Source organism: Phoenix dactylifera, unplaced genomic scaffold, assembly GCF_009389715.1.
Source record: "Phoenix dactylifera cultivar Barhee BC4 unplaced genomic scaffold, palm_55x_up_171113_PBpolish2nd_filt_p 000781F, whole genome shotgun sequence".
NCBI lineage: Eukaryota > Viridiplantae > Streptophyta > Magnoliopsida > Arecales > Arecaceae > Phoenix > Phoenix dactylifera.
This window is the reverse complement of record NW_024068151.1, coordinates 145636-217502: the sequence shown is the minus strand read 5'-3', so window position 1 is coordinate 217502 and position 71867 is coordinate 145636. Positions and strand designations below refer to the sequence as shown.

At 39.9% G+C, this 71867-nt stretch overlaps 4 protein-coding genes across 5 annotated transcripts in view; all 4 read left to right on the top strand.

Moving 5' to 3' along the window:
* Nucleotides 1-13494, top strand: part of LOC103696977 (protein MLN51 homolog) — a 15868-nt gene extending 2374 nt beyond the window's left edge. Inside the window, exons 2-12 of one of the 2 annotated variants that reach the window (XM_008778721.4) lie at nucleotides 758-860; nucleotides 988-1202; nucleotides 1296-2155; nucleotides 2450-2564; nucleotides 3286-3408; nucleotides 6228-6280; nucleotides 6412-6457; nucleotides 6613-6683; nucleotides 6775-6853; nucleotides 13054-13136; nucleotides 13223-13494. In XM_008778721.4, the coding sequence (XP_008776943.2) occupies nucleotides 758-860; nucleotides 988-1202; nucleotides 1296-2155; nucleotides 2450-2564; nucleotides 3286-3408; nucleotides 6228-6280; nucleotides 6412-6457; nucleotides 6613-6640 (1543 nt within the window). In that variant the 3' untranslated portion in view covers nucleotides 6641-6683; nucleotides 6775-6853; nucleotides 13054-13136; nucleotides 13223-13494. Of the gene's footprint in view, nucleotides 1-757; nucleotides 861-987; nucleotides 1203-1295; nucleotides 2156-2449; nucleotides 2565-3285; nucleotides 3409-6227; nucleotides 6281-6411; nucleotides 6458-6609; nucleotides 6684-6774; nucleotides 6854-13053; nucleotides 13137-13222 lie in introns of both variants that reach the window. The other variant, XM_039120341.1, reaches the window with a different exon arrangement.
* Nucleotides 13495-24573: 11079 nt separating this feature from the next.
* Nucleotides 24574-27024, top strand: LOC103696976 (protein SODIUM POTASSIUM ROOT DEFECTIVE 2-like). The gene is made up of 3 exons (XM_008778720.3): nucleotides 24574-25009; nucleotides 25191-25266; nucleotides 26608-27024. The coding sequence occupies exons 1-3, from the start codon at nucleotides 24806-24808 to the stop codon at nucleotides 26790-26792; spliced, it is 465 nt and encodes a 154-aa protein (XP_008776942.1). The 5' UTR covers nucleotides 24574-24805; the 3' UTR covers nucleotides 26793-27024.
* A 3091-nt stretch (nucleotides 27025-30115) lies between these two features.
* Nucleotides 30116-42696, top strand: LOC103696975. The gene is made up of 2 exons (XM_008778719.4): nucleotides 30116-30651; nucleotides 42456-42696. Exon 1 carries the CDS (start codon nucleotides 30156-30158, stop codon nucleotides 30648-30650), a length of 495 nt encoding a protein of 164 aa, XP_008776941.3. The 5' UTR covers nucleotides 30116-30155; the 3' UTR covers nucleotide 30651; nucleotides 42456-42696.
* Nucleotides 42697-44209: 1513 nt separating this feature from the next.
* On the top strand, nucleotides 44210-54302 carry LOC103696974 (fe-S cluster assembly factor HCF101, chloroplastic). Its single transcript, XM_008778718.4, has 15 exons — nucleotides 44210-44374; nucleotides 44456-44587; nucleotides 45685-45827; nucleotides 45926-45976; nucleotides 47226-47381; nucleotides 48182-48325; nucleotides 48407-48549; nucleotides 49464-49533; nucleotides 49673-49768; nucleotides 50144-50233; nucleotides 50321-50374; nucleotides 51098-51221; nucleotides 51907-52031; nucleotides 52725-52847; nucleotides 53962-54302. The coding sequence occupies exons 1-15, from the start codon at nucleotides 44311-44313 to the stop codon at nucleotides 54043-54045; spliced, it is 1599 nt and encodes a 532-aa protein (XP_008776940.1). The 5' UTR covers nucleotides 44210-44310; the 3' UTR covers nucleotides 54046-54302.
* The last annotated feature ends 17565 nt before the right edge of the window (nucleotides 54303-71867 follow it).

Sequence of the window (71867 nt, the reverse complement as noted above, 5' to 3'; positions counted from 1 at the left end):
GGGTCATTACCAATGGTCAAAACCCTAGTTGGCTATTTGGGGACCAAACAGGGCCTGAGTTACGGGTGTGTCATGTGTATTGTCTTGAACCAGTTGCAGTGTGTTGCTGGTCGGTCGCTGCAATATTTGTAGTGCAGTTTTTGCGCTAGTTCTGGCTTTATTGGTAGGGTTATTTTGTAACAGCATGTAGCTTTATTGACATTCTGCTGGTCAGGTTGTTTGTTTGTGGTGGTTTAAGTAGCATTGGCTGCTTGTTTTGCGGTGGTCGTACTTGTTCAAGTTCTTCTGTTTTCTTAGATTACAAAATAATGGCTTTTTTAAGTTCTGGTAATGAAACTGACTCTGTCTGCATAGCTCTTCATATGATAGCTCTTTTTGCAATTCTGTTTTCCTACCCCCACCATGTGTGTTATCTATATAACTCAGTCAAGTTGCAGTCTTTCTCGTAGTATAAAGGATGACCATCTTATAGGTTTGTTTCAATTTTTTTTTCCTTGCTTGCTACATGAGATCAGCAACTTATTCTCATAGAAGGTTGAAAATGATATAGTTAGTTTTACTGTGACAGTTTGAACTTTGATGCATATTGCCTTGATATGTAATAGAGAATGATTATTAGTCGCTGCATTTGCTGTTTTTTTTATTGATTTCTTTTTCTATCTTAAATAAGGAACATTTTTTGCCTCGTGTTTTGATGTAATGTAAAAAATATTGAATTCCTCTAATGGTCTGTTTTTCCTTTGATCATTACATCCAGGCGTATGTTTGGTGGGCGGAAATTGTGGGACCCTAAAGATGATCATGCCTGGGTGCATGACAGGTTTGAAGAGATGAATTTGAAAGATACACATTATGATGAGGTGATATCTTGTTTTTGAGTGCGTTCTCATTTTATCATTTCCTTCATGTGTTCAACTTCAGTTGTAACATATTGTCCTGAAATCACATGCAATTTTCTAAGAGGTGCGTACTCTATTTGTATTCCAGGAGAGGAGAAGATCCAAAGGTCGATTTAGAGGCCGTGGCGGCGGCAAAAGCCGGGGTAGCGATCGTGGTTATGCTAGGGGTAGCAGATCTCGTGCTTACTATGATGATGGTGGCAACCAAAGCCGTGCTCCAAAGTCTGTGAGAGGGAGAGGGCCAAGGCGCTATGAACCTATCCCCAAAAGCAACAGTGGGCCTCCTGCAACTCAAAACAAGCAGTAAGTATCGAATCCTTTCCCCTTTATTCTGCAACAAATGTAATTTCCCCTTTTCTGGGATTTGCTTATTGTGATATTCACGTGCATTTTCAGATCTGTCAAACCTCAAGAACCAACACCAAATGTTAATGCAGGGAGATCCCCATTTCAAACTTCAAGTGTGCAACCAGAACAAGTAGTTTCTAGGAAGCAAGTTTTTGCTTCTAGTTTAAGTTCTGCTTCTCCTCCATTTTACCCTTCTGGGTCATCCAATCAAGAAGTCTCCATGATTCAGAAAGGCAATGCACAAACTGGAAGTGCCAATAAGACACTGTCATCTTCGACGCCGATGGAGGATAATTTTCCACCTTCACAATCTGGATCGTTGTTGAGAGGAAAAATGGTTGTTGATTCGGTTGCTCATGATAGGTTATATGTTGATGATTCTCTCCGACAAGTTGCTGGAAAAACCATGGCTATTTCTCCATTGCAGTCATCTGGATTTTCCTTATCATCGACCACTTCTGGTCAATCTTCTAATTCCAGAGTTCAGGGGAGGGGTTTAAGCATTAGTGGACTGCCAAATAGTCAATCCACTGTGTCACATAATCAAGCTGCAAGAATTCCTGCTCAAACCCAGCCCCCAATAGCTCAACAGAGACCAGCTCAAACTCCAAATCAACCTGCATTACGAATTTCCACTCAGCAGTTGGGTCAGCGGCCTGGCGGTGGAAATCAAGTTTCATCTCCACCTCAACCTCAATCGGCAAATTCATCTGAGATTGGAGAGACTGATTCACCTCCAGGCTCAAGTAAATCCAAGACAGCATTGGTTGGAAAGGGGAAAACTAGTATTCAAGGAGCTGGAAGGGGCGCTTTTCTCTACAGTGGAGCTCAAGTTATTGGAGCAACTGGGGCTATGGGCCTTGCCCATGGTGACCAGAGCTTTCCTGGTACTCCAGCACTGTTGCCAGGTGTGTTCAATTTCGTTTTCTTCATTTTGATTTGCATGAGGAATTTTCTACCGCATTAGATAATAATATTAGCCTTGAGGCTGCACAAGAAGCATTGTGGAGATCTTTCCGCTACTAATTTTTTACCCCATCATGTAGCATTGACTGTAAATTGGTTGTGCCCTGCTTATTTTATTTTAAATATGGTGTGCTGCATTCATAAAATTTTTTCCTAGAATATCAGCAAGAAGAAAATTTTTTTCTTAATTTTTGTAGCATTCATTATGCCTTTTCCCCCCTTTTTCTTGTACACAGTTATGCAGTTTGGGGGTCAACATCCTGGTGGTCTTGGGGTTCCTACTGTTGGTATGGCTCTGCCAGGATACGTGGCTCAACCACAGCTTGGTTTTGGGAATTCTGAAATGACTTGGTAAAGTAAATATGCACATTGCTTATCATGTTCAATTAGGCTGAATAATTGGTCATTTGCTTTTACCAAACCTGGAATTGATGTAGGTACCTTATATGACATGTTTGGATGTTTTTTTAAAATAATTTTTTTACATTTTAATTGTATTTTCCTGAAAAGCCATTCTAGATTTAGAAGTAGATGTTGATTAGTTATGGTGTTGAATTTGTCCCCAAACAGCTGTAACCTTATTCCCTTTGCTGCTGTGAAACAGGGACATCATGAAGCTCATCATTCCCTTCTTTTTATCACATTTGTCTGCCAATTCTGATCCGACTTTGTTTTATATGCTGGTGGTATACTGCAGAATGCTTTTTTGACTTGATCAATTTGCATGTTTGCGATCATCTTTTCGAATGAATTTTTTTATAAAGTGTTTCAACTTCAATTATCTCATCTATGTATCAGAAATAGATACATAGATTAATGGTAACTTGCTTATGTATCAAATGTCTAGATTGGGTCGGGTAGGTTGGTGATGTATGTTTTTTTGGTATTTCAGTCAATTAGTTTCATACTTACATGTGATTGGCGTATATGTTTCTTCCAAGAACTAACTTGATAAAAGATCTATCTTGGAAAAAAACATGCTACAAACTTGCTTTGAGATATAAGCTAATTCTTCACATTTTTCATTAATTAATTGTCAACTGATTTTTTTTCTTTCTAATTTGAATATCAGGGTGCCGGTATTAGCTGGTGCTGCCGGGGCTTTGGGGGCATCATATTGCTCACCCTATATAGCACTTGATGGTAGTTATTATGCCCGTCCTTCAGGACAGATGTCTTCATCAGTTGCTTCCAGGTAAGTTTTATTATCATTTTTCAGTCTCTACAGGAATATCCTTTCCACTTTTCATGTCTACTTGTAGTTTTTTCAGTTACTTTCAGCTACCTTTTGTTTTGTTCTCTGTTTCGGACTTCATATGTTGTTTAAATTTATATATGTTGCTACCTGTACATGCAAGTAGATGAAACCTAGATTTGCATTCTAAGGAACTTCGATCTGGGCAGTAATATGATCAACTGTGTCCAGGATTACTTGGTGATTCAAGTGCCGAACAGGAGAGGCACTTCTTCTCTAGAATATTTTAGGTAATTGTGGCCTTCTTCTGTAGAATATTTTAAGTAATTGTGGCCTAAGGTGTCTGATTATATGGATCTAAACTTGAAAGCCTGAGACCTTTGTTTTGCCAGTCAGAGTTTATAAGTAAAGAATATAATGCAATAGAAGGAGGCTATAATTTTAGTACAGAAATTATTGAGACTGTTATAAGTTTCCAGTAAGATCAATGAAGAATCCATAGGGTAACCTAGTAAAAACTAGAGCTAATCAAGCACCAGGCTGGGTCGGACTCTACAGTAGAAGTTAGGCCCGATGCTTATGCGTAGGCCTGGTCTGGCTTGAACATCGGGCTTATATTTTTGCCTAATGCCTAGCCCATTCTTGAAGAGCCAATCCAAACCTGTCCACGAGGCCTGATTTCTCTTTCCCCCCACTATTATAGGCTAAACTATACATTTTAGCTAAACAATATAATTTAATTCTCTCAACCTTTGGCAATATAGCAATAATCAATACCTTTAAGGCTTAAATGTACTGATTATTAGTTAATATAGTTAACATTACATATATATATATATATGTATGTATGTATATAGTGTTAATTTTATATATATATATATATATATATATATAAAATCTTAAGCTGGCTTAAGCTGGGCTGTTTTTTGATTTTTCCATGTCCGGCCCGATTTGTAAATTGGGCCTTCTTTTTTGTCCAGGCCCCTCCAACAAGCCTATTTTTAGTGTCCAGGCCTGCTAAATTTTGGGCTGGGCGGGCCATCTGGCCTCTGATCAACTCTGATAAAAACTAGACAAGAGGAAGAAAAAATTTCTTTTCTTTAATAGTTATTTATTTATTTTTACCTTGGATTGAAGGAAAAAAAGTTGGGGGGGGGGGAGGTTACAGGTTTCCATTACTTAAGGGTTACACTTCCGGGAACATCATTTGTCACTCAGTGGATGCACCATTTCAGACATCGCTCATGCTCATTTTTTTGTCAAAGATTATCCCTCATCCACATTGAAACTGCACCATCCATGCAGGGAGATCTAACCAGGTCTATGTAACTTGTGCCTGACCAGCAGAGTGGCTCTTGGCCCATGAGAATGCCTATTTTTCCAGTGAACTCAATGTGCAGATACTGACGTCAGGGGAGACCTAAGAATTAACCAGCCCCATGAGGTGGGCTCAACAAACCATGTAAATGGTCTACTGCTGACTAAAGTAATTTAACTATAGCTCTTTTAGCTTTGTCCTGCAGTACAGTTAAGAGCATTTAGCTACATTCTGGAGGAATTTGTCAATCTACCCTGAAGCTACATGGGAAAGAATAGATAGTTTTTCTTTCCTTCTTTTTGGGTTTGCCCCCCGTAAAATGCCTCTGCGTACTAATGAGATTGCAGAGGTTGGGCCATGGCGAAACTTGGGTGTCATGGGTTCGAAACATGGAATCAGTCTTCCACACGTGGGGATAAGGCTGCGTAAATCTATCTCTCCCCAGACCCACAGTGGCTGGAGCGCGTGCTGGAAGGCCCCTTATTTTTAATAATAACGAGATTGCAATGAGTTTACATCAAACACATTCCAATTTCTATTTCCTAATTTATTCCAAAATAGTAACTTAAATTAATTACTGAGAACTTTCTTTGATGCCTTTCTGTTAATAAGAATGAATAAACAAAGGTGCTGGTCACTTATGCTTGGGCTTCTGCTAGAAGAAACACATTTTAATACTTTTTATATTACAGGGATTCTCTGCCTTTAGTGCTAGGCAATCTTGGTTTGTAATTAGTTTTAAACATACAGTTTTTTTCTTTAATTTAACATTATCAAGTAGTGATTGTCCTGACTTACAATGTAAGCTAATGTACATAATGGCTATGGTATCAGAAGAAAATAAGCCAGGCCTTAAGATGCAATAATTGTGTGGATCTTAATCTTTCTCCTTGAGTTAAATTTGGCACACTTTCGTATGTCATTGATGTTCTTAAACTCACATCTGACAACTAACTCTTGTTTTCTGATAATATTATGACTTATATCTGACTTTTTGCTTGACAATGACTTCACATTCAGATAGTTGCATGTTATTTTGTCTTATTTTGCTTCTTTTCTCTTTTGGCCAATAAGTTGTACATGTAGTTTATATCCCTCTCTTTTATATATGCATATACACACACACACACAATAAAAAAGGGATAATTATTACGACATGATTGCCAGTTTATGGTAGTAGAGTGAATTGCTTCTTGTTCTGTTTTCTTCTTGGGTAGAGGAATTACTTCTTTGTTATGCTTGGATATTCTAAGGTTTATTATACGGTATAGGAGCGCATGAGTTGAAAATTTCATGTAATCTGACCTCATAGAGCATTACTTATGGTGATCAAAGCTTGATTCCAGTGTGATATTTTAATTCCTGTATTGATGTGTAGTTGTGTAGCACCCCCCCCCCCCCCCCCCCCCCCCCCACTTTGCAAAAAAAAAGAGAGTTATATTACAGTGTTTTCTTAAGCTTTGTATAAAATCCTGAATGCCACTGATTTCCTATGCTGCAGGGAAACTAGTACAGCTAAACCTGCTAATTCCTGGAAACCTCCAGAGAGACCTGGTAGAGTACTAATACATGCCTTCTTTTGTTGCACTTGTAAAATGACCGGTCACCAAAATCTATTTTCACCAAAAAATTTTCTAATCCTTTTATTATAGTAAGTTTCTTGAGTTCACTCACCTATTTTGCAGAGATAGTGAATGACGAATTTGGGCAACGCCAGAACAAGCCTCGTAGGTATGTTAAATCATGTCTGATCTCAATCTGAGTACTTTCTGAATTTGTGAAATAGTCACAAATTCTCCCAATAGCTTTGCTATTGCTTTCTGAATGTGTTAAAAATTATATATATAATATTTTATTTATTTAGTTTTGTATTTATGTTTTAGCAGATATTCAGAGATGAACTTTGGCCAGTGAAATACATACTTAAGATTGAGTGTGTTTGAATAAGCAGCTTAAGGTCAGGAACCTAGATATCTTTCCCTGCAAGATGTTTTTTTTTAATCCACCTTTTGTTGTTTTCTCAGTTCTGTTTGTGTTCATTCCTGCAGACCCGTTTCCTAGCCCTCTGTGATCTTCAGCTTCTTATCTGGAGCACGTTGGGTTGCCTGGTGTCCCTTGAAATGCTAGGTTTGTGTTCTTTTTGGCATTTGTCTATCATAATAATATAAATTCAAGCTCTGATATTCATTATTGGAAATCGGAAAAGGAAAAAAAGGTATTTTGATGCACTAATGATACAAATGGCACCATTTTATATCTTGTCAGTCTGATCATTATTTAATTTATTTCCGCATAATATACTATAGAGCTGTTAACTAATGGTTTTAGATCTGTTCTAGCATGGCATTTTTTTGACTAATTCCTTATTTTAGTTCCTCTTTATTGATTGATGACCATGGAAGAAGAATCATGTATCTAGATTTTTGTATTGTTTTCTTCTTTGTAATCTTTTACTGTGTACATTTTAGTTGAAATTTTTATACGAGAATCAATACTGTAATAATACTCTCAAAAAGTGTTAATGCTTTTATTATGAATTTTAATATATCTTGTATAGCATTTGTGAGTGTAATGCTGATGACTATGTATATAGGCCTTATGCTAATCTTGCACGATCCTAGGGTACATTGGTTCTTTAAATTATATTCTGTCCATATTAGACACATGGGACACAGGTACTTGTTTGATACAATTCTTGTTAGACATTTGTTTCCCAGTGTCCTATTTTCTAATTTTAAAAAAAAGGGCTCTGGAAACTTCTTGATGAGTATTTTATTTATATATTTTAAATGATGGAACTGTCGACCAATCTTAAAGTAATGGTGCACATGGGTTGCGGTAGGGGGCAACTTGAAACTAAGCTGAACCTGATTGGTTCTCGACATTTGGAACTGTAACCAAACTGTCTAAAATTGGAACTGAAATGAAGCAATCCATTCAAGACCAGGTCGGTTCAGGTTGGTTCTCAGGTTATTAAAAATTACATAATTTTTTCAGCAGCAATAATTTGTTCATTTTATTCTATTGAAGCCCATTAATTGCAAGCAGCAAACCACACAAGCCAACTAATATTCTATCGAACAGCATCTTTTTGAGCAAAATCTATTCGACAACATCAAACAATAAGAGAACACACAAAAAATATGAATACAATAAGAGAACACAAAAAAATGAACTGTAAATTTTAGATATGTTATAACAACGAGAAAACTGAATGGGTTATTAAACAAATGAAAACTTAAAACATTAACCTGTGACTGAAAATTGTGCAGTGGTATATATTTTTATGTTATAATTTTTATATAATACTTAATAGATCAGTCTGGTTCAGGTTAGATTTGGTTACTTAACCCGCTTGACCTTGAGCCAAACCAATGCAATTGGGCTTCAAAAACCAGAGCAGGAACCAACTGATCCATGTTAAAACCTGGGCCAAACCGACCAAATGAGGTTGTTTTGGTTCAGATCTCAAGTTGATCTGAAACCATGTATGTCGTTATTTTAGAACTTATGATGTTGATGTTATCATATAATGTATGGACCATGATCTATGTCTGAGTGATGATTAAATGATTTGGTCGTGGATGTTGATGTTGTTTTATGGAGTTTTACTATATTAATGTGATAACACATTATTGTTATTTAGCCTTTCCACAAGCGGGGGTAAGTGGGAGAAATTGGAAGCATTAGGAAATACTCGTGCTTGTTCATCAGCAGCCGTTGGTGACTATTGCCATCTTGTGGCTGGTATCTGCCACATGCCATTGATAGGGAAAGGATGGGGTTTAAGGTTTCACATGATGAGGAGGGGAGATAAAATGTAAGCATTCTGCACTCTGCCTATTTACACGAGTCCGGACCTGCATATGAAACTCAGACTGTTTAAGTCTTGACCTCATCTGGCTTCCAAGGCATATCCGCTGCACTTATGCAGCCCATATGCAGCTAGAGACCATGCATGGCCTGTGTGGTGCAGTCCAGGGTTCTTCTCGTATATGAGGCCTCATAATCTTAGAACATTGAGAGTCTGGTAAATTTTTTTTATAAGGATGCTCGTCCCTTAGCAATATCTATTGAAAGCCAAAAGTGTGGTGGAAGTCTCGTATACTTGACTAGTGAAGTGAATCAACTCTTCTATCTAGAAACTACATCGAGCTTCTTATATGTGTGCAAGTATAACCCAAAATTTACATGCAATACAACATCTGCATTATAGTGACAATCTCGTCTTTCCAGTATCAATTGGACTCTTTTCGTATGTTCTGAAAAAAGTTTTTAGTTATGTTTGTTTAAGTTTCAACATGTCCGCCTGTAACACTAGGTATCTACTCCTCTCGTGAGGAGATGGTATCTGCTCTCAGGTCAGAAATTTTAACTGGGCAGTCAAATTGAAGATCCACACCAATGAGATCTATATCATTAGAAATGTCTATAGTCAAAAAATAACGTGTTTTTGATGGTCTTTAATCTATACATCAAATGGGTTCCAAAATGTATGGTTAAAGTGATATGCCTATGTTTTGATATGGTCTAAGCATTAAAATCTATTGATTTTTAATCCATACATATTTTAACATGTGTATATCATGGTCAAATAAGGTGGATTTTCAATTTGAACGCTTTATTATGTATTTTAGCAAACTAGCACAATGAAAACCGTCATTTTTTATATCTTCTTGATGCATAGGTTAAAGATCCCCAAAAATATGATTTTTGGCTGTTAGATTTTTTTTTTTATAGACAAAAGGGGAGGGGGGAGGAAGGGACAAGCCCACCCCCGCGTTGCAGCCTCCACTGGGCCCCCACCCCGCCAGGAGAATGTTCGATGTAGGCAGAAATGACTGTGTGTTGGGCACCCCGGCCGGTTTTACTCATACCTTCCTGACCCGTGGGTCCGGCTCGTTACCCCTTCGGGCTTCGGCACGGTTACCCCTGGTGTCACACCCTTGAAAAGGTCGGAATGGAGTAACCAAATTTTTCCTTGAGTTCTCCCTCTTTTCGGTGTGCGGCACTAGTGTGGAGTTGGCTACCCACCACTAGTCAGCCTCTTGCATGCGCCAAGGCCGGATCAAGCCCCGCATGCGTCTTGGCTCGGCTGAAACCCTTGCCAAGACCCTATCCTACCAAGCACACACATAGGCACAAGTCTTTAGGGGAAAGAAGGCTTGTATTGCTCATACCAACACAAATCCCTCCTCACAAGCCGAGGAGATAGCCACCACATTGGCCCCTCTAAAAACCCCCAGCCAACCTTGGCCCCCAACCCCAAATAGAACCCTCACAAAACTCCATTTGGTGGACGCATGTACAAGGATAGCTCACCTCTTTCGAACTCCCCTTCAGCCCACACTTAGGCCTAGGCTTTCCTCTCGAAGCCTCCAAGGAACCCCAAAGTGGTCGGCCAAGGAACCCTCCCTTGGCTCACAAGTCTTCCGCAAGGAAGCCTTCTCTTTGGCTTCTGCCAAGCGTGCCTTGGCCAAGCTCCTCTTGGCCAAGGGCCTAGTGGCCCGGCACTCCTTTGGCGACCCTCAAAACAGCCCCAAAAGCAGCCCGTCCAAGCCTCCAAGCTCTTTCTCCAAGTCCAAGTCCTTCTCAAATGCAGCCGCCCAAGGCCTTTTATAGTGCCCTTGGAGATGGCATTTCCCTAGTCGGTTGCAACCACCCCTTAGCACCACAATCCGTGTGGCCTTCCTCGCCTCCCATTGGCCAACAAGACCTTCACCCGGATTTGTGCTTCCTTGGCGGTTGAGGAATGTGCTTCCTCTTGCCCAGCTGCCCAGCAGCCTGCCCAGCCACCGCCCAATGCACAGCAGCCTGCCAAGTGTCCATGGACAGCCCATGTGACTGCCCGCTTGCAGCTTGCTGAGGGAACAGCCCATGTGCGGCTGTCTGCCCAGCCGCCCAGGGCCGCCCGGCGCCCTGGTCCACCCGCGCGCGCGCCCGGCACGCGCGCCCAGGCCCGGCCGCGCGCGCGCCTGCGTGCGGCCAGCGCCCTGCGCCTGACTGGGCGGGCGCGCACCTGCGCCCGCAGCCTCTTGCGCGCGCGCGCCTGCCTGCGCGCAGCAGTGGCCCGCCCGGCCATTGCTCTGGCCTTGTCGCTCGGCCGCGTGCGCACCTGCGCGCGGCCTTGCTGGACTTGGGCGCGCCCCGCGCGCCCTTCGCGCTGCTGCCACTCGGCCGCGCGCGCACTTGTGCGCGGCCCTGCTGGTTCGCCGTCTCTGCGCGTGCACACCCCGCGCGCACGCAGGTCAGGGTCTGGCCTCGGCCACGCGCCCTTTGCGCGGCCCTTGCGTCCGTCCTGCCGTGCGCCCTGCGCACTGTCCTGGCGCAAGGCCCGGCCCTAGGCTTACCTGGCCGCGCGCGCACCTGCGCGCGCCCAGCGCGCGCCAGTGCCGCTCTGCCGTGCGCACGCCCGCGCACGGTCCGCCGGCTGTGTGCGCGCGCCGCGCGCGCACTTCTCTGCTCGGCCTGGCCGCGCGCACACCTGCGCTCGGCCCGCTCACGGCCAAGTCTGGGCACGCGTCTACTGCACATGCCGTCCCGAGGCCTGGTGCGTGCGCCTCCTTCGCACGCCGCAGCGTCCGCCCTTCCGTGCCCCGCGCACGGCCTGCAGGTGGGCCGACGCCTACGCGCTCCGCGCGCTCTCTTGGCCTCCATGCTTGGCCCATCCACGCGCGCCTTTGCGCATGGGCCAGCGTCCGTGCACGACTCCGCTGCGTGCGCCCCTGTGCACAGGCTGGATCCGGCCTGTCTCCGCTGCACAGGGCCACTGCCGATTGCGCTGCAACCTGCGCACTGTGCAGTGCGCACAAGGCCTGGCCACGGCTAAGTGCCCGGCACGCCTCCTGCGCGCCCGTGGCCATCATGCGTGCGTACACCCGTGCACGCCCCGGCGCCTGGCCCGGCTGTGCTCCTTCGCACAGCCCGTGCACAGGCCAGCGCCGGCCTTTGGCCACTCGCGTGTGCTCCGCGACACACTTCCTCGCTCTGCCCGGCCGTGCGCCCAGTGCCACAGCCTGCGCATGGCAGAGCCCGCGCACGCCCCGCGCGCGCCATAGCCAGGGGTGTGACACCTGGTGTGAGTACGTCGCACCTGGCACCATCGAGGCTACCAGCGGATCAATAAGCCTTTCCAGACCCCGTGTCCGAGCAGGGAGCATCCAGTTTCCACAATTTAATCGACGGCCGTGCGTTTCGAACTCGGAACCACTTGGTTGGAAATAAGGCCCGGTTCCACTGAGCTATCACCTCAGTGGCTCTGTTAGATATTTTCAGTGGTATAAATCGTGATCAATAGTGTGAATTTTAGATTTGGATGCCCAATTATTAGATTTTGGACCTGAGAGATGTAGATATCATTTATCTTGAGAGGATATATGTATAGTTATGTATATAATTGCGCTTGTTTCTGCCTGATGGAGGCCCAGGCTCTTAACTTATGACATGGTGGTGCTGTTTGCTGCTTATCTTTTTGCATCTTTTGTGGAGTAATATTCTCGACAATTGGTTATGTTTCCAAGTAACTCAGTTACTGTCAGGCACTTTTATGGGGCTAATTATTATTTATGTAACTGTTTATTAGTGCTTGATGAGAGGTAAAAAGGGTCAGTTGTTTGATTTGGTTGTGATAATCTATCAAAATTGGTGCTATTGAGGAATTGTCAATATCTTAATACTCCAGTGAAAGCTCACTCAATTTGTGGAGGCAAATTTCATAACATAATCATCTAGGAAACCAAAGATTAATCTAGAAGGAGATATAATAACCCTTGCTTGCTCTGATACATTATCTGAGGTGGCTGAAGTTTTAGCTTAATTCAATTGAGCATGCCATGATTTTGACTCATCTTTTGCTAGGTATTAGCAAGTTCTGTTTTGGTGAATTAGAGTACAACTTATTTAGGGATATGATGAAACTCTTTGATCCTCAGATCCGATGTTTGTATACTGTATTGATTCATGTTTGATAATTTGCACACCAATACCAGCAGCATTCCCGGTTGACACTTGGTTCTTGATGAAGCGGGTTTGCCTTTGTTATGATAATTGAATTGATTGTATGGAAGAACCTGCTTATAGTGATGGTCCCTGGTGTCAAAACGAGGCAACTTTGGTAGAGTCTTGTCCCTTCAGGATTGCTGCATTTGGATTTACAAACCTGCACTTGTCTTTATAAGATTTTAAACCCTCTGTATTATTAGCTTCCACGAAATTCCTCTGTTTCAACTTTTGTGTTTCCTGGCACCATCATAGATTTACAAATACATTATCATAGAGGTGTGGCTATGTTGAGTGCTTACTGTGCATTACGTTGTTGGCTTCTGCAGCTATGTAACGCCTGTTCTTGCTGTAATCGTGCGAGAAGACCATTATGCAGCAGGGCGGGTGGCATTCTCTTGTTTGAACTGTGGTAAGATATTTGGGAATTATACTGTTTGTGATAGCTTAACATATATTGCTGAACTGCCATTGACTGTTCGAGTTATGAATTTGCAGGTATTGTTTAGTTGTTGATAGAAGCTTGTGAGAATGGTGGCAAGCTTCTGTTAGGAGTGAAGTGTTGAGAAATAAATTGCAGTGGTGGTTAGTTTTACTTTCATTTCTAGTTTGTCTTGCTGTGGAGTCTTGTTGGGTAGAATTGCTCGTCCTATGAGCTAATGCACCTTGTTAATCTGCTGTATACCTTTTTTCAAGTTAATATGACTGGTGTTTATGTTATATAGTGCTCTATCTGAATTCTCCTAATTAGTTGCTGGAGGCCAGCTTGAGAGATTGTCTCTGGGAATTATCATTTTCTGATGTTTGTTGCTATATCCATCTTGCCAGCTTGACGGGTCGGATGAGTGAGTTGCCGCACTAAATATAGGGCAAATTGTACTGACAAACTTTCAATTTGGAGACACCTCTTCATCTTTAAAATTTTTCAAACTAACCCTTTTAAGTTTTCAAATCTTCTGAAAGTAGCCCTTCCATTCATCTCCGTTAATATCTCAGTTGATAGAGTAGTGGCACGTGATCATCCTATAATAGCATTAGGCGATTGTAGAAAAAAATACTCTTGATATATATTAAATAGGGGAATATTTCAAAGGTTTTTTTTTTTTTGCAATAGATTTCAAAGTATTCTTTATATGGGGTTTGTAATTAAAGTCATCTATCACACACATCTCAAAGCACTCTAAAGTTTTCTGCACAAATTTTAAAGAGCTCTCGGTATATAATCCATGGAAAAAGGATCATCTATTGTATGGATCTCAAAGCACTCCGAACTTTATTCATTTACATGTATCTCAAAGCATTCTTAGTATATGGTCATAGTGAAAGATTATAATTATGTGGATCATAAGTCACTCTGAACCAGATCTTAAAACACCCTTAGTATGTGGTCTATTGCTAAGAATCACTCGCCATGTAGATCTCAAAGCACTTCGAACCTTTTTATTCATATGTTAACATAGATCTTAAAGCATCCTTAATATGTGGTTTATAGTTATGGATCATTCATTGCATAGATCTCCAAGCACTTAAATTTTAGTTATCTATTTGTATAGATTTCAAAGCATCCTTAGTATATGGTCTATAATTAAGAATCATCCACAGCGCAGATCTTAAAGCACTTCAAGCACCATTCATCAACTTGCAAGATCTTAAAGGACGACCACTTACTGCACAGGTCTCAAAGCATTCCAAACTCTCTCGTTCATCTGTCTACATAGATCTCAGTGCACTTAGTATATGACACATAGATAAGGATCACCCAATATGCGGATCTCAAAATACTTCGAACCCCTTCATTCATCTACCTACATGGATCTCAAAGCATCCTTAGTATACGACCCATAATTAAGGATCACCCACTATACAAATTCTAAAGTGTTCCAAATTTTCTTCATTTATCGTAAATTTTAAAGCATCCTTAATATATGGCCCATAGCTGAGGATCCCCCACCTGCGAATCACAAAGCACTCCAAACCTTTTCATTCATCCGCCTACATAGATCTCAAAGCACCCTTACCATATGACCATATTTAAGGACCCATTGCACAGTTCTTAAAGCACTATGAACTTTATTCATCATAGATTTCAAAGCATTTTTACCGTATGACCCATAGTTAAGGATCACCATTTTGCACAGATCTCAAAGTACTAGAATTTCATTCATCTGCTTGCACAGTCTCAAAGCATACTTAGTATATAGCCCACAGTGAAGTACCTTTTTTTTAAAAAAAGGCTAATACCCGAAAGTGGTGGGCCAGAGAGCGGTAGAGAGAGAGAGAGAGAGAGAGAGAGAGAGAGAGAGAGCGGGTGCGCCAAAGTTCGCGCTACCTAGGGGGTCTCTAGGGAATTCTGTCGAACAGGTGTGGGGGAGTGGCTCACGGCCAACCTTGGGGGTGGCTCGGCAATGCCGGCTCCGGAGAAGGCCGAGGGACCTAGAGTCTCTGCTCTTGGGGGTGGTGCGAAGGGTAGCACATGGGCAGAGGTGGCGAAGGGTGAGCCGAGGAGGCAAACATGGACGTGTCATCGGACTTCCCTGTTGGAGCTGGAGATGTTGCAGAGGAAGTTCACTGAGGTGGTGGTTGTTCCCGAGGAGGAACTGGAGGGGAACCGGGCGGAGTGGCGGAGCACAACGGTACTAGTGCGAAGCTTGGAAAGAAGTGTCCCGGCGGATTGGGTAGCGAGGGAGATCAAGCGGGTGGGGCGTCTGGGCTATGAGGTGGAGTGTATTATGCTTATGGACGGATTCATTGCCGTCCGTTTTGCAAATGAAGGGGATCGGGAGGCCGCGATGGCGAATGGCCTGTGGATGGTTGCCGGACAGCTTCTTGCTATGGATCGGTGGCACCCTAACTTCATTCCTGGGGAGGAGGGTGTAGGAAGGGTGGTAGTATGGCTTCGCTTGCCGCGGCTGCCATTGGACTACTGGAAGAAGCCCACTATCCTTCGAATAGCATCTAGTGTCGGGATCCCGCTGGCTTTGGATGGAGTCACAGAGCAGGGGCGGCGGTACGGCTTTGCCAGAGTTAAGATCGAACTGAACTGTTCCGTCCCACTCAAGCCGGGCACTCTGGTGAGGGGATGTTCGGAGGGGGCAGGGGAGCTCTTCTGGCAGAGCTTCATTTACGAAAATCTGCCGGCACCCTGTTCTCGGTGTGGTCGGATCGAGCATGCAGCTGTGGAGTGTCTCTACCACTCGACGGCCCGTGGGGCGGCGGAGCTGGGGGAGGTCCAGGGGAAAGGTAAGGAAGTGGAAGGGACGGACTTCCCGAAGAGCTCGAACCAGGTGAATAGGGAAGGTGATATCCCGGAGGAAATGCCGGCGTTTGGACCGTGGATGGTCACAAGTAACTCTCGATATCCATGGGCAGCTACGAAGCAGGCTCGGGGAAAGGAGAAAAGTGAGTCCGGGGCAAGGTTGAACTCGATGCCGACTTCTCCTCGCTCCGGCAAGAAACCTTCCGAACACAGAACGGAAGATGAAGCTTATCTGATCGACGCCGAGGGGTGGCAAAAGCCTACCAAGCTCGCCCGACGGAGGACACCGGAGAAGGATGTCTCGGCATCCGGTGTGGGTGTGAGCAAGGCCGGACCGAGTAAACTCTCCCAGGGAGCGGAAGCGGGGGTTGAGTCAGGCCAAGAGCTAGGTTCGGACCGGGACGATGCTGATCCGATTTGGGCTGCAATCGAGGAAGGGGGCGAACCTGGCAGTGGACGTGATCGGGGTGGGGTCAGACCTGAACCCAAGGTATGTCTCAGTGGGTTAGGTGTGAGCCCTAGGAAGCGAAGCAGGAGCCCTTGTAGACCCAAGGGCTCGACCGCGATGCGCCATCTCTCTCCTGTGGGGGGGGGGTTTGCTCCAACCGGAAAGGGTCGGCTGGGGGATCACCGGAGGAGTAGGAGTTCCCCTCCACCCCACTCGGCAGCTTGTAATCGCCCCCCCCCCCCGGGCGGTGCGGGGGAGTCCAAGTGTGCTGGTGGCCTCTTCCGGTGTGGGGATGCGGTACCCGTGGGGAAGCAGATGGACAGATCCCTGTCCGCGGCGGCTAACCTCTCCGGCTTGGGGGAGACGTCGACGGCCAAATTGACCGGCAAGGTGGGGCCAAAGGAAGGGCCCGCTGGGGAGGTGACGGTCGATGGTTCCGGGGCTAGCAGAGTGGGGGATGATCCTCGAGGCTGCCCCAAGGCTCAAGCAGTGTTGCTACCGTGCCATATGGCACGTTTGAACAGTGAAGGGGAGAGATCAGAGGAGCATGCTAGGTGTGCTGAGGGGGCTTGGGGCTTCAGTTTGGAGGCTGACAGTGGGCAGAGGGGGGCTGTGGTAGGGGGTTCAAATGACCATGTGAAGTCCTCTTGCTTTAGCCATGTGGTACAGCCTGAATGTGGAGATGATCATCATCTGGTTTTGAGCCAACTGAAGGCAGTAGCGAAGAGGGTGTTACTAGGAGACTTGGCTAGTGGCGGGAGTACGGATGAGGCGGTGTTTCATGATTGGAACCCTGGGGTAGTGGGTTGTGATACTCCCATGAGTGATCAATGAAAGTTCTCCTATGGAATTGCCGTGGTGCGGGGAAGCCTTCCTTTGCCCCGGCTTTTCGCAGGATTGTGCAGCAGCATAGTCCAGACATCTGTGTGCTATTTGAGATCCGCTTGTCCGGGAGGAGCCTACAGAAGGCTAGAAGAGCGATTCCCAGATCGTGGGGATTCTACGCAGTGGAGTCTCATGGGCTGTCGGGTGGCATTATTGTCACTTGGAAGCAGGGATCTTTCAGATTGGACATCTTTCATGTTTGTGACCAAGAGGTGATCATGGTGATCTCGAAGGGTACTAGTGCCCCTTGGGTCCTTGCAGCGGTGTATGCTAGCACTGATTTCAGGGAGAGACGGAGGCTTTGGGAGGAAGCATCGTAGTTGATTTGTCAGGGTTATCCTTTGATGATGGCTGGTGACTTCAATTGTATGGTTGATCCTCAGGAGAAGATGAGGGGCAAGCCTTTCTCTTATGAGAGGAAGGTGAAGGAGTTTCATGATTTCTTGACTGCTAATGAACTGATAGATCTGGGATTTGCGGGCCCGAGATTTACATGGTGCAACAATCAGCAGGGTGGTGCTAGAGTTTGGGAGAGACTGGATAGAGCCTGTGCGACAGCTGGGTAGGTCCAGAGGTTTTTGGATCACCGAGTGAGGCATTTACCCAGGATTGCGTCCGATCATTGCCCTTTATTGGTGTGTACAGATGCATACACCCCAGTGCATCCCCCCTTCAGATTCGAGAAGCTGTGGCTTTGCTATCCGCAATCATGGGAGGTGGTGAGGGAGGCATGGAGCATCCCAGTTAGGGGTGATCCCATGTATCGGGTTTCCTGCAGACTGGAGTTGGCGAGGAGGCGACTGAGGAGGTGGAACCGGGAGGAAGTGGGGAATATTTTTAGTAGGATTGAGGAGTCAGAGGTGACCATTGCTAGATTACAGGCTCAGGAGGTTCGAGGAGGGGGGCTTCTGGATGAGGAGGTAGGGGAGCTCAAATCTTTATTGGCTCTGCATGATGCCCTTCTCAGACAGCAGGAGATATTCTGGAGACAGAAGGCGAGGGTATAGTGGATCATGGAGGGGGATAGAAATACCAGATTTTTCCACCAGGCGACAGTGATTAGAAGGCATCAGAATCGGATTAGAGCTATCAGAGGTGAGGATGGGCAGCAGTCGGAGGATCCGGATATGATCCAGAGGATTTTGGTGAGTTTCTTTAGGGCCAGGTGGATAGAGCAGTCGGCAGGTGCGAGTCTAGCAGATATTCCGCTGCCAGTGGACGGGGTTACAGAGGAGGAGACTTCAGTTCTGATTAGGCCGATTTCGGAGAGGGAGATCAGGGAGGCGGTGTGGTCCCTCGGGGGGGGGGGGCAAGGCCCCGGGGTCGGATGGATTTCCACCGGTGTTCTTTCAAAGATATTGGATGATAGTTGGACGTGACGTGACGGAGGCCATACAGCAGTTTTTCAGCTCGGCTGTGATGGCGGTTGAGTGGCAGCAGACGTTCATCACCTTGTTACCAAAGCGGCTAGATGCTTCGGAGCCGAGTCATTTTCGTCCGATTAGCCTTTGTACGACTCTGTACAAAGTCACGACGAAGATTCTTGCTGTCAGGTTGAGGGGTGTTCTTCCTAGGCTCATCAGCCCAGAGCAAGGGGCTTTCTTGGAGGGGCGGAGTATATCTGACAATGTACTCATTGCCCAGGAGTTTATGTTTGACCTTGGAAGGGCGCCGATGAGGAGAAGCTTGATGGGGATCAAGCTTGACATGGAGAGGGCCTATGACAGGATGAGGTGGGACTTTGTGCAGCAGTCTTTGCGGGAATATGGGTTTCATGAGATATGGATCAGGTGGGTCATGGGCTGCATTAGTGCTTCTTCTTTTGCTATTCTGGTGAACGGTACGCCGTCCCGCTTTTTTGAGTCATCTGGTGGGTTGCGCCAGGGATGCCCACTTTCCCCACTGCTGTTCATTATATGTGCGGATGCGCTGTCTAGATCTCTTCGGCAGGCGGTGGTGGCCAGTCAGGAGTTGGAGGTTTACAGACCGGTGGTGGGGGCCCCTGCGATCTCTCACCTGCTCTTCACTGATGATTGCTTGCTTTTAGCCAAGTCGTCTAGGCAGGAGGCCCGGATGATAAGTCAGGTCCTTCGGGATTATTGTGTTGTGTCGGGTCAGCGGGTCAACTTGTCCAAATCGTCTGTTATGTTTAGCCCGAAGACTAGAGTGGCGGTGAAGCACTCCATATTGGAGATACTGGGGGTGGGTGAGCAGGCGGGTACGATGACATACTTGGGGATCCCACTCTGCGGTCGACGGTTGAGGACTTGGGACTGCACCTCTCTTGAGCTTAGCATCAGACGCAGGTTAGAGGGGTGACAGATACACTCACTCTTCATGATGGGTAGGATTACCTTGGTTCGCTCAGTTCTTACATTAGTCCCCATCTAATTTCTGTCCCATGCCGTGATCCCGGTGTCAGTTCTGAGATCCCTTGAGCAACTTTTCAGGGAGTTTATCTGGGGGAGGAGCAGTGGTAGAGGTGGTATCCATTTGCTGACGTGGGAGGTTGTGTGCCAGCCGATCAGCGTAGGTGGTCTGGGGGTGCAGTCTTTGGTGGCGAGGCGGGAGGCACTAGCGGCGAGGCATGTTGCTAGATTTGTGTTGGAGCCCGAGAGTATGTGGTCCTTTTTGATGAGGGCCAAGTATGGAGGGTTGGGACTTGGGGTGCGAGCTGGGCGTCATCATTCCCCAGTCTTGAGGGAGGTGTGTGTTAGGGCTATGGTGGTGCTCCCGAAGATCAGATGGGCCATTGGGGACGGTCGCTCTATTGATGTGATGGAAGACAGCTGGGTGACCGAGTGGCCGATCTGTCGCTTGCTGACCTTGGTGGACTCGGCGAGATTATCAGGGCGCAGGGTCAGCGATCTACTGGACTCTGAGAGGGGCTGCTGGAGGGTGGGGTTGATTCGGGAGGCATTTGGGGAGCAGTTGGCGGAGTTGGTCTTGTCTTTGCCAGTCCCCAGGGGGGTCTGACAGATTAGTGTGGAGGGCGACGGGACAGTCACGAGTGAGGGTCAGAGATCTTCACGCCCTGTTCAGTAGGGAGCCAGGCCGACAGATTGCGGGTGGTTGGATATGGAGGCTTCGGATTCATCCCTGAGTGGCACTTTCCATCTGGAAGGTGGCTTGGGGATGCCTTCCGACCAGGAGTTTATTAGTCCGGCGCGGTATGCGGGTCCCTCAGTACTGTGAGGCATGTGGTGATACTGAGGAGACCATCGAACATGTCCTTCTGCAGTGCCCCAGGGCCTATGAGATATGGCGAAGGTCACCAGCCCCACTACCAGACTCGGTGGGCTCGGCACAGGACCTGGTGCAGCTATTGAGAGATTCCATGAGGAGTCCTAGATCTGTTGAGGATGGGATCCTTAGGGCGTACCTGTCCTACCATATATGGCTGGACAGGAATGCTGGTATTTTTGAGGGGAGGCGGTCGCCTCCGTGGATGGTGGTAGACAAAGCGGCGCGTCACGCGAGGGAGGTTATTGCGATTTCCGTTGTAATTTCCTCTGGGATAGCCAGAGACACCTGGAGTACTCACGCTATTTCAGCGCCCCGTTTTGCCCTTGTTTCTTGGGTACCCCCACCCCTTGGCTATCTCAAAGTAAATTTCGAGGCAGCAAGTCAGCGGATCGCGTGACTGGAGGGATTAGTTTTGTGATCAAAGACCACTATGGTAGGATGCTTGCTGAAGGTGGGCGCCGGACACCTGGGCTCACTATTGTTGGGGCAGAGCTGCGAGCTGTCTGGGAGGGGTTATCCTATGCCAGGCAGATGCTTGGTGTGGAGCGGGTGCATCTTGTGGGGGACTCAGCGGTGGTGATCGACTGGATCCAGGAGGTGGACAGGTATGGTGATGGTCACCCCCTTATCCGGGAGACATGCAGAATGGCTCAGTCGATGGGCGGCTTTCAGGCTGTTCATGTGTTTAGGGAGGCGAACAGGGCTGCAGACTGGGTCGCCTTCTATGTCGCTCGGCACTCCGGGGATTTTTTGTGGACGTTCGGATCAGATGTTTCTTCTCCTTTGTTGTCTTTACTTTCACGTGATTTAGATGGTTGTACTCAGGTTAGACTTATATGAATGAGTAACCATTTTTGCTAAAAAAAAAAAAAAAAGGATCGCCCTTTGCACATGTCACAAAATGCTCTGAACTCTATGCATCCGCACAATCAAAGGACATTCATAGATGTCTAAAGAGGGTGAGGGTATTTTGATCATTTGAAATGGCAAGCTAATGGTGTTTTCTGGATGGGGGCTGGATGATCACCCTGGAAGGATTTGGAGACTTAAAGGATTGGTTTGGAATTTTTTAACGCTAAGGCAGTGAAGGAACGTTACTATAATTTTTTCTTAAATAAACTACCGTGCTCTCGCGTCCAGTGTTTACCCGACAAGTCATGGGGCCTTGCGTGGACCCCGCTCCCTCATAATCCGGCCCAGCTTTTTAAGGAGCAAAAACTGGACTCCTTCTGGAATTGCGGCTGTTTAGAATGATATCACTATATTGCGAGATACATTATTTTGATACCAAGCTGTATACCATGCTCCTATTTCAGCACCTTGTCTGTTGCATTGCCGCTATTATCGGTCACTGCTTCCCAACAATTTGAAGGTGAATATATATGCACTTGCATGGGTGTTTGGATCAGAATGTAGCTTCGAAAAGTATTGAGTCATGGCTAGTTGATTACATAATTTGCTAAACTAGAAATAGGATGTAATTTGATATGTAGTGGTATGCAAAAGGGTAGAGCATAATATGAAAAACGAGAGTGTAGATTAGAAGTTTGATGAAACCGTTTCTTCAATTAAATTATGTGAGAAAAGGAAATTCCACGATCCGACGACTCAGTAGCAGTGTGGAATTGAGTTTCTCGTCCGGTGGATATGATCTATAGTTAGGGGGCAATTCGCCTCATTGATTCCTTCTACAAGCCTGAAATCGGCGACTCCTTTCTATTTGCCCACCCATTTTTTCATCCGACTCTAGCTAAAAATTTGTGCTATTTATATTATTTATCTATCTTGATAACTCAAACATAAATTATAGTATAAAATTCATAGTCAACAAGAAAAATATATTATTTTATATTTATATATTTACACATTCAGCCAATTCTCAGTGGATCTGTTAAGCCTAAGCATGGAATTACCACCGAACAAGTGGAGCAGTGAACAGGGTACGAAGTTTGAATGTCTCATTTGGAGGTTAATGGTATGGGAACAAAATTGGTAGTGTTCTTGGAAACTTTGCAACGAGATCAAAACATGACTAGGCCCAACCCAGATTCAAGTAAAACCTTAACCTCATGAATTGAATTAGGTGTGAGATTTGCGCCACATCCAACCTATATATGGATCTAACTCGCAATTTTGACCCACATTTAGCTCAGACTGAAAAAGCTAAAGGCCAGGCAAACCAATTCAGGTTGAATTTGAGGGCCGCCCTTGATTGAGGTGTCATGGTGCAACCTAAAGCACCACCTCATATGATGTCTGGACCTGCTTCCTTATATAAGAAATAAAAAGATGGAATCAGAGTAGGATGGAGCACACGCTAACATCCGGCTATGACAAACATCAAAATACTTATTTCTGCCTTGACTAATGTCTCTCGCCTTCTTGTTTCCTCTTTCTTGGCTTAGCTCTAAAGAGTTTCATTAGATGATCTCATGAATACATATGATGGTGAAAAAATGGCATTCTATGATCGATTTCAGCTCGCTTAGCTTGGAGTTTGGATTAATTAGTATGCCCATAGCGGATTTTTCAGCTGATCCAGTGGAGCGACAACCTTGCAAGCATGCATATATGGGCCAAAAAGGCGAACTTTTTAGTCAGACCAAGTCTTGAGCTGATCCAACCGCGATGCAACATGTACGAATCTACATGTATGGAGCTCTTTTTTTTTTTTTTTTTCATCTATCTTCGTGCATTTTGCTTCGCAGTTGGGTTGATCCACTAGCTGAGCGGCGGACCTAGTCCGGCCAATAATTTCTTGGCAAAAAGGCCCCAGTGCTCCATCTCTTCTCTTTTTATTACCAAGCGAGGTGCGTGTGACTCACACCGTCACACGCGAATAACATGACCTCCGCAAGAACCTTCATCCCATGAGAGCGTGAGAAAGGAGGGCCCATGAACTTGCAGAGAGAAGATAAAGGAAATGCTCTTGCCTTACACTCTTCAAATAAATAAATAAATAAATATTTGAATTTGTTAGTTAATCAAAGGATGAAGCTGTATGTACCGCCCACAGTGCTCAAAAGTGCCTCTTGTCACGTTTTCCTCGAATGGTCTGCTTCCTTTTTCCACAGGAATCCTCCACCCACCAGCTCCCTTGGTGGTCTTCCTTGAGTTGAAGGTTGCCAACCTCAGAGAGAGAAGATGCCTTGATGTTCAGAACTATTCAACTACTTTAATGTTCAGGAGGTGCCGGACTATGTTAGACCCAAACGTATCATGCCTAAGAAGTAAATTGGCACCATTATCCAAAATTTCAAGTGAGAGAATTGCAAGTTTAGCATCTATCCAAGATTAATCTTAAATATGGAGCCATGAAGATGACCATATATATATATATATATATATATATATATATATATATATATATATATATATATATATGTACCCATTCTTATGTATGCATACCTGCAGATCTTGTTCACTGTCAACATATCTGCCATATTTGCATACGTATTAAGACTAAATTTATCGGCGTTTTTCTCTGTCATTTGTGTAATGGTTGGCAGGCCAATTCATACTTAACTATAGTTCTCTTCATTGCAATTGTATGCGACACATAATTGGGTGCTTCTATGGCAATAATTCAAGCCTTTAAGGGTCCTACTAGATGACGTCCAGAAGAACTTAATTGGCGCATGCATTACGTAACATTAATATTGTATGATACCACCAACTTTATCATAAGAATTCTTACCAAACTCACCTGTAAATATTTTCCTTCCACTCTTTGGCTAACCATTCACATGCTCTCAAGCTATAGATTCCCACATTAATCCGTGAAATAGCTTGTTTATTCTTCAGTGGAGAGATTTAATTGCCCCACCCCCGAATAATAAATATCTTGATTATTTGACTCTTGTTTCTTCTTGAGCACCTAGTCGCTTGGGCGTTGCACCCGCCTGTCTGCCGGCAACCAGAATTTGACGCTGACATCCTTTTGCTGGAAGTTGCCATGCATTTATTACTTGGAGGATGGTCAGATGAAGAAAACCAGTCACAAGTGAGGTTTACTGGTTGGACCACTTTGATATTGTTTTCTTTTGGAGAATTTAACTATGAGATGGGACCATGTATGTGTGTGTGTCTTCTCACTTAACTTGCTCAGTCATGTAAGTTTGGTCTTTCGTGGGGTTCCTAGGAATTAGCCCTTCCGAAAGGTGTTCTACCCAGAGGAATACAGGGAGGTTCTTGTGTCAGGGTATTGGGTTCTTTCGAGCTTTGCAGTGTGGTAGTTCTGAGTCTAATGGGGAGGCTAGGCTTTCACAGGTTTTTGGATTTTTTCTCTCTTTCAAACTATCCAAATTCTTGTCTTTGCATGAATCCCATGGAAGAAGAAGAAGACAATCTTGAGAGAAAAGCTCTGATGAAAAGTCATGTAGAACAGATGCTAAAGCTTGGAGAGACTGTTGATGGAAGCAAGACACTGGCTTTTCATCTCGAGCCTAAGGCAATCTTTGTTCTTTATTATGTTTAGATTTACATTAGTTTCAGTATTCATACTACTTCCTTCTTAAAATCTTCTCCTAGCAGAAGATATTTCAGAGTAGAAGAAGCAAGCTTACTATTATTATTATTTTTCTTCTACCTTTTCGTCACTCACTGTAATCCCATGCTTTTCATTTATGCAGACTGTAGTTTTAAGAGTGTCAATGCATTGCTACGGCTGTGCAAGAAAAGTGGAGAAACACATCTCAAAGATGGAAGGTATGAGCAAGATTTTTCTGCTTCTTTCCTTTTATTTTTCCTGTGAAAGGAGTGGAATCTCACATCTATTATAATAATCTACAATCTCTAAGCATAAAGCATATGAGTGATATAAAACTCAAACATATAGGACTACTGTTTCATCTACAGACCTACTAATTAACAGGAAGGTTATGCTATCATGAACAATTATATATAGAGAGAGGGGAAAGATGAAATTTGAAGTAAATATGGGAAGATCAGCACGCATTGTATAGTACTGTTTGGTTTTCATATTTATCACTTCAAAATGTTAGATAAGTTTGTGAAATCAGGGTTTCTTAGAAGTCTCTCCATTCTTTCATCATATCTGCTGGCATTTAAATGAATCAAAGTCCTGAGGAACAGATGGAAAGGGTCAAGGAGTAATGTCGGATTGTATCGAATTTCTTACTTCTTGAGAACATCCTTTATAAGGTTTTAAGAATTATTTGCTGTACAATTTATTGTGAACAAAAAATTACTTGCATTAGTGAAATGAATTTATTATCTTTGAGTACATGTAGTTCTGAAGCTAATTCAATTACCACATATAGGATGTGTGATATAGAAAATTACTGAACAGGGAGCATGTGAAACATACAGGACTCTCATGAACTTGTCCCTTCAGATTTAACAATTAAATTTCTCATATAAATGTCAAGTGGCACCTACATTGCGTGCTAAGATTTAGATTTTCTTCCAATTGATGATTTCAGAGTGATGTAGTAAAAATAATTGGGAATGCGAATATCTTCTCTAACATACCTGTTTCTCAATTCAGTCTTATATTTTTTAAGATTATTTTTTCCTCTTTTACATGCAAGATCTGCAGCTTCCTACAAGCTTAGAAGTCCTTTTTGAATCTAAAAAACCCAAGAATATGATAGATTAAAATGCTTGCACTTTCTTTTTCTTTTTTGTTTGAAATAATTATCCCTTCGATCCAATTCCATTTTCAGCTCCTACATTGAAAATTCTTATGAGGGTCTTAATAATGTATTTCATGATTTCATCAATGGCAAGGGCTCTATTGCCTTAAAGTACATAGCATCACATGGAGTCATTGGAATAAGGGGATAATTCAAGGAAGCTAGAGAGAAATCAATCCCATTGGGAAGGTAGATGACTCCTTGAAGTCTCAAGTAGCATGAACTTGTGGACTTCTAGCGAGCAACTCCTTAAGAACAACTTCTTAAATTTTATCAAGAACTTAAAAGAAGGCAATGAGAGATCCATGCGTGTGACCATCAGAAGTAGTGGAAAACTAAATTATTATATCCCTCGCTCTCTCATTAACTCTCTTTTTTTTTCTCACTATAGGAGTGACCTCCTTTGAAGTAGACTTGGAGAGCAAAAAGGTGGTTGTGATGGGGGACATCACTCCTTTTGAGGTCTTGGAGAGTGTCTCCAAGGTCAAGTTCGCAGAGCTATGGGTGGCCCGTGAGTCATCAAAAAGTGCATCGTTTGATGAAGGCACCAACACACAGTCTTCAAGCTCTCACTGAATCGATCAACTACTTCTGTGGATGTTATAAATTCTATGCAAATAGGCAGAGCCACCTCTCTAGAACATTGCACCTGATCGTTGCCTCACCTATCTTGTCCTGCGTTTGTTGATGAAGTTAGATTTTTCACATATTTCCCCTCCATATTTTATTTGGGGACATGGAAAAATATATATTGCTACTATAGGATTACAAGCAGAGAACAATTGTTTGGCATCCTCTAAGCTAGGAATATCGTCTGATGTGTTGCTTTATAGGAGCTTATACCGCCATTGCGAGGCATCTCCGTCAATTTTTTGATCTAATCTGGCTCTAGCATAGAGAAATTATATCCTACACGTCGTGCGCTACATGGCTGTGCATACTGCCAATCACAACTGCTTGAGTGCTCGTTTCAGTGCACCGCTATAGAAATAAACAGATGTGATTGGCGGCGTGCATGACCAACACGGTGCATGCCGTGTAGGGTATAATTTCTCCTTTTAACATGCGACCTCAACCCCGTCGAAGTTTTCGCATTAAGGCGGCCGAGCCAAAAAGCAATGGTTTTCACATCAAGTATAATGATAGAAGTCTCACAGCTGAGTATAATGATAAAAAGCAATTTCACAGCTGAGTAACTATCCTATTGTTCCATTTTGAGCTAAAAACCATGGCACTCTCAGATTGAAGAACGTCAGGAAGAGGAAGTACATCGGAGAAAATATTACTGAGACGGGCTTTTTATGTCACTTTAATCAAAAAGAAATCATGTATCATGCATAGGCCTGGGCCTGGTTCGTTCATATTGGGCTTGGGCTTTGTTGGGAGAAACAGTAACATGAACAAAACTTGTAGGGATAATCTTATTCTTCTACCGAGCCTAATGACATGAAAGTAATTTTAATGGATAGCGTTTTTCCTTTCGAAGTGGATGCTAATGAATGCTCACAATGGTTTTAATTTCCTTGCTTGCAGTAGGACAGCACACACCATAGTATAACATTATTTCATGGTGGGCTATGGTTCATATTTATAAAAAGGACTCCCTTTTTGATTAATTGCAATGAAGGTAGTGTAAACACCGTGTAAGTGTGGATTTCCATGAGATTTCCCGCATTAAAGGATTTCATGTCCAGCCTGATCTCTAAAAGGAACATAATTTCCGACATTAAAGAATGGAAAGCCTAGATCAACCCATATCCTATGTATGGATTCCGGTTGTATCTTTCGCGAGAAAGAATGATTAATCTTCTTTCATGATGTCAATCGTTAGATCATTCTTCGTACAGATCTCAAAACACTCTAAACTTTCTCCTTCATCTACCTGCATAGATCTTGTAGTAGTTATTATTTGATCTGACAGTGCACATATGAAAAAATAGATTGACCGTTTTTTGCACGAAAGGTACAACCTGAACCCCCTATGGATCTAGCAAAATTATCCAAGTAGACCTTAAAGAACGTATACAAACCTAGCATTCGCTGCATACATATAAAAAAAGGAGGCAAAAAAAAAAAAAAAAGCCTTTTAAGCACTATAACCCAAGCATTGGAATTAACAAATTGTCGATATTAAGAAGCATGCCCCCACATGAGTCATGCATGATGATGGTTGACTGGTAGTTGCAGTTCACATACATGTTAGTTTGAAAGATATTTAATTTGAAAGATATTTAAACAACATGTTATACAGATCAAAATATAAATATAAATATGAAATATTTTATGAACTAATATATAAAAATGCACAAAAGAAAATAAATTTTAGCTGCGGTGGTGCTGCTAAGAAAGGCTGCAAATCTGGTCTTTTATAATATTATTAGAAATATTTGGTGTTTATCGGTGTCCAATTTCTAATTTTGCCTTTCACCCCCCACCCAACCCCCCTCCCCCCAAAAAAAATCGAGGTCAAAAGAACCTCGCGAATTCGATCTGTATAAAGCTTTAAAAGGTGGCTAGCGCGTGACACCTGTTCATTTAATGATACCACGTGTTAAACTATTTGTAGCTCGTACACAAGATGTATCCTTAAAAGAACCCGGAAACTTGGACCTTGTATTGAGTGAGTAAGCATCTATCGATTCTTTGCACTTGCGACGGGGTGGCAGCTCCTCTGTGACATGGGTGGAGAGCTGGGGGCTCTTTTTGGTGTAATACATAAATATATTTATAGAAAATTAACGTCGATATCTGTACTCTCTTTATACTAAATACTCCGAAATTAGACATTTTGGCATCTAACCCCCCATCAAACCTTGTTATTAGAGAGACATACTTCTTTTGTGGTATTCTTGGCTTCTTGCATAGTATTATGTCACTACTAAGATTTCTAAATACAAAGATTGTAGCCCATCTTAATGAGTGACCATTCTAACCTACAGTGAGATGAATCAATATCTTGACCAATATATATGTAAATGTAGAAAATTTTGAAAACATCTCACATTTTATACAATTCAAGATATTCATATCTTGATCAATATAATAAATTTAAGATTAAATATTTTTATATTTTATTATTTATATTTCTATAAAATATATTTAAAATATTAAATGATTGAAAAGAATTTGATCGATATATTAATATAATCTCAATGAATATAGTAGGATCATGTCAATTAGTAGTTTAAAATATAATAGTCTATATCAATTGAAATAATAAAAATGTAAGCCCTAGATATCATGTGGGGGCACTCGATGTCAATATTAGTCAATTTCTATTGAGATGGAGATGTTTACCATAGCCAATTACTTAAAACAATTTATCATTATTAATATAAAATTAGTTATTATGCTCTCAACCATTTTAAAAATGTCTTGTTAGGATAAGTTGTCGCTTAGTATGGGAATCGAAAGCTAATTCAAATAATTTTGGAATTAAAAAGAAAAAAATAAGAGTAGAGTAATTATTTAAAAAGTTAAAATGATTACATGCATTTATTAATGATTAATAATATCGCAATAGAGATTTCTTTCTTTCTTTGAAAAATGCATGATCAAAAGGCTCGGAAGAGTTTAAGAAAATTTATGTGTTGATGCCTGGAGCAATCGTATTCTCTAGCTTGTTTCTTTATTTTTTGAACTATATATTAGCCCAAAGATATAATTTTTCTTTTGTTATTGATTAACGATGGACAAAGGTACAACCAAGTATTAAAAAAAAAAAAAAAAAAAAGGCAATGAAAGGTTTACTTTTATTTTAACCTTTAACGTGGGTTTATATGCAAAATCTTCAAATTCCAAAATAAGGGTATTGTGTTAGAGAAAAGGGCGTGTGTATATCAATCCACACATTCCTCCGGTAACTAACGGCTTTTCCGTATGTTATGATATAATATAATGGAAGAAATTGGTCAGGGATCCTTCGTTCCCTCACGGAAGATGGCCGCCAGATCCCTTCTCTTCCTCCTCTCCCTCCTCTTCTTCTCTCTCCCACATCCCTCCCGTTCCCTAAACCCTAACCCTAACCCTAACCTTAAGCTTAACCCTAATCCTAGCTCCGCCTATGACGAGCTCAAGAGCAGCGGCTTCCCCGTCGGGCTCCTCCCCACCAACGTCTGTGGCTACTCCCTCAACCGCACCTCTGGCATCTTCGCCGTCGATCTCGACGACCACTGCCGTATCACGCTTCCCCCGGACAACTACCTCGCTGCCTACTCTTCCAGGATCACTGGCAAGCTCAACAACCGCCGGATCTCCGAGGTCAACGGGATCCGGGTCCGAGCCTTCTTTCGGTGGTGGTCCATCACCGGCATCCGGTCCTCCGGCGACGATCTCGTGTTCGAGGTCGGCGTCACCTCCGCCAAGTATCCTTCCCGGAATTTTGGCGAGAGCCCCGACTGCGAGGGCCGGAGTCCAAGAAAGGCGTCATCTTGAGGTAGGTTAGATACCCTTTGTTAGGATTTTGATAATGTCATATTTTGCGTCTTGTTCTTTCACTGTTTTGTTTTGTTTTTTTTTTCCTGTTGTTTAATTTGGGAAAAGGCTTGCATTTCTTGAGCCTTTGGTTGCGATTAGATGACTCTAATCTGAAAGCTAGGATTTTCTTGTCTCGTGGATCTCTAACTTTAATTATTTGGTCATCGTTTTGGTGTTCAACTAGATTGTTTCATCCAAGTTCTTGGGTGGAAGGTACTTTTGATTTGAAATATTTATTCTCAAAAACTGCCATGGTTGTGACGAGCTAAGACGAATTTGAGTTTATTTTTATTATAACCGAGTAGTCTTTTTAATGATTGCTTCCCATGGTTGTAACGAATTATGAAGAATTTGAGTTTAGTTAGATTATGGAATGCATTGAATTAATCTTAAAAGCTGCCAATGAAAATCTGATCATGCTACAAGCAAGTTTTTACAAGCTTACAGTTAATCAGACAAGAATTTGAATGTTCCAGCAGATATGGAAAATGTTTTCCATATTTTAGGTGTTTATTATGAAACTAAAAAAAAGAAGAAAGAGTTTAGTTTAAGTTTGTTCTTGATTTTTACCCGATCCTTTTTAAGATAATGCAGACTAAATTCTATAGTTTCTCTCCTTTTCTTTTCTTTAGTTCTGCCTATATCCTCTTTTAGATAATACTTGACCAAAATTTCTATATTTTCTACTCCTGCTTATCTGTTACTTAAACATTTTATAGAGGGTTTACTTAAAACTTTGTTTGTTCCATCATTTTTTCTTCTTCTTCATCATTGAAGGAACTAGCTCTGGTTTAATTGAGGGTACTGTAATTGTGTAAGTGACTTTTCCTCATTTAGGTTTCTGCAGAAAACCAGGTGTCATGATGGAGGCTTGAATAACCTGTATAATTAATCACTGGTGCACTCATTTTTTAAAGCAAACTTAATAATTAAGGTATATTGGGCTGACAAAAGAAGTTGATTGCAGCACTAGCATTCTGGAAATAAATGGCCTTCATAATCTTCATTGACATCCTCAAAATCAATGCCCAAATAACCACTGCAAATGATTTTGATGGGTTAACCATACATACATCTTAGGAATGCTTCTGTGAAATGACCTTTTCCTATGAAACAACTATTTCATAAAATGACAAAAGAGAAGAAGACAAAAGGCTTCCAACACATGAACAGAAAGTGATAAATAAAAAGAGAATGAACAGAACAACCCTTGTCCATGACTTATAAACAGGGCTCTAATGTGCCTTTCTAATTTTTGTACTGTAGTTTATGAAAGTCTCTACATATATCGACTATTGATAGTTTCAGTTCTCTCCATCAGCTCTAGTTATCATAGCAAAATTTGAGCAGTAATAGAATGAGAATACAAAAAGGACATGCTTCTGCTATGATTTTTTCTGAGTAAAGGTGGATGAATTCAGTCAAGTTGGGTCAGGTTACGCAAGTAATCCACTTTTAAGCATTTTGTACTGAGCCATTAAATTCATTCACATAATTGCATACCCCTGCTTCCTTCAGCAAACACTATAAATCAAAACCTGAAAACCAGAACTTGCTTTCTTTAGGCCCATGCCTAAAGCTCTTTAGTATTGCAATTTTACCTTCTCTATCCAACAAACCTTCCTTTTTTTCCCTTCCAAACTCAAACATTGTCTCCAAACCAGTCTACTCTTAGATTTTAGTTTTCTTGGATCCCAAAGGGCAGACCCAGATGCATAGATAAGCTGGACTTTGCATCCCAAGGTTTTTGCTGATTCAGGAATAGTGACGCTCTGTACCTTCACCGAAGTGGGAGCTTTAACAACTAGAAATTTTTCTGCATCATATTATGCAGCTGAGTGGTGTGAGGAGTTACTCTAAAGTGTCTTTATTATAGATTCTTCACGGTTCATACTACGAATAAAAGAGCAATTGTCGAATAATGTACAAGAAACCTTCTCGATTCATCTTAATTTGAAATCAAGCCATCAGGTAAGCATCACAAACCCTTTTTGGATGACTCAAGTGAAGGGTTTTAGTATGTTATAATGCGCAGCGGAAGTTAGGAATTTTAAAAATTTCTTGATAAAGTTCCTTAACATAAAACCCTTATAAGCCAAGATCACCTTAATGGAAGCAATCAAATAATATAATATAAATGCAGAAATAGAAGAATACCTCTAACGCTAATCCAATATGCAGAATTTCCACTAGGTACCCAAGTGTTCACCCTCCAACGTTGATCCACACGAAAACTTGATTTAAGTCTTAAGCTCCAAAGACTTTGATCCTTAATGCAGAATTCTTAAAGAACTCTAATGGCTTGCTTTCCTTTCTTTCTATTTTTCTTTAACCTTCTAAAATCACTTCTAATCCTTTTGTCCTAAAGAAGACCACCTTGTCTTGGCTTAGGACACACTAGAAGCAATGCTAGAAAGAAAGAAACTAATGTAAGAAAGAAAGAAGAGAGGAGTGGGGTGGAGTTGGAATGATGAAACCCATGGAGTGCTAGCCTATTTATAATAGGTGTAGGGATGCATCTCCAAGGGATGCATCCCATCCACACATCCTTTCATAAAAGGACATCATCTAAGGGCCATATCAAATAAGAGGAGGTGCAGATCAAGTGAAGAGGTGTATCAAATGATATGTCCTTTCATGTGGTGCCATATTTTGACCAAGTCAACATCACATGCTAATCACATGTCCATCATGCCTCACCTCTTGATCTTTCATGATGATGATCCAAGGGCTCCAATGCAAGGCGCCATTTACTTGACCCATTATGTCTTCATCCAATGGTGGGATTAAGATCCAATGGTCAATTATGATAGCCATCCTCTAACCCAATCCAATTGGGTTAAACCAACTCTCCATTATGTCTTCATCCAACGGTAGATCAAGATCTAACGGTCTAGATTGAATGATTTATTAAATCTAATCCAATTAGACTCAAACCAAGCCAATTAGGTGCCAACTCTTGGCTAACCCATATTAGAAGATGATCTAATCAAATTAGATCAATTAAGAATCAGATTCGAATCCAATTCGAATCAAGAGCTAAGGGTTTGCAACACCTGCTAGGATGTCTATCTTGCAAACATGATCTAATCCAATTAGACCCTTAATAAGTTTTCTTATGTGTGACCCATTGGGTTCCATACTTAGCCAGCAATAGGTGTGAGTGCAAGTTGACCCAACTTGATTAGAACTCTTCTAATCGATTTAAGTCCAAACTGCGCGAACCCAAACTTAACAATTAGAATCCTTTTTAATTGGTGATCGAATTAAACTCTTTAATTCGATCAAACCTATAAGACAAGATTGACGTCTAGCAACGTGTCATGTCTACCCGGAAAATATGGAATTTGGTGGAAATACCAAAAATACCCTTCAGTGGCAAGTTACCATGCAATTCAATCCTTTAATCAAACTGCATCCCAAATATGTATATGAGTATGAATATATGTCAAACTCAATTTCATATTCATATTTTTCTCAATCTTTTAATGATAATTCAAATAATGAAACATTAGAAACTCTTTCTAATTTTCATTCTGCTTTGATCAAAGGCTTCCTGAATTATCATATGATTAGAATAAATAGGATGCTATCTTCTCTTACTAGAAGTGATTAATTCCTTGTTGACCTACTCATAATCTTCGTACACAATTCACCATATCCAGAAGACCTCGTACATAACTTATTGTCATGAATGAGTGTAAACCAAAATATGGGTTCATGTGCACAAGATACCATGGTGATCTCAGGTCATAGGATCAGTTGCACAACTCCCACTAAGAGAATCATCTTTTGACATGTAAGTAAGACTTCATAAGATTTCTCTTTGTAGGTCAATTCAGTGAACTCATTCCTCTAATGAGCACCCACATCTTTATATTAGTGTCTCCACACAAATGATTGTGAGATCAATCATCCTCTGCATCGAGCATACATAAGACATGCCAGTCTTTCCGGTAATCATTGATCCCCGACTCAATGTACCAATGACTGGGAATATTTAAGATTAGGATTTTAGGATTTTAAGTCTCACTAGTATGATCTCATCATAGTCTTAAAACCATTGCCCTAATCTAAGGAGTTTATCATAAATATAATCAACAGCATATGATAAAACATAACGCCTTTATTCATATTTAAATGTCATGTACATGATTTGGACAAATCAAAAGAAAAAACCTTTCGCAATACATATTGCGATTGGCTTGTAGGGCATCTACTCTTTCAATCTCCCACTTGCACTAAAGCCAATCGCTCTTATATTTTATCCCCATACAATCGAGGTGGCGATCGAACTGCTGTTGTGGTAGAGCTTTAGTGAACGGGTCTGCTAAGTTGTTCTTTGTGTCTACTCGTTCAATGACTATGTCTTGTCTCTCGACGATCTCTCGAACGAGGTGGAAGCGTCTTAGAATGTGCTTGGATTTGTGATGAGATCTTGGTTCCTTTGCTTGAGCAACAGCTCCAGTGTTGTCACAATAAACTGAAACTGGTCCAGCAATCTCAGGAACTACTCCCAACTCAGCGATGAACTTCTTCATCCAGACAGCTTCCTTAGCGGCTTCACTTACAGCGATGTATTCTGCCTCAGTAGTTGAGTCAGCTACAGTTTACTGCTTGGAACTCTTCCAGCTCACTGCACCACCATTTAGGGTAAAGACATATCCTGAAGTGGACTTGCTATCATCTGGATCTGATTGAAAACTAGAATCATAAAATCCTACTAGTTTCAACTCAGATCCTCCATAAACTAGAAAAATATCTTTAGTCCTTCTTAAGTACTTAAGAATATTTTTCACAGCTATCCAATGATTTTCTCCTGGATCAGCCTGGAATCTGCTTGTTATGCCTAAGGCATAAGCAACATCAGGCCTAGTACATAGCATAGCATACATAATTGATCCTACTGCCGAAGCATAGGGAATAGAATTCATTCTATTCCTCTCTTCAGATGTCTTAGGAGACATCTTCTTAGAGAGACGTATGCCATGACTCATAGGTAAGTAACCTCTTTTACTTCCTTCCATGCTGAATCTTTTTAGCACATGATCTATGTACCTAGACTGGGACAAGCCTAGCATCCTTTTAGATCTATCCCTATAGATCTTTATACCAAGTATATAGGATGCTTCTCCCAAGTCTTTCATGGAAAAGCTTTTTGATAGCCAAGTCTTGACCGATTGTAACATTGGAATATCATTTTCAATGATTAGTATGTCATCTACATACAATATTAAGAAGACAACGGCACTCCCACTAGTCTTCTTGTACACACATGGTTCATCCACATTTTTGATAAAACCAAACTCTTTGACTGTTGTATCAAAACGGATGTTCCAACTCCTCGATGCTTGCTTTAATCCATAAATGGATCTCTTAAGCTTGCATACTTGATTTGCTCTCCCACTTGAGACAAATCCTTCTGGCTGTGTCATGTAAACCTCTTCCTCAAGATAACCATTAAGGAAGGCGGTTTTGACATCCATCTGCCAAATTTCATAATCATAGTATGCAGCTATTGCAAGCAAAATCCGAATAGATTTAAGCATGGCAACTGGTGAAAAAGTTTCATCATAGTCAATTCCTTGCTTTTGCCTGAAACCTTTTGCCACCAATCTAGCCTTGTAGGTTTCTACTTGGCCATCTGCTCCAATCTTCTTCTTATAGACCCATTTGCAACCTATAGGGTTTACACCTTCTGGTGCATCAACCAAAGTCCATACTTGGTTGGTATACATAGAGTCTATTTCGGATTTCATAGCTTCTAACCATTTGTTAGAGTCATTACTCATGATAGCTTCCGAATAGGTCAGAGGATCATCATTTTCGACGATGTGGGCTTCATCATTCTCAATGATAAACCCATACCTCTTAGGTGCATTTCGCACTCTATCTGACCTTTGGAGAGGAGATGTGTGTTGTGGTTGTACTTCATCAATGGGTACATCTGGTTGAAGAATTTCTTGTGTTTCTATTTGTAGGTCTTGAACTTCATTAAGTTCAATTCTTCTTTCACTGCCCTTTTCTAAGATAAACTCTTTTTCTAAGAAAGTGGCATGCCTACTAACAAATACCTTTTGTTCAGTAGGGTGATAGAAGAGATATCCAATACTTTCTTTGGAATAACCTATAAATGTACATTTATCTGATCTAACACTTAGCTTATGTCCAAAATTTCTTTTGACATATGCTTGGCAGCCCCATATTTTAAAATATTTAAGATTGGGCTTTCTACCTCTCCATATCTCATATGGAGTACTAGATACAGATTTTGAAGGTATCCTGTTTAGCACATATGTAGCAGTTTCTAAGGCATAACCCCAGAAGGAAATAGGAAGATCTGTAAAGCACATCATGGACCTTACCATATCTAATAGAGTACGATTCCTCCGTTCAGCTACACCATTTAGTTGTGGCGTATACGGAGGTGTCCATTCAGAGAGAATGCTCTTTTCTTTAAGATGATTTAAAAATTCACTAGAAAGGTATTCACCTCCTCGATCAGATCGAAGGATTTTAATACACTTTCCGGTTTGTTTTTCAACCATACTTTGATACTCTTTAAACTTATCAAAGGCTTCGTATTTATGTTTCATAAGATACACAAATCCGAACCTTGATAAATCATCAGTGAATGTGATGAAGTAAGAGTATCCACCTCTAGCTGAAGTTGTCATAGGACCACATACATCTGTATGTATAAGTCCTAATAACTCACTTGCCCTTTCTCCATGTCCAGTGAATGGAGACTTGGTCATTTTTCCCATAAGACAAGATTCACAAGTTCCTAATGATTCATAATCATAAGGATCAAAGAACTCTTCTTTGTATAACTTGTTGATTCTTGATTCACTTATGTGACCAAGTCGGCAATGCCAAAGGAGGGTATTATTCACTTCCTCTCTCTTTCTTTTATTGCTTTTATTAATATGAAAGACATTGTCATTAAGTAATAAAACTAGAAGATCATTTTTCATAATGCCATTGCAAAGATGCTTATTAGAAAAATAAATAGAGCAACCATTGCCCTTTCCATTAATTTCAAAACCTTTCTTTAACAACAAAGGAATGGAAATTACATTTCTAATAATTTTGGGCATATAATAACAATCTTCTAATTGTAGGAGCTTTCCCGAAGGCAATTCCAAGTTGTAAGTTCCAACAGCTTCAGCCTGGATGGACTCTCCTCCAGCGCCATACAGCTCGAAGTCACCTTTCTTCAAAATTTTAATTTTCTGTAGTCCATGCAAAGATTTGCAAATGTGAAAACCACAGCCGGTATCCAATACCCATGAATTTGAATTTGAAGAACTTAATGACAAGTTGGCATGTAACATAAACATACCTTTTGATGCAACTCTTGCATCGGTCTTCATACTTGCAAGAAAACTCTTGCAATTCCTTTTCCAGTGTCCAGCTTTGCCGCAATGAAAACAGGTACTTGATCCGGAGTTTTTCTTTCCTTTTTTCTTTTTGATGCTACTCTTAGGGTTCAATCTTTTCTTAGAACCCTTATTGCCCGATTTTCTCTTAGAGGTGCCATCTATAAGAAGGAGTGGACCTTTATCCTTCTTAATATGGCCTTCAGCTGTTTTGAGCATATTTAACAGCTCGGGCAGGGAGGTGTTCAGCTTGTTCATGTGAAAGTTCACAACAAACTGAGAGAATGAATCAGGCAGTGATTGCAGGATCAAATCCTGACTGAGCTCACTATCCATAGCAAAACCTAATTGACTTAATCTGGTGATCAAGTCTATAACCATAAGAACATAGTTTTGCACTGGAGTTCCTTCATTCATTCTAGCACGGAACAACTGCTTAGATATCTCATACCTAGCAGTCCTGCTTTGTTCTCCATACGACTCTTTTAAATTGAGAAGTATGGATTGAGTGTCCATGCCTTCATGTTGCCTTTGTAATTCATTGCTCATAGAGGCAAGTATGATACATTTGACAGTCACACTGTCATTTTTCCACATCTTATGTGTGGCAACCTCCTCTTCTGTAGCATCATCCCCTAGATCTCCAAGATCAGGGGTTTCAAGTATATAGGAAATTTTCTCCTGAGTGAGTACTATCTTTAAATTCCTCAACCAGTCCACATAGTTTGGTCCGGTCAACTTGTTGGCATCTAAGATGCCTTTTAGTGAAAGTGAAGAAGCCATTTAATAATTCTACATATGCAAGAACATAACTAATATAAGCAGACCAATCATGATGACATGTTTGCAACTAGATAAGGACTTTAATCTAATTTGTCTCCTACTATTTTTATCGAATATCATAGCCCTCTCCTATGATAAACGTGAAAATATAATTTTTCTTAGTAGGGTTGAGATCCTAATTCATCATAAAAAGCCTTGTGTTTACACAACAAACTCTTATGAGTTCAAAGGTAGGAACCTCTTTCCAATTGCATCTCATGCAATTCTCAACTTTATCTTGTCCTCTTAAAATACTTATTGCCTTGTGTTAGCACAACAAACAATAATATTTTAGTTAAGTCAAACCCTTCATTTCCATATAGTCATATTCGAATAATATTGCCCTTGTGGTTGCACAACAAGGCAATATATTAAAATATGCCATAAGCATCTTAATGCACCAAGACAGTATAACATCAGTCCCCATTGCAAGTTTTGTGTTAGCACAACAAACTAGCATGGATCTTGACATAATAATATCGAGGCATGAAGGAAGGCTATCAATAGTGTTATATCAATATTAAGCTTATCCATAATAGGCAATCAAACAATTGGCCAGGTAAGCAGGTGGGAGGCTCCCCTTACTCAGAGAGTAAGGTCCTAATTAAGTAACCACCTTTAGTGCTTTCCTTAGACACCAATTAGATTAATTGTTCTAGAATGGGTTAGCTCAAAGTTTTTCAACACTATGACTTAATATAATTTTTATTGAGGGCTTACTAGTCTCTAGCACATTCTTTAATTGTAACATACATTTAACATATATAAAATAAGCTATCATGCATCATAGCTATCTCATAGCATGTATAAATCATAAGCAACTAATTAACATGCTTCAACATATTTTCATATGGAAAATTTCATATCATGACATTTTATTACATATCATATCATATATGAATCATATATTTCAGCATTTCATTAAGCATATGACATTACTATCTCATAGTAAATTAATAATCATACATCATATATAATTATTTGATTGAACCAATTAAGGATGGCTCTGATACCACTGAAGGGTTTTAGCATGTTATAATGCGCAGCGGAAGTTAGGAATTTTAAAAATTTCTTGATAAAGTTTCTTAACATAAAACCCTTATAAGCCAAGATCACCTTAATGGAAGCAATCAAATAATATAATATAAATGCAGAAATAGAAGAATACCTCTAACGCTAATCCAATATGCAGAATTTCCACTAGGTGCCCAAGTGTTCACTCTCCAACGTTGATCCACACGAAAACTTGATTTAAGTCTTAAGCTCCAAAGACTTTGATCCTTAATGCAGAATTCTTAAAGAACTCTAATGGCTTGCTTTCCTTTCTTTCTATTTTTCTTTAACCTTCTAAAATCACTTCTAATCCTTTTGTCCTAAAGAAGACCACCTTGTCTTGGCTTAGGACACACTAGAAGCAATGCTAGAAAGAAAGAAACTAATGTAAGAAAGAAAGAAGAGAGGAGTGGGGTGGAGTTGGAATGATGAAACCCATGGAGTGCTAGCCTATTTATAATAGGTGTAGGGATGCATCTCCAAGGGATGCATCCCATCCACACATCCTTTCATGAAAGGACATCATCTAAGGGCCATATCAAATAAGAGGAGGTGCAGATCAAGTGAAGAGGTGTATCAAATGATATGTCCTTTCATGTGGTGCCATATTTTGACCAAGTCAACATCACATGCTAATCACATGTCCATCATGCCTCACCTCTTGATCTTTCATGATGATGATCCAAGGGCTCCAATGCAAGGCGCCATTTACTTGACCCATTATGTCTTCATCCAATGGTGGGATTAAGATCCAATGGTCAATTATGATAGCCATTCTCTAACCCAATCCAATTGGGTTAAACCAACTCTCCATTATGTCTTCATCCAACGGTAGATCAAGATCTAACGGTCTAGATTGAATGATTTATTAAATCTAATCCAATTAGACTCAAACCAAGCCAATTAGGTGCCAACTCTTGGCTAACCCATATTAGAAGATGATCTAATCAAATTAGATCAATTAAGAATCAGATTCGAATCCAATTCGAATCAAGAGCTAAGGGTTTGCAACACCTGCTAGGATGTCTATCTTGCAAACATGATCTAATCCAATTAGACCCTTAATAAGTTTTCTTGTGTGTGACCCATTGGGTTCCATACTTAGCCAGCAATAGGTGTGAGTGCAAGTTGACCCAACTTGATTAGAACTCTTCTAATCGATTTAAGTCCAAACTGTGCGAACCCAAACTTAACAATTAGAATCCTTTCTAATTGGTGATCGAATTAAACTCTTTAATTCGATCAAACCTATAAGACAAGATTGACGTCTAGCAACGTGTCATGTCTACCCGGAAAATATGGAATTTGGTGGAAATACCAAAAATACCCTTCAGTGGCAAGTTACCATGCAATTCAATCCTTTAATCAAACTGCATCCCAAATATGTATATGAGTATGAATATATGTCAAACTCAATTTCATATTCATATTTTTCTCAATCTTTTAATGATAATTCAAATAATGAAACATTAGAAACTCTTTCTAATTTTCATTCTGCTTTGATCAAAGGCTTCCTGAATTATCATATGATTAGAATAAATAGGATGCTATCTTCTCTTACTAGAAGTGATTAATTCCTTGTTGACCTACTCATAATCTTCGTACACAATTCACCATATCCAGAAGACCTCGTACATAACTTATTGTCATGAATGAGTGTAAACCAAAATATGGGTTCATGTGCACAAGATACCATGGTGATCTCAGGTCATAGGATCAGTTGCACAACTCCCACTAAGAGAATCATCTTTTGACATGTAAGTAAGACTTCATAAGATTTCTCTTTGTAGGTCAATTCAGTGAACTCATTCCTCTAATGAGCACCCACATCTTTATATTAGTGTCTCCACACAAATGATTGTGAGATCAATCATCCTCTGCATCGAGCATACATAAGACATGCCAGTCTTTCCGGTAATCATTGATCCCCGACTCAATGTACCAATGACTGGGAATATTTAAGATTAGGATTTTAGGATTTTAAGTCTCACTAGTATGATCTCATCATAGTCTTAAAACCATTGCCCTAATCTAAGGAGTTTATCATAAATATAATCAACAGCATATGATAAAACATAACGCCTTTATTCATATTTAAATGTCATGTACATGATTTGGACAAATCAAAAGAAAAAACTTTTCGCAATACATATTGCGATTGGCTTGTAGGGCATCTACTCTTTCATCAAGTCGAGTAAACATATCTCAGATATCTGCTATCAGCAGTAAGATGCATTCTCTAACATTGTTTGCGTGCTGTCATGCGAATAAATTTACTCAGTTGCAATGACTGCAATGAGGCTCCATACCTCAAGATTGTTGGCTCGATGTCCCTCCTCACTCTCTTCCTAGCTTTCAAGATTTTTAACCTTGCTATTTTTGACTGCTGTAATTGTTTGGTTTTTGATGTTACTTGACTGATAGATCATGTCAGTTATTAGAATTTCCTGAGTATATCTTCTGTATTGGATTCGAGTGAATTGATGTCATTCTTGTTGCTTTGCAGGAGCTCCTATGCTTTACACCTCAGATATGTATTTTATGATGATAACTCCATGTGGTTGATACATTCTATGCATTATAAGCCCTTGATGGGCAATGTCCATGTTTCCATTACGTGCTTGGAAAACATATTCATTCCATCTTACGTCTTGACATGGAATCCAAACTAACTGGGCTGAAAGTTGCTGGTCGACTTTGATGATCGATAACAGCAGGCTCTGGTTGCTAATCTTTCTGTTATTATCCTCAGCGAGCTTCTTTTATGAATGCTTCACTTAACAGGCCAGCACAGCAACTATCCAAACTGGCATTTGAACGGGCCATATTGTTTCCGACCCAAGACATCTGATGCATTTACACGCTACCTGTAAAGAGTTTATGAATGAGAGTGATGCTGTAGGGACCCTAAATGAAGCTACCTGTGAATAACATCTGTAATATTTGCGTCAGATTAAGCTGTTGCATTGCATGGTAGGACCAGGAGTGGGCTAGATACGAGGTACTCTATCAATCGTTAAAAAGTAGAATACACAATGCACTGTTTACTTGGCTTGGTCATTGAATGGATACCCGGACAAAATGCTTTAAAATACTTTTAACCTTGATGCGAAGAGGCTGAGGAAGGGAATGAAAAATGAATAGCCTCGTGAATTATGTTTACAGAAAAAGAATATCCTCGTCTATTGATGTGAGCTTCTTGCACTAAAACAATCTTTGTTTCATGCGGTCATTCAAGTACCATAGTGCTGTCCAAAGAGCGGTACAGCACTAGAGTGGATTCAGGGAGTGGACAGATATGGAGATGGTCATCCTCTCATCCGTGAGATTCAGAAATTGGCTCAGGAGCCGAGCGTTTTCCAGGCTTTACATATTTTCCGGGAGGCGAATAGTGCAGCAGACTGGGTTGCCTCATTTGCTGCCCAGTACTCCGAGAAGGTCATTTGGACATCTGTAGGAGATATTTCTTCCACCTTGCACTCTTTACTTTATTTTGATATGGCTGGATATACTCAAGTTAGAGCTATATGAATTGTCGTTTTCACCAAAAAAAAAAAAGAGCAGTACAGCAACAAAGTTTCTCATGTTCCACTCAGGAAGGTGAGAATGGGGAAGAAATTCCTACGTCGAAGGTTGCAATGCATACGAGATTTTCTGAAAACGAAACTTTCTAGGAGCTAAAAGGAGAACTTTGATCTTGCACTTTAGTTGTCTCACTCTGGTATCCATCCCTTTCTCTTCCATTGCCATAAAGAGGAACTGGTATTGTATCCTTGCATCCCATGGAGAACGAGCTTGGCAAATTTACATTTGCTTTCATTCCTTTACTGTGTCAATCTCTCCGGACTGTGTGCATTAGCAGCTCATCCTAAACAAATTCTGTTTTAAGCTGAGCTGCTTAAATGTATAATTGAAAATCCACTGCACGCATGCATGCACAGGCATGCAAAAAGAAACAAAGAGAAGAAAAAAAGTTGGGAAGTTGGAAGGAACTATGGGTGAACAGGTGCATAGTTTCTTGCACGAAACTATACTGTTTTCGTGCTGCTGCAGCACTGAAAATCCATTCCAGAGGACAGAAAAGTCCTTAAAATCCTCTAGAATTATAGACCGGGATTCTGACTCGGAGAGATCGAGACCAGACCCGGTCTGAGCCGTTTCAACTTAACTGGGCCCGCTAGCCCAAGGGATTACCCGGCCCGACTCCCCGTGGGGCCTCATAAAGCGTGGAGCCAGCGGTGATAAAAGTCGGGAACTGGATATCGAAGGAACCTGAGGTTCAGAAAATCTCTCCCTCTCTCATCTCTGCCCCCACACAGCTTCCTCCTCCTCCTCCTCCTCCTCCTCCTCCCTCGGAGAAGATGCATCTCCTCCAGATTCCGCCCAATTTCCCTCTCCCTAGATCAAGAATCCCTATAATGGAAGGTACTTTCTCCATCCATTTTGCTTTTCTCCAATTCCTTTTTACTGGAGTGGTGTCTTCTGCGTTGTCTCGCATTGTTGCAGGATTTCTTGCTCCAAAAGCCCCGTGTCTTTTTCCCACGAGCACACAGTTTGCTACAACCCGAGCTCGGTTGTCTAACGCACAGCGACGGCAGGTTCTGAGGTCCATTCTCACAAGAGCTACCCCAGCAGGAAGTAATCCTTTTTGCCCCATACTTCAATTCCAATTTCGAATTCATGACCTCTCCAGCGAATTCGCGAAATTTTGTATGCTCTGAGATGTATATTCTTCTCATCAAGAAGTGTTGGGAGCTTGTTTTGCGACAAGGGTGTGCATTTGATTTACTTCAAGGAAGGATACTCCTTTGCTTACTGCATATGTAAAAGGAATAGAATAGGCTGTCAGGTCCCAACAAATTAATCTTTTGTTTGAAGCATCGAGGAAAATCTAATCTACAAAGTTTTCAATTAAGATTTTCTTTTCTTTTTGATCATCTACGTCCCTATACCTCATTTGGATTCCTTTTTTGGAAGCAGAATTCTCTACTAAACTCATTCAATGGATCTAGCACTTATCAGCAAATCAAAGAGGCTTGTGCCTACCCTCCTAACCCTGTATCCTGTTAAAGCAAGTGGAAGCTGGGGTTGCTATTTTTAGAGCATTGTTATAAAACTAGTTATCTTCAAGGACTATAAACTTACCTACTTACAACTTGTCAGGTTTGTTTTAAGATCTCAATGACTTTCATATGTCCAAGCATCAAAGTTTCTTGAAGTGCTCTAGACTTCAATTCTAGAAAGTATAATAGAAGTCCCTAACTTTTAGGCTAATATTTTAACTTGAATTGGTCGAGATTTTAAGGTTTTACAACTTACAATGTTGATTCATCACATGGAAGACTCAAGAAATTTGTCCATTCTTGGGGTGTCCAATAATTTTCTTTTGAGTCATACCGTCTCCAAGAATTCAGTAGTGTTGGCACTCCAGACATACTCAACACCAAAGCGTCTAGATAAGAATGGATTGCTGCCCAAACACCCCCCCCTCTCTTTCTTTTCAGAGCATGGTATGGAGGGAAAACCCTGCCTAATACATTTTAATAGATGCTTATATAATTGAAGCACTTTGCAGTATCCAAAAACATATGAAGTAAATCCATTTGTTTATTTTGATTTAGAAATTGTCATCTCTTTCTCTCTCTATTTCTCCCCCTCTCACTCACTCCCTCTCCCTCCCTCTCTCTTATTTCACTTCCTTGTGTTTCCATTACTCTGTTCTGTTTTCCTTGCAGCTGGTGCCTCAGTAGTATCTGCAGACATGGCCAAGAAAGATGTACTCAAAGCCTTGTCCCAAATCATCGATCCAGATTTTGGGACAGACATTGTTTCGTGTGGTTTTGTAAAGGATTTGACTATTGATGAAACATTGAAAGAGGTGATTGAGTAAAGTTATACAGATCATTGAAATATACTTTTTCTTATTAGTCCTAGACTTCATTTTTCCAATAAGAGAAAAGCTGTCATGTATTTCAGGTTTCATTCAGGTTGGAGCTCACAACACCTGCATGCCCAATCAAGGACATGGTAAGTAAAATCCGACTGCTCAGAGTTAATTTGTGTTCACTCTTGAAGAATTCTAGTCTATCATGAAGAAGATTTTCTCATCTTGTAGTGCAATGCCATAATTATGAAAATACCTGAATAGCTATGTCCATCGATATTTTAGAAGTGACTTTAATGCTTGAGCATCTTCTCTCCTAAAGGAATTAGTTGTCGATGTGTTATGTGTATTGTTTGTCTAGATGAAGCCATGATACTAGGGCCTATGTTATTGCGCCACACGTGCAAATTACTGATCAACATCACCCTATGCTAGTTGGCATAGACCGGCAGCCACCCATGTTTTTATAAATGAGAGTTGGCATGTGACTGGCACATCATGTAACAAGATGGTAGAGTACTGGTCAGACCTTGACTAGCATGGATGTGGCACATGATACTTCATGGTCTTTTTGAAGTCTTTAACAAACATCATCTCATTATACCTTGTCCACCTAATTGCTTGTATCTGCTTTGGCATAAACTGGCTGTATCATCTTTATGTGCTTTCATGGAACTTGGGACAAGTCCATATTACATTGCTAAACTTATTTTTTATTAGTCTAATTATTTTCTATGTGCATAATGCTGAAAGTATGAGTATAGTGTCGAGAAGAAATCACCAAGCCAGGCTCAAATGTGAATCATTTTTCTTTTGTATCATACATGGTGTTAACTTTTCATGATGCTCCTACAATCTTAATAATGAAGTGAGAATCACCAAAGAAGAATTAAGATTGTGTAAATACATATACATGGCAATGTTACTAAAATTTGCTTTCCTTACTTGCCTAAAAGACAAGATATCGACATATTTCATAGATTATAACTTTCACACTTTACTAGTGCCCCACTAAAAGTTTTCTTTTCTTTGATTTCTTTTCCTGGTAACCTTATTAAGTTATTATAGTATTTATCATCTATTGACACTGATGCATTAAGTGCTTTGCTTGCTAATTTAACTAAAAGTATGATTCCTTCTAATACTTAAATGTAACATTTGCTTTAGTTGAAATTTTTCTCTTTGATGTTTAATATATATATATATGTATATATATATATAGAGAGAGAGAGAGAGAGCGCATAGTTCTGCAGCTTGTTCTTCTGTCAGTAGGCAATCTACTAAGAATTTTGAAATATAATTGTAAAATATTTGTTGCTAAGATGCATGCAGGGCACTTTTTTATCCGAATAATTTTTTGTAATGTTCTAAGCTGATTTTATTTTTCTCCAGTTTGAACAGAAGGCCAACGAGGTTGTTGCAGCACTACCCTGGGTTAAAAAAGTCAATGTGACAATGTCAGCACAACCAGCGAAACCAGTTTTTGCAGGGGAACTTCCCAAGGGATTACAGAGTATTTCAAATATTATAGCTGTTTCAAGTTGCAAGGCAGAGTTTCTCTAATTTAGATTTCATTTTCATTTGTAGCACATAAAATGCAATTAATTGTACATCATTATTTTAGAGAAATGCTTTGCTCATCAATGAAATTAGAATTTCAATAATGTAAAACTGCAACCTTTTCAATGGGCCAAAGTATTGTATCAGTCAATATTTTGGTCTTTTGGGGTGTTTTTGTTCTACATACACAGGCTGGGTACTCAACAATGAAATATGTCAGGGCATTAACTGAAAGTACTGATCTGAGAATCACAATCATAAGAAGCTGTATCACCTGCCTGAAAAAAATAAAAACCAGAAACTCTGAAATAGAAGATGAAGATATTTTTCTTTACTGTTTTTTTACTCGACATGGTGGCAAAAATGTCCTTACAGTATGTATTGGTCCATTCAATTCCATTTAGATCTACACATTCAAACCAAGATTGATTTTAATCTACATAATGTAGGCTGGGTACTCAACAATGAAATATGTCAGGACATTAGCTGAATACCAATATGAGAATCACAATCATAAGAAGCTATAACATCAGAAGCCGGAACAAATAAAATCCAGAAATCCAAAATAGATGATGAAGATACTTTTGTTTACCACTCCTTTATTAGACATGGTGCTAAAACTGTCTTTACAGTTTACAGTATATGTCTCCCTCTGATTTTTTTATTGAATTACAATTTAGGGTTTTGTATTACGAGTTTCTATTCATGCGCCAGTGGTTATCACTCATATTCAATTATAATTTAATTCTTTACAATACACAAATATTCAACATGTCTAAACCATGCAGGGAGGTGTTGGGAAGTCTACCATAGCTGTAAACCTTGGTTATACACTAGCTGGTATGGGAGCTAGGGTTGGCATATTCGATGCTGATGTTTATGGCCCAAGTTTGCCAACAATGGTTTCCCCTGAAAATCGCTTGTTAGAAATGGTACTTGCATCTGCTGAATGATATCACTTGCATGAGATTAAAAGTTTATACTAATGATCATGAAACAGCTGCTTTTCTTAGAACCCAGAATCAAGAACCATACTTCCAACTGAGTATCTGGGTGTCAAGTTGGTATCTTTTGGATTTGCTGGACAAGGTCGTGCAATAATGCGGGGTCCAATGGTTTCAGGAGTCATCAATCAGCTACTCACTACGGCTGAGTGGTATGCCATATTTGGATGTTAAACCAACGAGGAAAAAGATCTTTCTAGATCTGATGATGCTTTATGAACTGCAATTATAGTGATTCAAACATTAGCATATATAACTAGACATTTACTGGTGCAGAAATTTTCACTTTTTATCATTTAGCCTATACAGTGACTCCATCATATCTTGATCTATTCCAGTATGCATGTGTTCATGAGATGTTTTCCTGACTTTTATGGCATCCCTTATCTACACATTTATTTTCTGTATATGCAAATTTTCATATTGCAATCTTGTTTATACATGTGCAACATGTATGCATGTATGTGTGTATAGAGTGGGATGTAGACCATTGAGATCTATTCTTATTAATTTACCACTAGAGCCCAAAGGCCTTAACAACCCCCTGCATGCGGCTTGGACCACATACATGAAAACAAAAACAAGTCAAGAAAGACTCAAGATATACGAAGTATGAACCCATGGAAAATAAATGGGCAAAATTGGCCTGGATGGTGATTTGAACCCATGACCTTTGGCTCTTATACAATGTAAACTTACCACCCCAAAGCTCAAGCTGTTAAAGAAGGGGTCAACAATGTATATCAGACCTTAACAATTATCACTTGACTTGCTTGCCAATGATATCCACATTTTGAAGAGCCTTTTTACCTCCAGTATATTTAGCTGTAATCATGTTCATGTATAATTGTATTAGCATAGGTTATCTGTATTCTTTTGGCCAAACATTTTCTTGATGATTCACCTTGTGTTTGACAAGTGAAAGAGAGATGGATTTTTTCTTTTACATTTCTGAAATATCTAGTCTACATAAATATATAGCGTACTTGTGTTGTTAGAGTTGTATATCGCTTTGCTGTTTTCGATATCACACAGATTCTGTTGTCCTGACTCTTGTATCATACAGGGGAGAGCTAGACTACCTTCTTATTGATATGCCTCCTGGAACTGGTGATATTCAGCTCACACTATGCCAGGTGTAGCCTCTGATGTCATATTTCTGGAGATCATATGCCAATTATGTGTGCGCGCGCGTGCACGCGGGCATGTAAACTTATTGATTCACCAGGCTATTTGACACTTCTCTCTAGAACTAAGATGTGATAAATTCTCCAGGTTGCTCCCCTAACTGCATCTGTGATAGTTACGACCCCTCAGAAACTAGCATTCATTGATGTTGCAAAAGGAGTTCGCATGTTTTCAACGCTTAAGGTATGTTTTTTGATATTATAAAAATAGATTTCAGGCTTAATCATTCCATTTTGAGTATTTATTGCCACTGAGATAGTAAGCAACTATAATATAATAACTTGCCTGTTGGTCACTAATATCAACTCTGAATGAATAAGGCTGATCAGTTTGATAAATATTGATTGTGAATTAGGAAATTAAGCATACTTTCTCATGATCATTTTCATTTTAGCTCTGAAAAGAAGACAGAATCAGCCCGTATAGATTTTTCTAAAAAAAGAAAAAGAAAATATTGTGATAATGTATTTGACTGTCTGGTACTCTAGTTGATTTTCTGCAGGCATATTTTATATGTATATTTAATTTTAGAGAACTGTTGTTCTGTCTGCTTTGAAGGTCCCATGTGTTGCGGTAGTTGAGAACATGTGCTACTTTGATGCTGATGGAAAACGCTACTACCCTTTTGGTAAAGGTTCCGGTGCTCAGGCATGTGCCTCAAGCAATGCTTAATCTTATGTTTTTTTGGATAATATTTTGTTGTTTCGTTATGAAAATTCGACCTACTCTCTGCAGGTTGTCCAGCAATTTGGAATACCACATCTCTTTGATCTTCCCATCAGATCAACTGTATGTGAGACGTTAACTTCCTAGGGATGCATTTATATGCTTTAAAGTTTTTATAACATTAAAAAGTGTATCAAAGACAATTGAGACACAAACTATAAAGTATTGATGTTTTAACCAATATTCCTTATCCATCTATTATTCACATTAGATTTAATAGGATTTAGAATAGACTCAAGGAATCCACCGATCATATCATCTTAAGATGTGAAATTCATTGGTTAGACATTGTCAAGCTTGGCATAGATAAGTGGTGGTTCTAAATTAGACACCTCTGGGTACACCCCAGATGAATTGTTGATGAATCATTGTTAGTTTTCATATGCGTTCTGGTACATCATGAACCAAAATAGATTCTAAGCTCTTCCTAACATATGCCATCTTGATCATGTTAAGATACACATCAATCAGATTATCAGTTCATGGTGGTACATTCGTCATCTGATTGTTTTTGTAAGCATCCTTGCCTCTTAAAGAGATATTTTCACTTTTTCTTTAAGAAGCATATGATCTTTCATTGCTTGTTTCAAAATATGCAGGAGGTTTATTCCTGCTTAAAACATTTCTCTGTATTGTCTCTCAGCATCTAGGTGATATCAGGCATGATATTAGGCACCTATAATCTCGATGGGGAAAAAAATATTTTTTTACTGGGTAAAATAGTTACAGCGTTTTCGATTGCTAAAAAAAAACACATGTTTAATAAGATTAGATTTACTCTGTCAGCTATCAGCTTCTGGAGATAGTGGAATGCCTGAAGTGGTAGCTGATCCTCAAGGTGAAGTAGCCAAGATATTCCAAGATCTTGGAGTATGTGTTGTCCAGCAATGTGCCAAAATTCGCCAACAAGGTAATCTGTCTGCTAGTGTCACATTCGAATATCCTCATCAGTGGCCCTTTTTACATCTGTACTTCAAGCTTTTGTTATGCTTTACAAGGCTGAATTGCCACTGAAACGACTATGTAGAAGTAGAAAATTCATGCATCATGAATGTTGTTTTTCCTAATTTCATATACATACCTTGGAATGAACTTGAAAACAGGAAAGTAACATGTTTTCAGCATCTTCTTAACCCTGTAGTTTTGTGCTCTGATTTTACTCAACTAAATCTTCATAAGATTGATAATTTGAGTCATGCTGTTGAAATTAAGATTTAATGCTCATCCACTAGGTGGGTCCTCTAGTCAGACCTCAAATAGACAATATTATGAACGCTTTGCAATCTTTTGTTGAGAATGATGGATATGATTAATTTTTAACTGTACTTTAAACAATTGAAGCTTCCGTTCAAACGATGATTAAGTTTAACTATAGTTCAAAATTTTCACATTTTATCAGAACGTAGTTCTCCCTATACACTTGATTCCTAGTTTGTTTGCATCACAGACAACTACTAGTTCTGACAAAAGTGTGAGGAATGCATGGCATTGTAGGATCTACAGAGCCAAGTCCATATAATCTGAATAAGCTTATTGATTATATACGGCTTCTTAAATCTGATTCCACTTGTGATAAGAAATTTTTCTGCTGCCAGTTTCAACAGCAGTATCTTATGATAAATCTATCAGAGCTATCAGAGTGAAAGTGCCCGATTCAGATGATGAATTTTTACTGCATCCAGCAACAGTTAGACGGAATGACCGCTCTGCCCAAAGTGTGGTATGTAAAGCATATTTATATATGTGTTCCCCTTTTACCCATGTTTTGTGCATGGTTTTTCTTTTATATTGTCATAGTTGGAGATTATTTCCTTCAGTAGGATCTTAATAGCTTGGACCCTGATGGACGACCTAGCAAATGACTTGAAGTTCAATAGTGCTCGTAAGCACATGAATTGATCATGTAAGAGTTGTGCGAGAGAAGAAGTCAAGAAAATCAATGTCTTGAGACCTGGAGACAAGGATATCAAAGAAACATCTGACCTTGTTGGCTTACCTATATGTCAATAAATTATCCTTGTAATTATGTGCTGTTTAGAAGATGTCCAATCATGAGAAAATACTCTCAATACATGCTATGGATAACAGTTATTGAATGGCCAATATGTTATCTAATAGGCTATCCGGCATGTGGCTTTCTTTTTTGTCCATTTTACTTTGGTCCGAGGGCACAAGAGCCCATGAGGCTACCCCAAAAGGATTGAAAACATTAATTATCGAGAACCTAGAAGCCCCCTAATTCTGAGGAAACCAAAAATTATGCCATATAGTGCATTCTCCAAAGTCTTGAGCATTTTTACATCTTAAGTTGTGAAGTTGGATATTTTCATGTGCCACATTTGCTTCCAATTTCTGCGAATATATTGTGCAAATTCAAACTTCAAGGAATACCATCTGTAATATACTAATGCAGGATGAATGGACTGGAGAGCAAAAGATACAACATGGTGATGTCCCAGAAGATATTGAGCCTGAAGATATCCGGCCAATGGGAAATTATGCAGTCTCAATAACATGGCCTGATGGGTTTAACCAGGTGGTTTGGTGCTTTAGATTATTTCTTTTATACAATGTGTATCAAATTACTGATGCTGATACAAAAGTTATACGCTCAAATTATTTTTACTATGCTGATATACATGGCAGGCATGCACACTCTGAGCACTGGTAGAGTATGATTATTTGATTTATTTGCATTGGCTTTTAGATAAGATAGTTTCATGATACATGCTATATATAAACTTCTTTTTATAATGATTTAACGCATCATGTTTACTTTATTGTCCTCCAAATGAGGAATTACACTAACATTTGTCCATATACCTACATAATGTCTTAGTGCACAGATTTCATGTGTCATTTGCAGAGTTTCCATTTATATTCTTGGATTTCTATAATTTGTTTGTCTTTTTTGTTCGTTCTTTATAGTTCCTACTGAAATAAAGTTGTGGATTATTGGGGAGTCAATAGGCAAAGATGGCTTATATGTGTAGTGAGGATATCTTAAAATATGGAATATTTTTGAAATGGCTCCACTATATTGGAGCTCCATTGAAATGGAAAATTTTGTCTTTGTCAAGCCCTTGACGCATATGGGATGTGTAAGTGCCACCACTATTAAATGCACGTGACCCTCAGAGTTCTCTCCTCTGAAACATTCGTTATGGTGGATGCATATTACCCATTAGCCATGCCAGGGTCGAGGCCATGTTCTGCCGTACCGGTCCGTACCGGCCGGTACGTACCGGTCCGGCCTGGGACCGGTACCGGATCAGCGTGGAATGCGGTACCGGTAATTTATTGTTGAAGAACCGGTACGGAACCGGTTTCGTACCGGTCCGGGCCGCCACCGGTACGCCGACCGGTACCGGTACGGCGGACCTTGGTCGAGGCCCTAAACACTTCATATAGAATACTTGGCTGGCAAGTCACAGAACACCATACCTGCAGAACCTAAGATATGAACTAAAGCTGTTGCTGAGACATTTTACTCCATTTCGTGCTGCCTTTTTGGAATTTATTTATCAAAAGTCTAAACACCAACATAATATTATTCAGTTCATTCATGAAGTTTCTTGCTCTCCAAGAACTTTTGAGCTGACCAAATCAAGTTTAGAGTTTAAATTACTCAAATTTCTGTTTCTATACAGATAGCACCTTATGATCAGTTGGAAACTTTGGAGCGGCTAGTTGATGTTCCAGAACCAACGGTTGCAAAAGTAAATGCTTCTTGATTTACTGTATCAAATCTTCGTAGAGGTGTGTAAACATGTGAAAGAAGAAGATGAACATCCTAAAGAATGTTCAGGTAAACATAATTGTTTGGCTCCGAATGGAATTTATGGTAAAAGGTTGCAGATTAGTGACTGTTGGAGCAAAATGAAAGGTCACTGTTCTAATGTGTAATAGACAGATTTTTCGAGGAAAAAGAAACTCAGGCTGTTTTTTCTAAGGTAATATCTTAATATATAGAATGAAATTTTTATGGTGATGTTATGAGACTATACCTTCAGCTTTCCTAAAGGATTGCCTGTCGTATGATAGAAGCGGCATATACAACCAAAATGCTCTGATGCTTATATTTTGCTTGAAAGGTGCAGTTATAATGGCTGCAGCCACAGTACTGTTTTTTTCCCCTGCAATCATAAAATATAATGGATGAATATTGAATTTGAAAATCACTACTGTCTGCAGATGAGAATTCATGAAATTAATGTAGTTGAGAATCACAATGGTTTTACTAAAGGAACAGTAAATATATTCATGGAGAAGAAGCTGGCAGAGACCTGCTTTTCGCCTGAAAGCTGAAACATGCATTTGCCACAATTGAGAGTTGGGTTACAAATGCATCATTACTCATTTGCTTTCACTGCCCAGGCATCAAAATATTCTTGCACCCCCCCTTCTGGCTTCCTTTATTTCTAGCCTTCTATTCTGGTATCTCGCTCCCCAAGTGTATTCCTAGGACGCGTTAAATTTTCATCTTCGTCATTCAAAATCTTGGCCAATCATTATTGGCAATATCTGTGACTTAGCTAATAAAAAGATACAGCAGAGAAGAAATCCCACGTCTCTTGCCTCTGTGCTTCTCTCTATGTGGGACTATGTATGGCAAGGCTGTGAAGCCTTATCATCGTTGGAGCATGATTTTTGATCGGCGTGAGAGCTCGTGGTATCGAAAGGTAGGTGGACTGAAGCCTGAAGCTAGTTCTTGGTGCTAAAAAGAAGACTGAAACCTAAGAGCTACAGGGGCTTAATTTCAGCTGGCTTCCATTGTGTGAAGGTTAATACGATGCAATTTAAACGCTCGTTGTGCCTCCATGAATTTCTGACTCCTTGAGCTCTTTCATGGTTCGATGATCTTATCTGGTACTATCTGATAGCCGTCGGGTTACAGCAAGCTGGTGTCATGGAAAGTCTCTTTGAAACTTTTTCCTGTTGCAACCTACTCTCTAATCTCGTAACTGCTTGTTTGTTTGTTTGCTTTGCTTCTCATTGTTGGTGTTGGTGATTGAAGGATTCTGGGTAGTAACATTGTTTAGTACGAGGCTACACTAGATGCTGTTAGGTCCCAGTCAGAGATGGGAGAAGACGATGGGAAGGAAAAGGAAATGCTATTCAAAAGCTCAACAGTGAACTGAAACCAGTCATGCAAAACAGCGAACACCCCTCTTCGGGTGAGAGTAACCCAAGAGAAGAATAAACAATGGAAAGAAACAAAAATATCACTTCACTCTCTACCCCAAAGCCAAGACAGTCTCTCTGTTTTAATGCTCCCTTCCCACTTGCCACTAGAGGCCATCATTTGTCAACTCCTCACCATCACTCATCATCTTCCCACGTTCTCTTCCCCTTGCTTCGGAACGCAGTTCTTCTCCTCGTCCCACGTAACTGAGAAACCCGGCCATGCGCACAGCTTCAGTTCCTCTCCTCCGGAACGTGCTCCGCTTCCGCCATCTTCGCCGCAAGGCTCAGTCTTCCTTCCACTCTCCGTTCCATCGCGGGCGGCTTCCCTTCCACGTGCGTAGCTCGGCCTTGAGTTGCTGCTTGCTCCCACGTTTTCGACTCGGCGGTTTGCGTGCATGGGGCGAGGTTCATAGCCACCAGGTAATGCGGGTTGGGTCTCCAAGCCCGTTGTGGTCTGGTAGGCAAAGCGAGCCTATCATCCCATCCCCCTTCAGCTAAAGCCTTGTCCTCAAGGTTTGCGTTTGGGTACCGTTGCTTCAGCTGATAGTATTCTTTCCAAGTAGCGTCTTCTTCCGGTAGCGAGTGCCACTGCACCGGTACTTCTTCGAGGATCTTGCCTCCTTTTTTAACCCAATGATAATCTTTGATAGCTACCGGCTCCATCACTAGGTAGCCGTCTTCCCGGATAGGTGGAGGGTTTTGGCAAAGAACTTGCCTCTCTCCCAGCTTTCGTTTGAGAAGCGACACATGAAACACCGGATGCACTTTTGCATCTGCAAGTAACGCTAATTGATAAGCCACCGGCCCGATTCGTTCTGTGATTTGATATGGCCCAAAATATTTCTGGGCGAGCTTTTGATGAGCTCGCCGAAATATGGTTTGCTATCAGTATGGCAGAAGCTTTAAAAACACCCATTCTCCTTCAAGGAAGACAACTTCCCTCCTCCTCTGGTCAGCCTATTGCTTCATGCGACCTTGTGCTCTTGCCAAGTTTTCCTTCAGCTCTCCTATCAATTGATCACGGTGAACTAACGCTCGATCAACTTCGTCTACCGCTGAGATCCCTTCCATGTACCGGTTGATCGTAGGTGGTGCTTGTCCATATAAAGCTTGGAATGGGGTCATGCCTGTAGTGGAATAAAAGGTGGTGTTGTACTAGTATTCCGCCCATGCCAACTGCTGTTCCCACATATTTGGAAACTGGCTGCACAAGCACCGGAGATATTGTTCGACGCATCGGTTAACCACCTCTGTTTGGTCGTCGGACTGAGGATGGTAGGCTGAAGTCATGTTGAGTGATGTCCCTTGTAGCTTGAAGAATTCACGCCAGAAGTTGCTCATGAATACCGGATCCTGATCACTTACTATTAACCTCGGCATCCCGTGCAATCGCCTACTTGATTGATGAACATCTCAGCCACCCGCTTTGCGGTATACGGGTGGGATAATGATAAGAAGTGTGAATACTTAGTGAGTCGGTCGACAACAACCAAGATCATATTCTTTCCCTTGGACCATGGTAAGCCTTCGATGAAGTCCATCGAAATATCCTCCCACACCTGAGAAGGGATCAGTAATGGTTGTAGGAGTCCGGCTAGAACTTGGCCTTCGTACTTATGCTGTTGGCAGACTACACACTTGACCACAAACCTTTGGATGTCTTTCTTTATGGAGTCCCAGTGAAAAGCTTGAGAAACCCATTTGTAGGTTCTTAGAGCTCCCGAATGTCCTCCGATTTTTGTGTTGTAAAACTCCTCCATCAGCTTCACTCTTAATGGCGAACCGGGAGGGATTACAACCTGACCCTTGTAGTATAAAATCCCTCCTGTGGATTGGTAATTTCTCATGATATCAGGCTCGACTCTTAGTTACTGATTTTTCCGTTGCAGATAAGGGTCTTCTCGGTGGACAGACCGGATTTCTTTCCAAATGTCGAAGATGGGAAGACTGAGGACGTGAAGCGTTGCTCCTTCGAGGAGACACAAAAAACCATCTGCGGCCGTATTATCTTTTTCGGGTTTGTAGACAATCTCATATTCGTATCCTAGGAGCTTGGCCATCCACTTCTGCTGTTCCGGAGTACTTACTTGTTGTTCCAAGAAATGCTAGAGGTTCTTTTGATCCGTGCGTATTTGAAACTTTCTTCCCAGCATATATGGTCGCCACAGCCGAACTGCCTCCATGATTGCCAGCATCTCCTTAGCATATGTAGACCACCCCTTCTTCGCCACACCCAGTGCGTTGCTCATGTAAGCTATCAGTTTTCCGATCTATGTGAGAACTGCTCCGATCCCACGATCTAAGGCATCAGCTTCGATTACGAACGTCGCTGAAAAATCTAGAATGGCGAGCACTGAGATTGTTGTCACGGCTCGCTTGAAATGATGGAAAGCTTGCTCGGCCTGGGTATTCCATTGGAATTGACCCTTCCTTAACAACACAGTCAATGGAGTGGCGATGATCCCATAATCTTTGACGAACTTCCGGTAGTATCCCGTTAATTCGAGGAATCTCAAGAGTTCCGTCACAGAAGCGGGTCGTGGCCATTCCTGCATAGCTTGAATCTTGGTGGCATCGACCTGTACTCCATTGGCCGATACAACATGGCCGAGATACTCAACTTGTTGTTGCCCAAACAATCACTTGGAGGGTTTAAGGAAGAACTGATGCTCAGCGAGGATGCTAAGGGTTGTATTCAAATGTACTAGGTGTAATTTCCAAGTGGCACTATACACCAAGATGTCGTTGAAGAAAACTAGAACAAATTTATGCAGGTACCTCCAGAAGATAGCATTCATTGCTGCCTGAAACGTGGACAGGACGTTGCACAGCCCAAAGGGCATGACTAGATACTCGAAGTGTCCATTGTGGGTGCGAAAGGCTGTCTTCAGAATATCTTCGGGATGAACTCGGATCTGGTGATACCCCAATCTGAGATCAAACTTGGAGAAGTATTGTGCTCCATGAAGTTCATTGAGCATGTCGTCAATGGTGGGAATGGAAAACCTGTCCTTGATGGTGGTGGTGTTGAGGGCCCGATAGTCCGTGCAAAACCTCCAGATGCTGTCTTTCTTCTTCACTAGAAGCACATGAGAGAAAAAAGGGCTCTGGCTCATGCGGATGATCCTAGCTTTCAACATGTCGGCTACCTGGCACTCTATCTCGTTCTTCTGATAATAGGCATACCGGTAGGGTCGCACATTGATCGCCGAGGTTCCCTCTTGTAAGAAAATTCGGTGGACCAAGGCTCACTCCGGTGGCAACCATCGAGGTTCTTCAAATAGTGCTGAGTACCTGTCTAGCAACTTTCAGAGATCTGGGGCCTGTTCGTCTTCGTTGGTTGGAACCTGAGAGTTGCCTCCCCCCTTCACAAATATAGCAAATAGTTGGACCTTACTTTTTATTTCCCGTGATATCTTCTGTGGATGTAGAGCTTGGGCAAGTTTGGGTGGCTGTCCAGATAGCTCGCATTCTCGTCCATCCCACCGAAATTTCATCATCAGTTGCCTCCAGTCACAGAGCATCGGACCTAGCATTGCTAGCTATTGGACGCCTAGGACGGCATCCAGTCCTACTAATGGCAAAGGATAAAATGTCACCCAGAACCTCTTGCCTTGCAGTTCCACCTCCACCGATCAGAATTTCTCCAGGCATTGGAGCGTGTCACCATTCGCAATTCGAACTCCGAACTCCTCCGTGGAATCCACCAGAAGTTGGAGCACCTGAGCCATTCAATCACTCAGGAAATTATGGGTCAACCCATTGTCTATCAGAACGGTTAATGGGTGTCCCCGGATGTGAGCTACTACTCGCATCGTCTTCGGCATGGTGGTCGATCTTGCCTTTGCTGGGTCCATCATCACTTCCCACACTGTCGGCTTCGATCAGATAGGCCTGTGGCGTCTTGCACCGATGCCCAGGCGTGAACTTCTCATTGCACTTAAAATAGAGCCCGCGTTCTCGTCATTGTTGCATCTCCTCCCATGAGATGCATCGAATCGGTGCCGGGGCGGGAAGTCATGGTGCAGATGTAGTCGGGTTCGGTAGTCATGGAACTCCGGTTGCTCGCAGGGCGATGCTCCGGCTTGCTCTCCGCTTCTGCTCCAGCTGTTCCTCTCACATTCGAGCTACCTTAATGGCTTCTCGTAAGGAATGGGGCTGCTGCATGCGCACTGTTGACCCTAGAATTGATTTTGATGATCACAAAACTTTGTAGCATAATTACTAATATTTGTGCTGCAAGAAAAAGTTGTTTTTGTAGGGAGCTCATTATGTTTGGATGCATGGAGAAGCTTAGAAGAATAATTCTCAAGTGCATGAGCCAACCCTTGAGTTAATGAGCTGAAATTTTGATCGTTCAGAGTCGCTTCCCATAATGAATAGTAAATGGGTCAACCCTTGTGTTCCATGAGTCAACCCTTGTAAATGAGTCCCCTCATGAATCCCCTTTGAACCAAGTTCTAATTTAAGCCTACTTAAACTCGCTACCCAATTGCTATGGTAAAATGGGACGACCCTTCATTTCCCATGAATCAACCCTTGAATACTGTATTAGCTTATCATCCCCTCATGAATCCCTTTTGAACTAAGTTCAAGTTTGACCAATGCCCCTTCCGAGTTGCAAAGGCTAACGGCTAGTTTGCTATAGTGAGGGAAAATTTGAAATTTTGAATCCTTCCTGCCGCTGGAAAACAAGCCTGAGACATCTTCATGAGTCAACTCTTGTTCATGAAGAGTTGACTCTTGAGCTACATGAGTCGACCCCCTGAAAATATGAGTCGACCCTTGTGAAGCAGATATTTTGAATTGTTCTGTCTTGAATTTTGCCGCCTGAGACACACTCATGAGTCGACCTCTGTTTGTCATGAGTCGACTCTTACATCACGTGAGTCGACCCCTGAATGAATGAATCGACCCCTGCTTCGCTAGCAGCTCTAAAACAGCTAGTTTTTTTCCTGCAACAGATTTTGTCTTTTTCCTCTAACAAAAAGAAATCTGTCAGAACAGCTAGAATTTGATTTCAAATTTTCTTTTTGAGCTGGCATATATATTGGAGGGAACCTCAGAAATCAAGAAGAAGGGAAGAATACAAGAATACAAGAAGAAGAACATTTTTACAAGAGAGAAGAATACACAGCAATCATCCTCACTTTGAATCTTCAAGTTCTTCTTCCTTGTGAGGAAATCAGTCATCTCTCATCAACTACATCAAGAGGAGTTGCTGCTTTGCATTGAGGCTTCATCATCTTCATCAACTTCAGCCTTGTTCATTAGAGTTTTATCATTTTATTTTTGAGGCTGTATTTTTGTCACAGCACATCCTTTGGTTGGATTCCTTGCTGCTGTGATCATTCTTATTATTATATCTTGCAAAGGCACTTCCAAGCCTTGATTGGAAGTTGCTGGATTGGGTTTAATCCAGCAAGAGTTAAAGTTTCGGTTGATTCATCTGAAAATCAACTGGGTTCGTTGTGATCCAGGAAAACAACGAGTTGGGTTGTAAACTCGTAAAACAACCAGATTGTAAAGGTTGTGGTTGGTGATCCTTGGAAAACCGACTGGGTTCGTTGTAATCCCGGAAAAAATAATAAGTTTGGTTGTGAACTTGTAAAACAATTTCACTGTAATCAGGAAGGATTATAGTGGAATTTCCAAGAGGTCTTGGGGAGTGGATGTAGGTACTTGGTGTGCACTGAACCACTATAAAATCTTTGTGTTTGTGTGTGGATTGTCTCTTTACTTGCTGCTTTCTATTTACTGCTTTCATTACTCTGTTTTCAGCATATCTATTTGTGCTAATTATCTTTGAAAACTTTTATTCCGCTGTATTTACTCGAAAAGTTTTTTAAAGCCCAATTCACCCCCCTCTTGGGCTGCCATACGTGGGCCAACAAGTGGTATCAGAGCAGGTTTTCTGAATCTTATTTAGACTTAACCGTCTAGAGTTCAAGATCCTCTTAGCAACCCTTGAGATGTCTTTTGGTGAAGGACATTCTCTTTTTAGGCCTCCTTTGTTTTCTGATTTTGATTATTCTTATTGGAAGGCTAGAATGAAAATTTATATTCAAGCACAAAACTATGATTTATGTAATATCATAGTCTATGGTCCACACACACTCACTCAAAATTTTAATGAAAAGAAAGTAGTTCAATTAAATGCTATTGCTATAAACGTACTTTATTGTGGTCTTACTGAAAATGAATTTAGTAAAATTTCCGCATGCTCTTCCGCTAAGAAAATTTGGGATAAATTAGAAATCATTTATGAAGGAACCAATAGCTTGAAGGATTCAAAAATTAATTTGCTAACACATGATTTTGAAATGTTTAAAATGCAATCATATGAATCTATTTCTGAAATATTTTCAAGATTTTCAGTTATTATTAATGATTTGAATGCTTTAGGAAAATTTTATACTAATGCTGATCTTGTGATGAAGGTACTTAGAACTTTGCCTAAGTCTTGGGAAGCAAAAGTAACAGTCATTCAAGAGGCAAAGGATCTAATCAAGCTATCCTTAGAAGAACTCTTGGGTTCCCTAATCACCCATGAGATGAATATGAAGGATCAAGAAGAGGATAGCATTGGAGGAGAAAGATATGTAGTGTTCAAGTCCTCCAATCAAAAAGAAAGCACAGAAAATGAAGAATCCGGTGATGAAGAAGAAGACTAATCATCATTCACCGAGAAAGTCAAAAATTTCCTGAACAAAGAAAAGAAGAACAAGATGAAAGGAAAGAAAGCTTTGGCTAAGGGGGAGCCAAACAAGAAAAAGAAGAAATCTTGGAGTGAAAATGAGGATTTCAGCTTCAAAGGAAAAGAAAAATCAGAGATAAACAACTTATGTCTTACGGCACATGAAGATGAGGTAAAAACTGAAACTCTTTATAATTTTACTTTTGATGAATTACAAAATGCTTACAAAGATCTCCATTATAAATATAAACAAGTTAGAGTAGATTGATTTTGATGAATATCTCTTTCTTTGCTTTACATGCTTTAATTTTATTTTGCTCTAATTTCATTATGTGTGTTTTGATATCATGCTAAATTAAATGATTCATCCTTATTCAAATCATTTCTTGTAAGAAAGAAAATATTGATTAATTGGTCTGATACACATATGAAATATATAAATTTTCATCATTAAAGTATATTAAAATTGATCTAATTGATGTGTTTGCAATGATTTTGATCGTGAACAAATGTTGTATCCATATGATTTTAATTTGAGAATGAAAAGAAAACCCTAATAAATGAAAACTGAATCTATCTAATAATTATGAAACACTAATTAAGAAACATACTAAGAAAACTGAAATCTTAATTGAGAAAAATAAAGAACTAAATCAGAAAAACCAACTTCTCACTGAAAGCCATGATAAACTTAAGAAAAATAATAAATTATTTTCAGAAGATAATAGAAGATTAACTAAAGAAGTTGACAAATTAAAATCTGTTGTTGAAAGATTTACTTTCAGCTCTGAAAAGTTGAACCTAATGATAAATAATCAAAGAGCTGAATTTGATAAAGTTGGATTGAGATATCAACCTTGGTACACCCAAAAATCTTTCAAAAATATATTTGTTAAAACAGTTTCTAATTATTTTAAAACAGATTTTTATAATACTGATAAATAGGAACAAAAGCTAAGTAAAATCTCTTCTATTGTTCCTAAATCTGTACATTACAAATTTGATGAACCTAAAAGGCAAAAACAGAAAACTGAAAGTTTATCTACTACTTATGTTAAATCTATGCTTGTTAAATTCAACAAGAGGATGCAGAAATACATTCCTTATAATCCTAAAATCTGCAAATTTATGGACAAAATAGCTATTAAGAAAATATGGATTTCAAAAGGAACAAGTATAGCTAACCTATAAGGACTCAAAAGAGCTTGGATTCCTAAGTTGAAAATCTGAATATTTTTTGTAGGTGTGTCTAGCACTCAAGGCTCCAACAAAAGATGTTAATTTGGACATTGGGTGCTCTAGATACATATTAAAGAATAAAACTTAAAATATACTTAAAAAAGTAATTAAAAAAATATTAATGAAATCAGTAATCCTTGCATCTCATCATTCTCTTTGCTTTAGTATTTGATTAAAACATGAATTGCAGGTATTAATCAATTTTGTGATATAGATAATATTTTTGGAAATATATTCAAATCACTTCATTTTATAGTATGCTTTACTTACTGATGGATAAGTTGCTAAATGATTAATTAATTTTATAAGAATAACTCTATGAATTCTCCATATGCTTGATTGAGAGTTTTTATATCCATGGCATTATCTTCTATTGATCATAGACATAAGAATATGTACTTGATATGTTCTTAAAAAATATGCATTATAAATATCAAGATCAAAGAAATCCTTTTTTTGGCATATAAAATTAACTCATGCTAGTATAGACCTAATTTCAAAAGATCTTGTCATTGGTTTACTTAGATTATTTTCTGCAAGGTCAAAGTTTGCTATGCATGTTAACTAAGGAAACAAACAAGAATCAATTTTTAAATCTAAAGATGTTTCCATCACTAAGTTTTCAAAAGCTTACATTGGATTTGTTCTTGGCAAATAAAATTAAAGTATTTTCTATATTCGCTAAATCTTGTAAAAGTGTTTCAAATGAAAAAAGTTTCCAAACTGTGAAGATAAAGAGTATCATGGCACAGTGTTGAAAACCAAAATTCTGATAAGGTTGACACAGAAAATAAAATTGAACAGAATATTTTTTTTACTAAGAATATCATAAGTAAAATAGGATTAATAGAATCCTTGAAGAAATGAAAAAGACAATATTGTATGATAGTCATCTGCTTAAATAATTTTTGTTAAAAGCTATCATCACTGCTTGTCATTGTTGCCCAGAGATGGTCACCCAAGAGGGGGGGTGAATTGGGTGTTTTAAAACTTTTGTCTAATTAAAAAATAAAACACACAAATGTATAAGCTAAAGCTAAAATAAAGCTATGAAGACAAACGATCGCAAACACAAGCTTTTATAGTGGTTCGGAGCCTCCACTGCTCCTACATCCACTCTCCAAAGCACCTTTGGGAATTTTCACTATAATCCACGATTACAGTACGGTAGTTTTGCGAGTTCACTACCCAACTCGTTGTTTTACACCGGGCTAACAACAAACCCTATAACCCCCAATTTCACTTAGGCTTGGGACGCCTTTCCCTTGTTCCAAGTCCCTTGACTGGAACAAGCACCACAATGAAAGGTTTTACAAAGGATTGAAAAGCTCTAAATAAGCAAATATGACAATGATAAACAATAGAACCCGGAAGAATCTTTTTGCCGTTGGAAGCGTGGGAAATGGTGATTCTTCCGATGTGGATTGCGTAGGTTTGAGTGTGAGCTTTGAATCCCGGACGGAAGAGAGTAGTTGAGCTTGAAATCACTTGGGAAGCTTGAAAGCACTTGATTTCTTCACTTGAATGCACTCACTCCCTTGAACTTCTCTCTCTTGCTTCTCTCTTAAATGATCTAGCTTTTGGGTTTGAGGATGATAGTGTTATTTTGATGATTAACAAGCAATTATCTAGAGCATGCTATAAGTTAAATTGATACTTCATTTATAAGTTCATTACTCTCAGTATATTTGTTTAATTGAAAATGGATAAATGACCTTGTTCATTTGAATGAATCTAACCTTGAGAATGCAGCAAAGTGTGGATTGAGTCGACCCAAAGGTTGATTGGGTCGACCCCGGCATATCAAGAAATCATTTGGCACACTCCTGCAAAAATGGCACAAATGAACAGTGAGTTGGGTCGACCCAAGGTAAGCATGAGTCGACCCAACCTTGAAGAACCTCAAAAACACAACTGAAGAATGCTCTCTGGATTTACTGAGAGGGTCGACCCAAACAGTGGTTGAGTCGACCCAAGCTTGAGTCGACCCAAACCCTGAGAGGGTCGACCCAAAGGCAAGACAGAAAGACAGACAGAAAATGGTTCTCTGGAATTACTGAGAGGGTCGACCCAAGAAGAAGTTGAGTCGACCCAAGTGAACTTTGAGTCGACCCAAAGAATGGTTGGGTCGACCCATGGGAAGGAAGGCTGAAATTGAGGTTTCTGTGGTTTCTGAGAGGGTCGACCCAAGGAATGTTTGAGTCGACCCAAGTGAAGGTTGGGTCGACCCAAGGACAGGTTGAGCCGACCCAAACACGGGCTGAACATAACGGCTAGTTGTGCAGAAATGCTTTTTGGACTCCCAACGGCTATAAACGGCTAGTTTCTTCAATCCAACGGTCAGAAAGGACTATTTGGAGGTTGGAGAAGTATTTAAGAGGGAGTATTCATCAGAGGAAGCAAGCTCTTGGGAAAATACATCAAGTGCATTCAAGAGAGAACCCTAGCAAGGCAAGCTTCATCCAAGTGCTTCATTCAAGAGTCAAAAGAAAGGGGTTGAGCAGATTCAAAGAGGCATCAAGAGCTCCATCCCCTTTAAAGAGTGAAGCATCCTTGACAAAGAAGAGCAAAGCGACTTCAAAGCGATAAATACTTTCTAACTCTTCCTTGTAGCTTATATTGTTTCATATGCTCATTTAGGAGTTTGAATCTTTCCTTTGTTTATTAAACACTTTGTAAAGGTTCGTTGGTGAGCCCGTAAAACCAACAAAGGTTTTTGGTGAACCCGGAAAACCAAAGTGTAAAGGTTCGTTGGTGAGCCCGTAAAACCAACATAGGTTCGTTGGTGAGCCCGTAAAACCAACAAAGGTTTTTGGTGAACCCGGAAAACCAAAGTGTAAAGGTTCGTTGGTGAGCCGTAAAACCAACATAGGTTCGTTGGTGAGCCCGTAAAACCAACAAAGGTTTTTGGTGAACCCGGAAAACCAAAGTGTATAGGTTCGTTGGTGAGCCCGTAAAACCAACAAAGGTTTTTGGATTGTGAGCCCGGAAAACAATCCAACTGTAATCCGCGGATTATAGTGAATTCCCAAGGGGACGCTTGGGGAGTGGACGTAGGTGCTAAGGAGAGCACCGAACCACTATATATTATTGTGTTTGTGTTGTGCTTGTGCTTACGTTTATTCTTGCATCATCTTCTATCTTTGCACTAGTTTAAATCATTCAAATAGTTTAAGGAAGCATCCACCGCACTTAATTAAGAAAGTCCTTATTTAAACACCAAAATTTAGAAGAAACCAATTCACCCCCCCCTCTTGGCTTGTCACCTTGGGCAACAAGTGGTATCAGAGCAAGGTACTCTAATAGTACTCATTGATCTCACAATCAAGAGTTAAAGATCATGACAACCCAAGTGGGATGTTCTATGAGTGAGGGACAATTAATTGATAGACCACCTCTATTTAATGGCACAAACTACACATACTGGAAAGCTAGGATGAGGATATTCATTCAAGCTTTAGACTATGAATTATGGTACATTGTTACTAGAGGCCCTCACTCACTCTCTCACACTATTAATGAAAAAGACTTAGCACAATTGAATGCTAATACTATGAACATACTATATTGTGCTATCCATGAAACTGAATTTAATAAAATCTCTGCATGCTTATCTGCTAAGGAAATCTGGGATACTTTAGAAAATATTTATGACAAAATTCAGATTAGCTCACATGTGCTTCAATTACACACTAACAGTGAGCCTGCAGAAAAAGATGTTGAATCTCCCAATCCGGAAGAAAGAACAACAAATGAAGAATTCGGTGATGAAAACAAGGACCCATTCCCAAACACCGAAAAATTCAAAAGCTTCCTAAAGACAAAGAAGAAGAGGAAGCAAGAAGAAAGGAAGAAAGAGATAAAAAGCAAGAAAGCCTTGACCAAGGAAGAGTCAAGCAAGAAAATAAAAGTGAGGAGCAACAATAATGATACTAGCTCCAAAGAACTACAAGAGGTAACTAACTTATGCCTTATGGCACAAGAAGATAAGGTAAAATCTGAATCTGATTTCACACCTAATGAATTTCAGGAAGAATTCTCTTATGATGAACTATTAAATGCTTTTCATGATTTGTATGGTGAATGTAGAAAATTAGCTACGAAAAATAAAAATCTTAAAAAGCTAAATCTGGAAATGTCAGAAGAAAGAAATTCTTCCGCTGAAATGAAAGACAAATTAAATTCTGAGAATGAACGCTTAAGATTAAATTCGGAAGAATTGATTCAGAAAAATCAGAATTTAATTAAAGAAAATCAAAACTTAAGTGAAGAAGTTAACCAATTGAAATCTTTTATTAACAAATTCACTGTAAGTTCAGAAAGATTAAAAACGATGTTTGAAAGCCAACATGCTGTTTTTGATAAATCAAGACTTGGCTGGATTCCTTTGCTCAATAATAAACCCCTAAAGAAAAAGGTTATCAATTCGCCAAGCAAACCATCAAATAAGATAACTTATTTCAAACATAAAAAGATTGGGCATAAAAACTTTACCTATGGTTCTAATACGAATAAATCAAATGGTAAAGTTATTACGATTAAACAGATTTGGATTCCAAAAGAAACCATATGCACTAACCCTCAAGGACCCAAGCAAGCTTGGGTACCCAAAATGAAAATATGAGGGTGTAGATGTAGGTGTGCCAAGCTACCCATAGGAATAAATGAAATTTTCATACAAATGGGTGCGTTGACACATAATTAAAGATAAGTCTCAATTTATTCATTAAATCTAGTATAAGGTTTAACATTCTACTTCATGTATTGAAATTATCTTTTTATGAAATTACGATACTCTCTGCATCAAAGTTTTTAAATGCCTCATATGTTAAATCTTATCTCAACGATTTTAGCATGAAACTTTCTAGTGCTTGCATCATAATAAGAAAACAATGAATGAATATGTATAACCTTCTCCTTTAAGTTTTTCAAAATCTAAATTTCTGCTCTAATATAAATGGTTGATGCTGACTTCATGTTAAAACTTTATTGAGCATAATACTTATGAAATCTTATTTCATTATTTGTAAAGGTATGAGTATAATTTATCATTATATCACTCATTCCTTATGTGATTATTTGAAATATATTATGATTTACTCTATAAGTCGCATGTATGCATCATATGTTTCAATCATAAATGATTAATGTGTCGTGATCATAATGAGAATTCTACTAAAAAGTTTTATAACAATGGATTGTTTTTTCTTTATAAGTAATTCTCAAGACTATTCTAAAAATCTAAGATTAATAAATCTGATCTTTAAAGTGTTTCATTTAGTATAATCATTGTATCCATGATTAATATCTTTCTCTAAAATTATTTCAAATTCTACTGATTAATTGTAACATGTCATGCTTAACTTGATCATAAAAATCTTTTAAAGCATGAATATTAATTCTTTTAAACTATCACTCATAAGTCAAAATAAAATCCTAATTGCTCTAAAAGAAGATTGCTCAACTCCCTGAAACATGATTATTAGTGTTGAAAACTAAATCATAATCAAAATTTTTGATAGAAACAACTGTTTAAGATAATTTGATTAAAACTCAACTTGTATATCTTATTGATAATTATCTTAAGCAAATAGAATCTAAGCTAAATTAATTCTGAAAATAAAAAAAAAAATTTTGATTTGACCTTGATGAATCCTTCTATTGCCTCACATGCTTGTCCTTGAACTATTTTACTTAATGAAGTTATCTCTTTAGTTCAAGTGACTTGTGCTTGCTTATATTTAGGCAATCTCTTGAGTAAAGTGACTCAAATTCAATTATTATCATGTCTCATGTTGAGTCATCTAGTTAAGAAATATGTTGTATGAATGTTTTTGTATCCTAGAGAACCTAATGAATTGCCTTCAAGAAAAGAAAAAGATTTAGCTAATGATACAGGACTTATGAGCAAGAAATTTCAACTTGAAGGACACCTCGATGAAAGATACAATAAACATCCCCTTGCAAACAAAAAAAAGAGAGATTTTCTTCAGCCAAGGATGTAAAGAATTTAAAAGATATTTGGCTTGAAGAATGCTAAATGCATTGGTAATCTAAACCCTTCTCTTGTGAGTTAGTTGAGCAAAATTAATAGTCTGAAATTATATGGTAGCATGATTAAACATTTAATTGCTAATCTTCTTGATATCATGCTTCATTCTCATGCTAATGATAATTGTTTCATGGTATGATTAAATTGAAGTTCACTTTTGCCTGTATAATGCATAACCATGAAATACACAAGTTTATGCCTCAAGTTTCTAATTCAAAATAACTTGTGATAAGCTATGAATCATTGGGCATAATGAAAATGCTGTTTGCATGATATATATTTATATGCAGCATATTAGATTAATTCTTTATTCTGCTCTTTCATGTAACTACTTGAAAATGACAAAAAGAGAGAGAGATAAAGAAAAAGAAAATGAACATTGCTCAGAAGAAGTAAAAGCTAAGTAAATACTCCAATCTTAAGTAAAAGCAGCGCAAGCATAATATATTCAGCATATTTGTGAGACTTGTGTGAACATTCTTTTGGAAGGGATAAAATCCGTAATTAATTATATTTAGATAGGGAGAGTTTGGAGTGAATATCTTGTTGCTAAAGAGAACAGTTTAACATTTCTACATTGCTCATTATAGGGATGGTGCCAATGGGGAGGCTAGTGGTAGTACCCGGCACTATTTGACCCAACTATTCGGTGTAGGGTATATTAGGGACGGCACAAGAGGGAGGCTAGTGGTAGTACCTCGTGCCCCTTCCAACTCCACCGGATAGGGAGCAAATAGAGTATAGAGCATAAGAAGGTAAAAATGAAAGTATATAAGAAGAATCAAGTCAAATTTTTAATCACTTGAAAACACACCTTTAGGATAAAATCAATGTAGAATTATATATAAATAGGGAGAGTTTATTTAAAAAGAATAAATTTTGATCCTTGACATGCTTGCTCTTAATGTTTTAATACATGATGTTATGACTTAATGCATATTATGTTTTGCATGTAACATGATGTTATGAATTATGTGTTTTCAATATTCAAATAACAAAGATCTTTCCTAAATATAACTTGTAATGCTTCATGCCTATAAAATTTGATTGAAACATGTTATTACCAACAACAACATCATTTTGTTTTAATGAATATATTTTGAAAAATAAAAGAAAAGAATAATTTGAATTTGCAAATTAGGCAAAATGAATTGATTCTGATTTATCTTTTATCTTGTCTAACATTAGTACATAATGTCCTCCAATTCGTACCAAAATTCAATATGAATTACAAAGATTCTGGATGTGCTCTAATGTTCTTGAAATATGTGTTTTCAATCTTAATAATTTAAGATGAGCTACAATGTAGAAGATGCATATCTCAAATTATAATCCTGAAAGCCTCCTTGAAAATTTTTATGAAATTCAGAATCTGATTTTGTATAAAAGCTTAAACTTAATTTAAAAAATGCTTCTATCATTGCATTTTTGTAACTTTTATTATATGCTTCAATGATTGCATCATTTTGAGGAATAACTCAATATGATTCCTAGATGAAAACTAAGGTCTAAGAAAAATAGAATTAATTTTGATGCCTTGATTGTTTGCTCCGATACGCATCTGAAACATATCATTTTCTATCTTATAAGTTTATTAAAATTAGTCTAAATGATGCGTTTTTCAATGATCTTGATTGCAAATGAATGGTTCTAAACATATGATATTATTTTGATATTAAAAAGATTTATGGTGCTTCATATATACATTGCTGAAAAACTATGACTAAGAAATTAATATTTTGAATATACACTCCTACATAATTAAATGCTTCTATCATTAAAAAGAAAAGCTATTTTTAAGAAGAGAGTTAATGATCCTAAAGCTTAGAATATTTCAACTCACTTCAATAATTCTTATAGGAAAGAAAATGTAATTACTTTTGAAAGAAATTTGAGCTTCAAAAGAACTATTTTCTGATTAATATTTCCATACATATTCAAAAAAAAAAAAGGAGTTTTAGAAGCAAAAAGGAAGAGAAAAGAAAAATTCTGCACTTGGGTCAACCCATCCCAGAATAGGGTCGACCCAACGTTGAGTCGACCCAAGAAGTTTCTTGAGTCGACCCAACGTCGGGATCCCACTGTTAAAAGGGGGACCCGTGAGCTATCTAGGGCACTGTTTACCCTTTGTCCTCTTCCGAAAACCTTATTTTCCACTCTCAAATCTTCTCCAATCATCTCCAAACAGTAGATTACTTCAAGATCTTGGAGAAATGGGACCCGAGAGAGCCGTAGCCAAGCGATCCGGGAGAATCTCACGATCTTGTTTAGAGACTAGGATATGTATCTAGTTCTCATATGTATTTGGTGGTTATCATGCATCTTTAAACTTTGATTGAGGAATATTGTATTTGCTTTTGCTTTTGATATACTAAAATGTT

Excerpts from the sequence above, each read along its gene's own strand:
- LOC103696976 (XM_008778720.3), top strand. The coding sequence starts at position 24,806 with ATGGGGAGGCTAGGCTTTCACAGGTTTTTGGATTTTTTCTCTCTTTCA. Across the intron at positions 25,010-25,190 it reads CTTTTCATCTCGAGCCTAAG|ACTGTAGTTTTAAGAGTGTC; the intron begins GCAATCTTTGTT and ends TCATTTATGCAG. Across the intron at positions 25,267-26,607 it reads ACACATCTCAAAGATGGAAG|GAGTGACCTCCTTTGAAGTA; the intron begins GTATGAGCAAGA and ends TTCTCACTATAG.
- LOC103696974 (XM_008778718.4), top strand. The coding sequence starts at position 44,311 with ATGCATCTCCTCCAGATTCCGCCCAATTTCCCTCTCCCTAGATCAAGA. Across the intron at positions 48,550-49,463 it reads CTACTCACTACGGCTGAGTG|GGGAGAGCTAGACTACCTTC; the intron begins GTATGCCATATT and ends TGTATCATACAG. Across the intron at positions 52,032-52,724 it reads ACCGCTCTGCCCAAAGTGTG|GATGAATGGACTGGAGAGCA; the intron begins GTATGTAAAGCA and ends ATACTAATGCAG.
- LOC103696975 (XM_008778719.4), top strand. The coding sequence starts at position 30,156 with ATGGCCGCCAGATCCCTTCTCTTCCTCCTCTCCCTCCTCTTCTTCTCT.